Source organism: Callospermophilus lateralis, chromosome 6, assembly GCF_048772815.1.
Source record: "Callospermophilus lateralis isolate mCalLat2 chromosome 6, mCalLat2.hap1, whole genome shotgun sequence".
Classification (NCBI taxonomy): Eukaryota; Metazoa; Chordata; class Mammalia; order Rodentia; family Sciuridae; genus Callospermophilus; species Callospermophilus lateralis.
Genome location: NC_135310.1, coordinates 160,363,862 through 160,425,817, shown reverse-complemented (window position 1 = coordinate 160,425,817; position 61,956 = coordinate 160,363,862). Strand labels below are relative to the sequence as shown.

The 61,956-nt window shown below is 48.6% G+C and overlaps 2 protein-coding genes, 11 non-coding genes and 1 pseudogene across 13 annotated transcripts; 3 read left to right on the top strand and 11 right to left on the bottom strand.

Moving 5' to 3' along the window:
- Positions 1 to 1,388: 1,388 nt before the first annotated feature.
- Abt1 (activator of basal transcription 1) lies at positions 1,389 to 4,656 on the bottom strand. Its single transcript, XM_076857970.2, has 3 exons — positions 4,384 to 4,656; positions 3,918 to 4,117; positions 1,389 to 3,825 (listed from the first exon to the last, which is right to left on the bottom strand). Exons 1-3 carry the CDS (start codon positions 4,616 to 4,618, stop codon positions 3,445 to 3,447), a joined length of 816 nt encoding a protein of 271 aa, XP_076714085.1. The 5' UTR covers positions 4,619 to 4,656; the 3' UTR covers positions 1,389 to 3,444.
- Positions 4,657 to 5,401: 745 nt separating this feature from the next.
- Positions 5,402 to 5,490, bottom strand: Trnay-gua (transfer RNA tyrosine (anticodon GUA)). Its single transcript is given in 2 exon segments — positions 5,402 to 5,437; positions 5,454 to 5,490. It is a non-coding gene; the product is annotated as a tRNA-Tyr (tRNA).
- A 1,632-nt stretch (positions 5,491 to 7,122) lies between these two features.
- On the bottom strand, positions 7,123 to 7,212 carry Trnay-gua (transfer RNA tyrosine (anticodon GUA)). Its single transcript is given in 2 exon segments — positions 7,123 to 7,158; positions 7,176 to 7,212. It is a non-coding gene; the product is annotated as a tRNA-Tyr (tRNA).
- Positions 7,213 to 10,142: 2,930 nt separating this feature from the next.
- Positions 10,143 to 10,231, bottom strand: Trnay-gua (transfer RNA tyrosine (anticodon GUA)). Its single transcript is given in 2 exon segments — positions 10,143 to 10,178; positions 10,195 to 10,231. It is a non-coding gene; the product is annotated as a tRNA-Tyr (tRNA).
- Positions 10,232 to 14,464: 4,233 nt separating this feature from the next.
- Positions 14,465 to 14,537, top strand: Trnak-cuu (transfer RNA lysine (anticodon CUU)). The gene has a single exon. It is a non-coding gene; the product is annotated as a tRNA-Lys (tRNA).
- A 1,246-nt stretch (positions 14,538 to 15,783) lies between these two features.
- Positions 15,784 to 15,855, bottom strand: Trnap-agg (transfer RNA proline (anticodon AGG)). Its single transcript has one exon. It is a non-coding gene; the product is annotated as a tRNA-Pro (tRNA).
- A 949-nt stretch (positions 15,856 to 16,804) lies between these two features.
- Positions 16,805 to 16,878, bottom strand: Trnai-aau (transfer RNA isoleucine (anticodon AAU)). The gene has a single exon. It is a non-coding gene; the product is annotated as a tRNA-Ile (tRNA).
- Positions 16,879 to 17,303: 425 nt separating this feature from the next.
- On the bottom strand, positions 17,304 to 17,375 carry Trnaa-cgc (transfer RNA alanine (anticodon CGC)). Its single transcript has one exon. It is a non-coding gene; the product is annotated as a tRNA-Ala (tRNA).
- Positions 17,376 to 25,610: 8,235 nt separating this feature from the next.
- LOC143402224 (lymphoid-specific helicase-like) lies at positions 25,611 to 49,887 on the top strand (annotated as a pseudogene).
- Trnav-cac (transfer RNA valine (anticodon CAC)) lies at positions 28,578 to 28,650 on the bottom strand. The gene has a single exon. It is a non-coding gene; the product is annotated as a tRNA-Val (tRNA).
- On the bottom strand, positions 29,061 to 29,133 carry Trnar-acg (transfer RNA arginine (anticodon ACG)). The gene has a single exon. It is a non-coding gene; the product is annotated as a tRNA-Arg (tRNA).
- Positions 33,994 to 34,067, top strand: Trnat-agu (transfer RNA threonine (anticodon AGU)). Its single transcript has one exon. It is a non-coding gene; the product is annotated as a tRNA-Thr (tRNA).
- Positions 41,366 to 41,448, bottom strand: Trnal-cag (transfer RNA leucine (anticodon CAG)). Its single transcript has one exon. It is a non-coding gene; the product is annotated as a tRNA-Leu (tRNA).
- A 154-nt stretch (positions 49,888 to 50,041) lies between the features above and the next one.
- On the bottom strand, positions 50,042 to 55,949 carry LOC143402223 (butyrophilin subfamily 1 member A1). Its single transcript, XM_076859620.2, has 8 exons — positions 55,912 to 55,949; positions 55,265 to 55,397; positions 54,687 to 55,046; positions 52,656 to 52,937; positions 51,697 to 51,846; positions 51,205 to 51,225; positions 51,096 to 51,122; positions 50,042 to 50,721 (listed from the first exon to the last, which is right to left on the bottom strand). Exons 2-8 carry the CDS (start codon positions 55,341 to 55,343, stop codon positions 50,042 to 50,044), a joined length of 1,599 nt encoding a protein of 532 aa, XP_076715735.2. The 5' UTR covers positions 55,344 to 55,397; positions 55,912 to 55,949.
- Positions 55,950 to 61,956: the final 6,007 nt, after the last annotated feature.

Below are 61,956 nucleotides of genomic sequence, written 5' to 3'. Positions count from 1 at the left end.
ATGGTTTCAGGGTTCACACCTAGGCCTTTGATCCATTCTAATTTATCATTATTTTTTAATGCAGTGCGACATAGGGGTCTAGTTTCATTGTGGATATCTGGTTTTCCCTAGCTGAGAGCCTTATGACCACATTAGTTGTTCCTAAATGGATGGGGTTCACACATCGCTTCTGGACTGGAAGCAGGGGCTGAAGAGTGGCTTGGATGGCCTGGGAAGTCCTGCTTGTGCCAAGCAAAAGGGTCAGCCTACGGGGCCTGCCAGCCACTTGTCTCCACGGCCCTTGGCTCCAGAAGCGCTGGTCTCTCTTCCACTGTCAGCCCTGCCTCCAAGATTCTTTTGGGAGGTCGATGGCACCAAGGTCCCATGCCTGCTCTCGGCTGGTGTGAGAGCTGTCCCACGGCCTGAGACAGGCCATGAAAACCACGTGGGCATCACCAGACTTAGTCCAAGGTTCTGGACTCAGAGTCTGTGTTGCAAAGAGCCCCCTTCTTTTCCTTCCAGTTACTCAGACTGAGTCTGGAAGTGAAAGACACAATAGCCCCAAAGCAGAAGAAAATCATGCATCCACAGAAATCCAACATTTGCCTTCCTCATAAGGGGCAAGAAATCTTATTCTGGGTCTCTATCTGCTGAAACTCACACTGACTCTAGTGGGGAATGAGTACGGCCAAGGTTTACACTAGGAGCCCCCCACCCGCCCCCACCCACTCCACTGCAATAGTAAGAACTTCAAAGAAGTTTGAGGAATCGTGGGAAAGCACACTGAGGAAGAGTGGGTGCAGGAGTAAGTTCACACAGTGCCCAGGCCTAGCCTATGTAAGCCCTCTCTTCAGTAAGAGCTCCACTCTTATGCCAGGAAATGTAGGGTCCCAGCTTCTTAGCTGGGAACCACAGGTGGGTTCATGATTGAGAAAGTTTGCTCTTCTTAGGCAGTAAATCCACTCACACTTGCAGGTGTCCTTCATCTTCTATCATGGAATTCATGCAATAAGCTCCCGACACATGCACACTAGAGAACCATGTGGAAAAATATGGGGAATAAAAGATAAATATTAAGTGGCAAGCCATCACACCTGGACTCTTAATGAAGGTGCTGTCGTCTGGATCTCAAGCATTGCCATCCAGGTGCCATTGAGGTGGTGGGGACTTTAGGAGGTGGGGTCTACTGGAAGGTCTTCAGGTCACGGGGCCTGCCATTGCAGGGATTGGTGAACCCCAGGAAATGGTAAACCCTTTTGATGGCTTTTTTTTTTTTTGGAACTGGGGGTCAAACCCAGGGTTTTGCAAATGCAAGGTAGATGTTTTGCCACTGAGCTACATCCCAGCCCTCACCTTGATACTTTTTTTTTTTTTTTTTTTTTTTTAGAGAGAGTGAGAGAGGAGAGAGAGAATTTTTTAATATTTATTTTTTAGTTATCGGCGGACACAAAATCTTTGTTTGTACGTGGTGCTGAGAATCGAACCCCGGCCGCACGCATGCCAGGCGAGCGCGCTACCACTTGAGCCACATCCCCAGCCCCTCACCTTGATACTTTAAAAAATTATTTCCTGGTCTCTAAGGGCTTCAAGTCTAGAGGGAATCAAGATGAAAGTTCCTGGGTAACCCATTTTCCTCCATCTGACTCTCAGCTTGATTGGCTATAGGTGTGGGCTGTGCTCGCTGGAGATTCGGAGTGCAGCTTGAGTATACTAATGCCACCAGCCTGGGAACACATCCACTCATTCAAGAAACTCTTACTAAACCCTTTTTTCTTTTTTAACTTTCTCTGCTATGGGCAACTTGAGGGAAAGAATTTTCTTCCTTGTCTTAGCATCTATTTACCTAGCCCAGGTGCCTACAGGGACTGGTAATTCTAAAGAAATGAGGAAAACAGCTTATCAAATCCTGAAGCTGGATTTCTCTGGTACTTTAGAAGGCACAATGACCTGAAGAAACAATCCACATGGAATAAACTCACAAAGAATGAACACAGAAGCAAGGACACTAAGTTCACAACATAATGGTACTAACACCACACAGATGTTTGTGTACTAAGTCTAAAAGGACAGAACATGAACTATGAGAAATGTCATACCAAGCTCTCACCATAGGGTCATTTTTACTTTCCCAATAAAGCACATTTTCAAGTAAGATCATAATGTCCGTTTTACAACCAAAGAAGTGGATGAATCCACTCCACTCCAAAAAACAAGGATAATTACATTAATGGGGGGTGGGGGTGGGGTTCCAAGAACTAAAGAAAAAGCACAAGCAAAACCAAATTATAATCACACGTGACAAGGACTTCCTGCTGGATAATAATATTTTAATCTGAGACTGAGTATAGACTTCAATGTATTGTGACACCCAAGTTTGCAGTTCATTTTGATGATTCATCCTGATTCTTTGAAGTAATCAGGGCTGCTCTGCATGTATTTGTGAATCCCTCAGAGCCTCAACACACATGTAAGTGCACTTGAGAGATCTTTGATCCCAACTTCCCTCCAAGCTCTGTCCTTTACAATGGTTTGCCCCAACACTCTATCTATGAAGCAGTCTGATCTGTAGGAGCAAACCAGACTCATTCAGAATTCTGCTCTGCCATTTCCCCAATTTGACCTTGGGGAGACATGAAGAGGGACCCTCCTGCTGCCTGTGATCAGAAATCAGCTCCACACTGAGAGCACTCCATGTCCTGCCCTAGCCCCACTCTATCCCTTATATGCTTCTACCATGATGCTCATCTATCTTATTCCAGTGATCTGTCAGACTCTCACCACCAAGGTCATTATCTCCCATTGTCACTGTCTCTCACTGTGGTTTAATAAATGTACTAGATAAATGTTCTAGGCTAAGGAACTAAACAGAGAAAGAAAAAAGGATCTAGGTTGGATGAAGGCTTTGAGACAAGGAGGTGGAGTGAAGGTCAGTGAACGCAACACAAGATGAAAATTGAAATCTGCCAAATGACTCTCACCCTTAAAAATAAAAGCATTTTTTTCCTATAAATACATAAGGGAGGAGTTTCCTAATCCAAACATAACCCAGTAATTCATATCTGTTTTTCTAAATAAAATGATGCTGCTCCCTTATCTGTATTCAGTAATCAGAACAAGACTGTCTGGACCATCCATTTCCACTCTAGCTACATATAAAGGCCATTCCTGGGCCAAGAAAGTGGCATTTTTAAGGGACCCTACTAAACAAGAGGAAGGCTACCAAATCAAGCAGACATCAGCAATAGTCAAAGCCATCCTAATAATACGAATAAGGTGTCTGAGGTGGGCAGTTACAGCAGTTGGGCAAAAGAGGAGGGGAGGTCCTCAAAACTTCCATGTCTGGGCTTGACCCGAGCCCCCTGGTCGCAGAAAAGGGCTGAAAACGTTTGCCTGGGTGTCGGTGTCATTCCAGCACGAGGTAGACAGGAAGCAGAGCGGCCACGGAGGTGACCGGCCTCCCGGGCCTCATGAGTCCCTGGCCCGGGAAGGTTCCTCCGCACTGTCCGAGGGTGGTGGGGCTCCAAAGATCCTGGCCAGCAGCCCTCGGTTGGAGCGGGCCTGGTCCTGGACTGTGGCCAGGCGGGCCCGTTCACGCCCCCCTGGCCGCGCCGCTTTCCGGGCCCTCAGCTCCTGTTCCGTGGGTCGCTGGGCAAAGGCCCAGGAGCCGTCGGGGCGGGTAGGATCCCCATCGGCGGCAAGGAAGCGCTGTCCCCGCTCCACACTCCGGAGATAGAAGTCTGTCTCGCGCTTGGCCTGGGCCACCTCTGCTCTCAGGCGCTGGCGTCGCACCTGGCGCTCAAAGGCCAGGTGTTCACTGAGGTGGGACCAGGTGAAACGGTGCAGGTACTGTAGGCGACAAGACAAGGAAAGCTCGGGGACAGGTCGGACGGAGGGGACGGGCGGTGTGGGCGGGCCAGAGACCCGGCCGCTCTCCTCACCTTGAGGTTCCACAGGTCGTACCGGAAGGGGCTGCGCCGCCGGGTGCCCATGGGAGTGTTGTGCAGGCTGGCCGCCACCCGCTTGGCCACGCGCTTGTCGCGGAACTCCACCCAGCCCTCGGTGTAGTCCTTGCTGTACCTGGACCGCTTCTTCCCTCCGGAGGCTGCCGCCGCCTTCTTCTTGCGTCTCACGAACTGGTCTGCGTACCCCAGGCAGAGCAGGGGTCAGCCCCCTCTGGGGCAGGGCTCCGGGCCGCGCCCTCCCGCCTCCCGCCCCGCCCCGCCGCCGGCCGGGGTCCCGCCTCCCTGCCCCGCCAGGAGGGACGACTCCGAGGCGCATCCGCCCCGCGCCCGCTTCCCCGTCTCACGGCCCCTTCCCGACTTCCGCTCAGTGCCCGTCAGGGGCGAGTCGGCGCGGGGGCGGCACTCGGAGCCGAACCCCCGCCGCCAAGACCTGGGCACTCACCCTCCGCCTGGAAGAAAACGCGCCCGACCTCGCCATAGGCGCTGAGCAGGTTGCGGACGTGCAGGGGCCGGAAGCGCGGCGGAACGTGGCCCAAGTACACGATGCCCGGCACCACCCGCTTCTTGCTGCAAGCTGCTGCTTCGCGTTCCTCCGGCTCCTCCTCCGCCTCTGTTTTCGGGTTTGGCGCTTCCAAAGGCCCTTCCTCCGAAGTTGCCTCAGCCTCCTCAGCCTCCATGCCGAGGATACGTGAAGCACGACAGCCGTAAAGCGGTCTCTTCCGATGGCGCGACCAAGAGCCGAGCTCCAAGCCGGAAGTTACGTAACAAGACAGCCGTAAAGCGACCGCTGCCGTGACGCGAATTGTGCACGACGGCCTGAGGCCTGAGGCGGCGACCAGAGGGACTATGGGTCAGCACAGGGGCTGGGTCCTAGAGGGCGGAAGTGAGGAGCAGATTCAGGGCGAGGGGCGTTGTGAATGTTTTGAAAATTTGTATGAGGATTAGAGAACTTGCTTGACCCCTATTGTGCAATGATATATCCTCCACATATACCATCCGTATTTATTTATGTTGCAAATTCCTGCGGCATGCACACACGACTTGGGCCTCAGCGCTCGCTGCCTGCGCTCGGGACTGGCTCGTACCTGACTGAATACTGCCTGCTCGGCGCCTTGGCAACCACCACCCCCACGACCCTGGCCCTCGTCCTCTGGGATGCCTCGGGACCATCATGCAAACCCACACTCCCCAGAGGCCGCAGTGGTCAGACATGTCCACAGCCACAGTCGCAAGAGTGATCTCTGAAGCACTGGTACTTTGGAGAAGAATCTAAAATGTTCTCACAAGTTCCAATGTGACAAAGGGTCGTAGCAATCTTTCCTCTTTCCCTCCCTCCAGTCAAGCATTTGCAGTGTCCTTTGGGAGTGGGTGTGTTTTTGTTTGTTTTGCATTTTTGCATCCTATAGCTAGGGATCCTAGAGAGCCCAGGGCCCAGAGATTGGAACCTTCCAAAATATGACTCCTTCGAGCCGGATTCGAACCAGCGACCTAAGGATGACCACAAGTAAACACCTACAGTCCTCCGCTCTACCAACTGAGCTATCGAAGGGCATGTCGGAGACCTCCTGCAGGATAGTTTAAATAGGGCATTCATGGTTTAATTTTTGACTGTTCAAATCCATCTTGAAAACCCATGAACAGGAGGAAGTTGTTGAGAGTATTAGAGATGTTCTAAAAATGATCTGGCACTAGTGATCATACAAGTACACGAAAAACTTATTCCCACGAACTTCAAGATTTATGCTTTTTATTGCATAAGTGTTTCATGTAACTCTTAAATTGCCACCAATTGCCCAAGTCGCTCCCTTGAGTGTAATAGATTGGACCATCCTTAGCACTTCACCTGCTCTTCCGTCTGCTTAGCAGCATCCTTCCTCCTTCAGTAAGATTTTCATAAAAAATAGGCAGCTAGGTTCAAGACTCGCCATCTTGAAGCACAGTACTTCCCAATTTATTTGGGAAACTGATAAACCTTACTGAAAAAACAGGAAAAATTAGGGTTCGACGCAAGATATAGACATAAAACATGAGAGATGTTTTTTGTGTCGTTTAGGACTTGAGTATCTCATGCTATATTGCCCAGTTGTAATGGGGCAAAACCAGCAAACACAGCACGCTCTTCACCCATAAGAGGTAATAATAGTAGTAGTAGTAGTAGTAAATATCCCCTTTACAAGACGACTGTCAGCTTTGCTTTGCTAACACGCACCAGTGGTGACATTTAGCTTCCTGGCTCCTGAAGGCTGACGGGGAAAACAGGCAGCCATGTGAACAGACTTGTCCTTTGTGAAGTTCATGAGTTAGGAAATCTGTGGAAACACTGTATTCTTAGTTTATCTACAAAAGATCCTCACTCATTAAAGTTCTTCCTAACTAACGTCTTGGAAAAACACATTTTCAAAAGATCCTGTTCAGTGAGTCTGCAGCGCACAACTGATATTTCATGAGCGTTTCAGCCGGCTCCCCTCCGCGGGAGGCAGAACACGCGGCCTGGCGAGTGTCTTCTAGAAATGCACGTCGCCCGCCGAGGCGCTGGCTGCCCGCGTCCCCTCGAGTCCCGCGGGCGAATCCGGCCGCACACCCAGCCTGCTCCCGTGGGCGCGGACCGTCCCCCAGGGGGCGCCCTCACTTGTCGCCACTCCTGGCCGCGGGCATCTGGGTGGAGAGAGGGGTGCTGCCCCTTTTCGCTCTGCACACCGACCTTTCCGAAACAGAACGCGGGGAACTGGGGACACGTCTCGGGTTTGCGGAAGGATCCGGTGGGGGCGGTGGGTGTGTGTGCAAAAGGGACGGAGCGGACGGGGCTGCGTCTGGTGATGAAGTTTTGCTCCGGTTAGAAATGTCGCCTTAAAATTCTTCAGAGAGTACCAAGGTGACTGAGAACCCAAGGCCGCTGCTTATAAATCCCAACAAGAATTATAAATCTTTATGAAACCTAACCCCCCACAAGAAATAAGTCCCGGGTTCCCGTCCTAGGTTCCTACCTGCATGGGTCACGCAGAAGGGAGGTGAGTGCAGACTTGGTAGGAAGGCTACTCAGGCCTACTCATGTTCCGCTTCCCGGAGGGACCAAGTAGGGACCCTAGTTCGTTCCGGACATTGCTCAGACACACACGCAGGAGAACGTACTCACAATCGTACAAACAGGTTTAGTTGGTTTTGGTCTAGATCAAAACTCCAGTCCTTCCAGCCGGATTCGAACCAGCGACCTAAGGATGGCTATTAGCAGACTCCCTACAGTCCTCCGCTCTACCAACTGAGCTATCGAAGGATTCACAGAGGAGTGCTGTTTAGGGTACTTAAAATAATTTGTGCCCTGATGATTTCTGCTTCGCCTATGTAAAAAGTATAAACACGTTTAAAAACAACATTCTCAGACACTGACAATAGCCTATAGTCTATGTAATGATCCGACCTGGGGTTTCACGGGTCTGTGGATATGCAAAGTTCTTTGGGTGGTATACCCAGAGTCATCAAGCTCCCTACAGATTTATCTCAAAACACCCTGATGAGACCCCTATCCTCCTCTTCCACTTATAATTAATATCGGGCGGATTCTCCCTGATATCCTTCCGTCCTCAGTGAGCACCTCTTTTCTTTATCAGAGTCCGGGTTTGCCGGCCTGGAAGCGCGGTGTCACCAGCTAGGCCACTGCTCTCTGTTCTCCGAAGCGCTAACTGCAGAGTCCTGCAGCCGGAAAGGAAAACCACGAAATCATTACGAGAAAATGGATGGAGTTTGAAATACGCCAACGTCGTGTGTTTTCTCTCCCGTTTCTCTCACGTGCGCCCTGCTGCCGGGCTTGCTGAGGCCGTCGAGTGTCGCCGGAGGGCGGAGACCCCAGGTGGCTCCGGACACTCACCGAGAAGCGCAGGGGCTGGGCGCTCGCTGGGCGCTTGGCGTGGGGGAGCTGCGGATCCACCCCGCATCCTGGGGCGACTTACTTACCTCGCCCGTGCAGAGGCTCGACCTCCCCCTAGAGCCACATCCCCGAGTTCGCTCACCGCGGAGGAGGACACTGACCACAGCTTCTGTCTTCCACAGGCCTACCTCTCCTCTCCCCTCCTTCCTGCGGGATCTCCTCTCCCCTCCTTCCTGCGGGATCTCCTTTCCCCTCCTTCCTGCGGGATCTCCCTTTCCCCTCTTGTTAAGGTCTGCAAACAAGTCAGGATGGCGCCTGGCAAAATGCCAGAGGGAGTGGTTTGTGAAGTAACAAAAGCGAGCCATTAAGTGTGGAGATTCCTGATTGGTTGACTGCTGTATCTAGTTTATGCTAATTAAGATAAGCTGTGCAAAATGTATAAATACTTCTGTTATCCTACAATAAAGGGCTTCCACTCCTGCTGTATCAATCTACACAAGTTGCTCGTCACCCCCTGGTTATTCTGCTGCAGCCGGACTGCGGCAGATGGTGGCCCATTACAGGGAGCCCCGGGACACTCGGGGGTAAGTGATGAAAAAAAGCTGCCCGTCCATAGATAGGACGGGAGCAATCTGCTCGTCCCTAGGCAGATAGGTCGAGAGGAAAAATGGCCATTTTGAGAAAATGGAAAAGATTGATACAGTATGTTTGTGTCTTGTTTTGTCTCAGTGTATTGTATTGTCGTTGTGATGAAAATATGGAAGGGGTGAGAAGTAAATTGATAAGGGAAGGAGGCACCCCAGTGGAACCAAGAGCAGTTAGGGCGTGTGTTGATAAAAGCCCAGGAACTCTAGTCAGAAAGAAGAAAAAAGTTCAGAGGAGGAAGGATTATCAGGAAAAAAGTTGCAGCAAAAAGCTATTACTGAATACTTTTCCTTACCAAAGGGTGCGTAAATGGGTGCAGCGGCCACGTGCACCAGCCGGTCATGGCGCAGCAAGGTTTTTCCAAGCGGTGGTAGTGGGCTCTTCTGCCGCAGTCAGGCTGCAGCAAACTAGGGGTGGGGGGTGGTGAGGAACAACTTGTGTAGATTGATGCAGCAGGAGTGGGAGCCGTTCAGGAGGGGTATTTATACATTCCACACAGCTTATCTAATTAACATAAACTAGATACAGCAGTCAACCAATCAGGAATCTCCACGCTTAATGGCTCCCTGGCCTTACTTCACAAACCACTCCCTCTGGCATTTTGCCAGGCGCCCTCCAGACTTGTTTACAGACTTTAACAGAGAGAGCAACCCCAACTCGCTTTCAAATGAGCAAGTTCACCCCAGCTGCCCGTTACCCCTGCCCCTGTCGCCCTGATGGGAGCGGTTTGTAGAGCGCTCCAGGCGGTGACCTCGGTCGCTGTCCGGAGAAGGCCCGGCCTCCACGTTCTTCAGGAGCCCCGCAGACGGTTCCGCACACCGGCGTCCAGGTGTCCTTCAGTTAAAGCCTAGCGCTGGGCGGCAGAGGACGGAGGAGACAGTGCCAGGCGCAGCATCCTCGTGCGACGCTTGAACTGCGACCCAAGATTCCTTTGCGGCGGCGTTGATCCAACGTTCCTGTCGTCGAGGTCTCTGGGTCTCTGAGATCACATTTTTGAGAGGAATCAATACTTTCAATGAGATTGGCACAAGATTAGCAAGTGTGTCCTGTGAAGTGAGAGCTCTGCTCTGGAGCTCCTTCCGGAGGGGGAGGAACTGCGCCCCTCTCCCTGTGATTCTTCCTTCCTGGGATTCTGGTTTCTCTGCCAGCAGTGACTGTCAACTCCAGTGTGACCCGAGTCGCAGGCGGCATGACCATCTCTCAAGGAGATTCGTAAATGCACCACACTTTTCTCAGCCGCAACTGAAAACCACCCTGATGACATTTAGCTGAGAAGGACAAACAGGCCCCTAAATCGCCAGGCCGGGGCTCTGGGGCTCTGGGGCCGGCAGGGTGCCCGGGAGCCTGAGCGGTGCTGGCTACTGCCACCAGGGGGCGCGCGTGCCCGCCGTGCGGCCGCTCCTCGGGTCTCGCTGCGTTCCCGCTGTGGCCCGGCGGAGGGGCGGACGGCGTGGGGATCCGCCCACCGCCGCTCGGACCAGCTTTAGCAGGGCTGGAGGATTTTCCGGGGACTGAATCACGTTAACGACGGTGTCAATATCGGATTCGGGGTGTTTAAAAGTTGTTGCAAAGCATGATTTTTTTAAATCCGGGGAGACTCCCGGACACCGAGAACGTTCTGTTCGGGTTCAGCGAGCACAGGCGCTAGGGAATCCGACTTCCCGGAGTGGGGATGGCGATCGCAAAACGTGAGCTCCTTCGAGCCGGATTCGAACCAGCGACCTAAGGATGCCTGAGGAGCGCCCACTACAGTCCTCCGCTCTACCAACTGAGCTATCGAAGGGCCACGCAGATAGCTGCGCCGCCGCGGGTGCCAACTCTGGGCTGCGCGGCTTCACTGCGCACGCCCTTGTGTCCTGCGCCCTTTCCAAAGCCTCGGAGATTCTAAGCTGTGGGCCCGGGATCCGAAAACCAGCCCGGTCCGCCGCTCAAGAGTTTGCAAAGGAAAGAAAATAAAATAAGGAGGCCCAGGAATTGAGAAGAATTTAGCACTGGCATTTCATTGTGATGAATTTAAATAGCCAATTTTGAACTCCACTTATAAACAGGATTTGAAATACTTCCATCTGCAGTTTCAGCGAGATGATTAGTTGGAGGAGGAGCAAGAGAAAAAAAAAAAGTTAAAACTCAATAGAAAAAAAAGAAGAAGAAGAAAAGAAACTTAATAGCATACTACAATGTACCTTCATTGGCGTTTGTCCCTGTAGATAAACCAGATCGTTACACTTTTAACTCGGACAGACCCCATCAATGTGGAGCGAAAACGAACACTTTTAATGTAATCTTAACACATGTCCCATCGTCCTACATGTAGGACACTTACAAAAACATACAAAATTTAATACAACAACCATAAAACTGCTCCTCTTCAGTTTTATAGATTTCTGATATTTAGGATGACGGAGCAATGGGTTGACACACATAGGAACTAGTTAATTTTGATTCCAGTTTCTGTAACAGTCTGAGGCTAACATTCGGTCTCTGCTCTCTTGCTCATGCTTGGCGAGTTTTCTATGACTGAGCTCCACCCCCAACCCTATTGGGTTTTGTACATATGCAAAAATTAATTAATGAGAAAATGATACTACTTCTTCCACTCAAATCCTAGAATTGCTTACAGAAGCAAAGGAGTAATACTTTATCTTTCATGAGGCTCCTGTGTGATAGGCTTGAATGAAAATTAATTTTATCTTTAAACTCTAATATTAATAGATTAGGTTAATTTCTCTTTGCTTCAATTTAGGTCACTTTCCAAGAGGTTACACCCCAAAATCTAGTTGTGTGTACAGAAGATCTTTTGAACAATACTTTCTAAATATGGCCGAGTTGGTTTGTTGCATACTGCTATGGGTTTCTGAGCTGCATAGACTGCTACCCTTTGGGAGGGCTAGCTCAGGTAACTGCTCTTGGGCAGAACACTTCCTACTTCTTTGATCTGTGGCCCAGCCTGGAACACGTTTCCCAAGTCTGCCCTAGAAGCAGGATTACGTCCCTGAATTCTTGTCTCCTCTTTGCACCTCTTAAGACCAAGTGTTCTGAAGTTGAATGCTTTGATAAGGTGATTGCTGTGTGGCAGTATCATGAAGCAAGGAAGTAATTAAGATTAAATAAGATAAAAACTCTGGAGCCCTGATCCAATAGAATTGTGTTCTTAAAAGACACCAGAATTCATGAAGGCTTTTTTTATCGCTCCACTAGAGAACATAGCAAGAAGGCAGGTGTCTCTGCAAGCCAGGAAGAAAGCCCTTGTCAGAAAACAAACCACTCAGCACTTTGATCTTGGACTTCCCAACCTCTAGATCTATGAGTAAGTTAATTTCTGTTGTTTAAGACTCCCAGTCTGGGCCTTCTATTATGACAGCCTTAGGAGACTTCTAAGACACCCCCAAGCCTTTTTACCTCCTCTAATCAAGGACTCCTCTGCAATTTTAAAAAAGTGTCATAGTGCAAATCAGGTTGGCTGGAAGTCCAGGCCTTGGTTTTGGAGATGTTGCCATGGGCCTTGGATTCAGAAAGAAATTACATTTTTAAGTATTTCAGTCCTTTTTTTTAACAAACAAACAAACAAACAACAACAAAAAAAAAACAGTGCAGCCAAGGGGACTGATCTTTGTGAACCACAAACCCAGTAAATTAATGGACACGAGGGCAAGTTAAAACTGGCAATATTGTTCTATGTAGGACATCCCTGTATTGTTCTCACAGTCACAAGCACAAGTCACAAGCATCAGGCAGAGGTTACTGGGGGGAAAGGGAGTCCAGGCTTATTAAAACCATACACAGGGTCTGCAAGTCCTTCATTTCTGTCTTTTCAATAGTAAATAGACTATCCATAAGGAATAAATATAATGTCTTTATTTCTTAGATTTTACTGGAAAACACAGGTGATTTTTAGATAACCCAATTCTATCACCATCATTATTTTTTCAAACTGTCACTCCTACTTTATTCCCTATCCTCAGAGTTAAAATAAAGCTGAAGATCTAATTTATGTTAAATCAGCCCATTTATGACACCTTTTTTCTATCTTTTTTCATTTTCTTTTCCTTTTATTTATTTTTCCTGTTATTGGGAGTAGGGTAGACCTCCATTTACTCTTTTAATTTTGACATGGTACAATAAGGAAGACAGTGACTAATTTTCCAAAGTTAAGGACACATTGGTTTCATTTCAGTCACAGGTCTTCTGCTGGGGTTTGAGGAGGTGGGGTGACTCAGAAGGACTGTATGGGTGCAGGTGCCAATGGTGCTCATATAATGGCCACAGCCAGGAAAACTAATGAAATTGCTATCCAACGAGTCCTATCGTCCTGGGTGAGAAGCCTTCTACACAAAGCTGGGAGCACCAAAGTGGGGGTGGTGATAGAGGTCTAAGAAAGAAGAAAAAAGGAAGGGGGGAGGAAGGGAAAGGTAGGGGAAGGCAAATGACTCAGAAAATAGGTGAGAGCCTTGTAACCTACATGTGTTTCCATCTGGCCTTTCCAAATTGAGTGGCTTTCTTTAGAAGGAAAATGTCTTCAAATTTATTCAAATGGAATCTTATGAGGGAAAGCTGGAGACCCAGCAACTTCTAAAACGTGTACTTTCAAAACAGATGCAAAGGGAGACATGGATTCTTAGCACACTGTGGGCCTCTCTAAGCAGCACATGGCAGGCAGCTTTCTTGAAGGCAGGGATCATGCTGGATTCATGTTTTCATTTTAAATATCTACAGAAAAGGCCCTTAATAAAAACATGTTCAATTGATTTGGAAGACCCCTGCTCTTCTTTAAAGGAGTCTTGGGAAACAGTCAAATCTCAATGTAGTCTAAGAAAGTTACTTCTGCGGTCAAATTAATCCATTTTAGGTGGACACGTGATTCTCAATTTCAAGGTATATATACCAGCTACACCTCCAAATTCTAGGGAGTCCCTCCACCCAATTTAAAATGTACGATTTCCTTTGCCTCACTATAGGTGCCATATATCTAAATAGGTAAAATATGAAATAGTTTTTGTTTTGTCTTTATTTTATGAAATAGATTTTAAACTGGATATAGCATCTCACACAGAGAAAGTGAGATATTAATAATATTCCGGTGTTGGTGTTAAGAAAAAAGTGAAGCTCCTGTGGAAGGGAATGGAGAGCAGGTAATTTGTACTGTCAGGGATGGGCACTCTTTTAGGGCAATACTAATGTTCTGGGGCTCTGGCAGATCCCATGGGGTGGAGACAGCAGAATCAGGTTTTCACAGCAACATAACTATTGTTTTCATCTGACTCCCTTTGCTTTGGTCATATATTAGGTGGATTTGGCCTTCCCAAAGTTAAGGGCGGTTGAAAAATGCACTAGCCCACTTAATTTTATCACTTGGCACGAATTTTTCAAGCCTGCATCTTGACTTCGGAGTTTTGACTGTCCTTCACATTCCCATTCGGATCTGCCAGAAATCCCACGGACTCAGCCTTCCAGATAGACCTAGAAATTCAGGCATTTCTTACCCCTTCTCTTGCTACCACTGTGATCTGATTCGATCCTTTTTTGTCACCAGGAGCCGCCTAATAACTGGTTCTCAGAGTTTGTATTATTATCGCCTTAAAGTCTGTTCTTAACTCAAGAGCCAGAAGGGGCAGGATGGGTGAGGGAACTGGAACAGAAAACCTCAGTGGGTCAGAGAGAGGGTCCTGGGTCATGTGAGCACTTGAGGAAATGGGCTCCGGGACACTATGCTCAGAGCCAAGCTGGCCACCTGTCTGGATGCCATCGTTAGGGTCACTCTCGCAGCACCCAGAGCAGATTCTTAGATCCTGGGGGCATTTTGTGGTCTAACACCAGTTGGTGAGATTGGGAGGAAAGAAGGAAAATGTAGTGTGCTAATAACCAAAGGTAATGCTTGCGTTCTTTGTGGTTCATTTCCTTTTATCTAAGAAGCTCAAATAAACAACCAGATAAAATTCAATATTCTCAATTTGACCCCCGCCCCCCCAAAAAGCTACGTATTCTTCTAATACTTTGGGGAAAACGTCTGGCCCCAGGTGCCCGGCTAGCTCAGTCGGTAGAGCATGAGACTCTTAATCTCAGGGTCGTGGGTTCGAGCCCCACGTTGGGCGTCTGTCTTTTGGTCCGCTTTACCGTTTACGTACTTCCTATTCTTCAGAAGAGCGTAAGTCACTGCAGTGAAGCAGGTCCCAATTTTAGAGCTGTTCATTCTGGTGGAATGATGGAATCACCGCAAACGGTAACAGCAGACTGACTTTTCCCGCCAGCTCTGCAAGTTTTGCAGAATTTTTGTCTCAGCGCCCCCTGGCGGAGACGCGCCTCCGGCCTGTTGGCGATCTTAACACCAGACACCTGTTACACTCACCAGTGTCCAAGTTCCACACGGTGCCTGTTCTGCAGGTTTGCACTAGGACGTGGGCTCTGAATGGACGAGTTCCTCGGGCATTTCTGAAGCACAAGCACCTCCAGAAAGGGTTATGATATAGGAGAGGCATGCAGAAATGCTGGAAGGATGCAGATGGGGCCAACAGTCCAAGCAAGGAACAGGGTGATAGCGCTTCCTGCGGTGTTGAGAAATGGTGACTCCAGTTTCTAGCCCAAACAGGTGTCATTACGGATCAATGGGAGATAAGTTTCCTAATAGCACAACCACAGATGTGCTTTCAGTTTCTTACCACCGTATGTCAAGGGCACGATGGACTTTTTCTTTTTTTTTTTTTTTTTTCTTTTTTAAAGTTTGATGGGTTTTTAAAAATCTCTTCTAGAATAGAAATGGACAGGATCTTTTATATATACAAATAAGCACACAGGTACTTGACAAATAGTAATTGTGCTTGGAGGCACAGTGATATCTCAATACACGTATATAATCAATATGTAAATGATCCCATCAGGACAATTGGCAAATGGATTCCATCGAACAGTTATCTTTCCTTCCTACTGGGAAAGTTCAAAGTCCTCGTCGCTGGCTGTCAGCCACGGTTACCCTGCTGTGCGAAGCTGCTGTTGTTCTCCTAACAAACTGCACCCCCGACCTGTCAATCTTCCTCTCTGCAGCCGCCCGCCCCCCACAGGTCTTCCATCCCTTCGTGGAGCCCTGAACAGAATGTCTGTGGTTTTCTTTTCCTGTTAGCCGCCTTTGTACTTGCTCATTGGCTACCTTCGCCACACTAGAGGCACACACAAAAGTGTGTGTGTGTGTTTCAATGGTCACTTTGGAGCGGACGGAAAAAAAAGCCAAGAAAAACCCCTCGCTAGTCCCGCGAGGGCACAAGGTAGGGCCGGCCGCCAGGGGACATATGGTGGGGCCTGGGGCGAGGGACTGCTCCTGCCCAGGCAGAGCAGGGATGAAAACTTGGGCTCGTCCGGGATTTGAACCCGGGACCTCTCGCACCCTAAGCGAGAATCATACCCCTAGACCAACGAGCCGCACGCCCAGGGGTCTCTCGGCGGCCCATGAATCTAGTCCTCGGCAACTGTCTGCAACGTGGATTCTCGGTCCTCCCTTCCTTCCTTCTCTAATTAAAACCAGGCCAGCGAAGGGCCAGGCAGCTCTCCGAGAGGCGGTGTCAAGGAAACCTCGCGCCTCCCAGAAACACGCAGCCTCTCTGAGAACCGAGGGGATTCTGGTTTCTCGGGGGCGCTGACCCAGCCTCGTAGGAGGAAGCGGAGCTCGTTGAAAACGCGGGAGTCGGGCGTGGTGTGGTTGGGTCGTCGCCCGCCCCAGATCCGCAGAGCAGGGTCCGCCAGGTGCGAGGAGCCGCAGTGGCCTCGCTGCCAACCTGACCCAGAGGGACCGCGAGGCCACAGGAGAGCCTCTTGCCCGGGAAAGGCAAGACCGGCGAAAACTCGGGGCACCGCAGTGGGGATGCGCGACGCCTGCCTGGGGCTGGGGACGACGAGGCCGGCGCGAGGGAACCCAGGGGCCCGGCCGAGGGCGGCCGGCCTGCAGCTGTGCCCGGCAGGCGGCGGCCGCGCGGGCAGCGGGCTCGTGGCAGGCGTCAGGCCCTCGGCTCCCGGCAGCCGGGCGCTGCGCAGCTCCCTCCGCAGGGGAGTCCCGCCCGCAGGTGGGGGCGACACCTCGCCAGTGGTGCCCGCGAGGGCCACCGAAGTGGCGGGAACGTCTCTCCTTCAGGCTGCGTCGGCGCCTTCAGTCTACGGCCGACCCGGGGCGCCCCGCTTCCTTAGGAGGGGCCGACTGGGAACCTGACTTCGAATATGGGTTCCGGACTTTCCTGGACCGAGGGCTTGGCGGCGGCGGCGGCGGCAGCCTGTCAGTCAACAGTGGCCCCTGGACCACGGGTCTTTGATTCTCCGTAGAAAAGCGATAGAATTTACATGTAAATGTCAAAAGGGAAGAAAAGGAAAAGAGAGGAGCTGGCCCGTACGGGGATCGAACCCGCGACCTTGGCGTTATTAGCACCACGCTCTAACCAACTGAGCTAACCGGCCGCTGAAAGCCCGCGCCTCTCGGACGGGTAATGCCGAGGTCAGTCCTTTCTCCCGCTGCCGAAGGCGTGGCGCGTCGGGCCGGGCTCCCAGCTCTTGCAGGCCTCGGCGCAGCAGTCTCGGCCCCTCACCGCCCGAGCTGCAGCGCCGCTCCCAGGCCTATTCTCCGGCCAACACCACCCGCGGCGGGGCAGCACGCTCCGCCTGCACCTCCGCGTGGGTGTTCTGTCTCCATTTTGTTTGCTTAAGGCACAGAGCTCAGAAATACCTCGCTGCAATCCCGGCCCTCGCGCTCCACACTGTGTGTTCGCAGTGGTTGAAAGAACGCCATAGGAAATGAACGAGGCGGAGGGTGCTTTAAGGTCCAGTGGTGGGACATGGTCCAAAGCTCTCCCTGTCAGAGCAGGGCCGACCAAAAAAAAGAAGCCTGGAGATGCCGGGGATCGAACCCGGGGCCTCATACATGCGAAGCATGCGCTCTACCACTGAGCTACATCCCCAGCCCTGAGTGGGCTCGTTGCCGCGCTCCCCAGTTCTCGGATCCCATCCTTATCTCTTCCCCTGCAGCGAAGATCTTGCACAGCGTTAGAGACAGAGTCTCTTATTTGCACAAGAACATCCTGATCTGGTTACCAAGGCAACCTTCGTCCACTTTCCACTGACCCCTGTCAATCCTCAATGAACTAACAGGAAGAGAACGAACTGAAGGCAGCCGGAACCAGAACAGTTCCCCTGTCCCTCGGTCCACCTTCAGGTCTCACTGTGCCTCTCCAAAGAGATTCAGTTACTGCACAGCAAGGGACCGGCTCACTTTTGAAAGCATTTTGTTTGGGCCGGAACGTGGACTATTGGAGACATTTACCTGGTCAGTCTTGGAGCTGAAGGTGGGCATTCCGTTTGAGTAGGCTGAATATAGTGCAGTAAATGTCCATACACGTCGACTATCCAGTTCCAGGAGGCAGACAATTTGTATTAGCCATTAAATGACACTGGATTAAATTAACTGGAATTACATCTTTATTCTTCACTATTCTAATCTCTAAAATGTGCGATGGCTTCCATTAGCCTGAAAGTCTTCAAATACTTAAACACAGCTACGGAAAATAGAATTCATCACTGAGAGCTCATTCTCTGTGGTCTCATATTTTTGCACGTCCTTCTATCAGGAACCAGCTTCCATTTGTTCTGGATTATTTTTTCAAGGTTGAGAATGTATCGAACACCTTTGGAAGACAGAGATATGTCTCCAGCTCCCTTGTCAGGGATGCTTATTGCACGTTGTACAAGAATTGAGATCCCCAGGTTTGGGATTCCTCTCCTGCAATACAACCCACTGCAGACACAGGTATCATGTGGCACTCTAGATGTTGCCTTCTGGGAATTTGAGCTAGGAAACCCAATCAGAAATGCTAGTTATTTGGCTATTGCAATCACTGTTAATAATAAACTGTCCTGTCTCTTGCCCTGGAGGCTCATGAATTCTGCCAACACCCACAAAACTGAAGCAGGTTAATTTAAGAGCTTGCCCATTGGGTAAAATCTGGCCCTTCTCAGTTCTTGGCACTCATCAGTCAATCTCTCCTCTTCCTTCTCCTAGCTTCCTTACATTGGTGAGTAGTAACCCAAACATCCAGCTAAATTCCAGAGCTAGAAATCTGGGTGCCTCTCTACAGAGACACCCAGAGGGACCCCCCTTGTCCCCTCCATTCCTCACATGCAATCCACTGTCAGTCCACCTGTTCAAGAGAGAGGCATGTAGGAGATTTAGTGAAAATATGAAATATGTTCTACTTTCTATGTCCATCCTACTGCTCAGTGGCTCTTAACATCTGTTTCGGGCACTATGGCAATTGTCTTTTTAAATTTGTTTAATAAAGCAGACAGCTGTTCCTGCTCACCCTAGATAAACCTGATTTCTAGGCCTAAAAGAAAGCCATCTATTTTACTGTCAGGAAACCTCCACTTCTAGCACCCACCCACTTCCTACTCAGTTATTCAAAGACTGATAGAAGTTTTTGTGAAATTCGAATCTTATCTGATTTTTCCCTAAAGTTCTGTTTTTGTTTTTGTCTGTTTTCGTACTGTGAATTTAACTCAGGAGCCCTCTACCACTGAACTAGATTCACAGCCCTTTTAGCTTGGAGACAGGATCTGCCTAAATTGCCTCCTGTCTCAGCCTCCCTAGTAGCCACCCCAGTAGCTGGATTACAGGTACATGTCATACCCCCAGCTAGGCCTGACACTTTCAAAACAAGATAAAATTTTATCCTTTGATAAGGAAAAGACAGTCTTTGCTGTACTGGCTTTGCCTCTAATGGTGATTTCCCCACACCTCCTTTGCTTCTTGAACTCCATCAAACAGCTTAATCTATGGCTTCCTGACCTGTGGGAGGGAAAATAGGAGTCTCTTCTATTTCTCCCCAGCAAAGACCATGCTGAGAAGGGTGGGGTAGTTACTCAGCCATGAATGGGCAGGCAGGGAAAGGACAAGAGGATACTGAAAGCCACTGGGAGCCTTATCTGACTGACAGGCCGGGGAAGATTGGGCCTGATATGTCAAAACCTCCCCCAGTCGTAACTGCATGCATTTAAGTAAAACTATTGTTTCCAGATTATGTCACACCTTCCCAGACAGCCTGGGCCCTCGCTTATTACCCAAAGTGTCACAACCCTCAATCTCCTTGGCAATTAAAACATCAAGACCCTCAGAAAGAAAGTTTGCTGAGAGCTGTTCAGCAGGAAATTGAGGCAAAAACTGGTAGATTCAATTTCCTTTAAAATTCTAACTCTGAGTCCACCATATCCTCTTCTCTCTTCCAGGTTGTCCTTGCAGTTTCTGTGCTATCAATCAGAAGTGAAGAAGTGCGGGGCGTGGAGTGTGCCTATAATGCCAGCCATGCAGAGCATCCTAAATTGGAAGCCAGCCTCAGTAAATTCAGTGAGACCCCAAACAACTCAGTGAGACTCTGTCTCAAATTTTTTAAAAATAATAATTACTATTGTTATGATAAAGGCTGAGGATATGACTCAGCGGCTAAGCAGTCCTGGGTTAATCCCTGGTGAGTCAAGAGGTGAATTTAGGCAAAACTCTCTGGAAACTTCCCTGGGACCCCTAATAAAACTGGAGAGCAGGGAGGGGTGCACCTTCCTTTTCTGAGAGGACCCACTCTCCCTTGAGAGTGTCTCAGGGACCCCTCTTCCCTTTCCTAACCCTCCAGGAAGCTCATGCTTTCTACTCTTATAACAGTGGTCCACTTTCGCCTTTTGAATAGAAACTCTGAACATATGCTCTGAGGCTTATTTTTAAAAGAACATGTTTTTTCTCTGTCTTCTCCCCACTCCCTCACCCTAACAAGATTAGAGACAGTGTTATCTTTTCTTCCGTTAATTGTCCTAGGACAAGAGGAGGATCTATGAAGTGAATTTCAACACACTGTCAGGACCCCTGTCACTGCACACCTGGAATTTAGCCTTTAAAAGCCCCTTTTTTCCCTGATGGGCAGAATCCAAGCCCCTGGGACAGGAGTTCCCGGGGTTTGCCACGGCTGCCTCAGCTTCCCGTCGGCCTTAGCCTGGAACAGATGCAGATCCTTTGTGCAAACTTCCTTCTGACTCTCCTTGCAAGTGTGGATGGTTAGTTCAGCCCTGGATCTTTTCACTTTGGCTTAATTTCTACCTTCTCCTCAAGTGGAAGAGCTTTTTTCCTTCGCTAACAGATGAATCCCTCCCTCTTCAATCTGGTTAGGGCAGGGTCCTTGGGTCCTGTGGCCTTGACAGACAATTGAAGATCTTTAAATGTTTGGTGAATACATCAAGGAACTAATCTTTAAGAGCATGTCTCTAGGGCTGGTTGTGGCTCAATGGTAGAGTGGTCGCACGGGTGAGGCACTGGGTTTGATCCTCAGCACCATAATAAAACAAAATAAAGATATGTGTCCACTTACAACTAAAAAATATTAAAAAAAAAAAAAAAAAGCATGCCTCTAGGCCTACAAGGGGAGGTGGTACATACCTGTAGTCCCAGTGACTGGGAAAGTGGAATCATAAGGTCAAGACCAGCCTTAGCAATTTAGTGAGCTCTTGACTCAAAAGAAGAAATAAAAAGATCTGGAATGCAGTTCAGTGGTCCAGTGCCCCTGGGTTTAATCCCTAGTACTGTTGTAGGGACAAACGAGGCAAGGCACCCAAGACAGCAGCAAACAGTTTTATTTGGCTGCAGCCAGGTTCAGAGGGTACAGCCTTTGCTGTAATCAATCAGAGTTCAGGGAGTTTTAGAATTTTATACCCAGCATGTAAGGGGAGGGGCTCAGAAATTCACATAAAAGCAGCTTTTTCTTTCACTGTTGTGGGCAAGTTAACCCTTCAAGGACAACACCTGAGAAGGGGAGAGCTTCTTCTCCCCTCTCTTTCCTCCCCCTGCCAGCTGTCACCATGGAGCCCAATTGTAACTTATCTTAAAAATGAAGACATCTCTGTGAAGCCCAGAGGCCTTGTTTGCACATTTCTTCAAAGTACTATACTGGATATGTTTGTGAAAACTAGTAAGGGGGTGTCCAGCACCTGGAGTGCTGGTATCTTCTCGGCCAGTGGCCAAGTAAAACAGGACAACATGAATATAGGAAGTTTATCTACATTGGACTCTTTTTCTGACAGTCCTAAAATCAGCCATGGTAAAGAGGGCTTTTCTGTGGAGAAAGGGGGTGCCACTTCAGTACCACCAAAAAATAAAAAAAGAAAAAAAGAAAAGAACACGTGTTCCTGCCAGTACTCTCACTTCACTACTGCTCCTTTCCACCAGATTACTCTTCACACAACTGGAGTGGGTGGACAGCACTATTTTAGCTCCAACTGATTACATTAACAGGCTGAACTCTGATTTATCTGTGCCCCCATCCCCTTGTCCAGCACAGCTCCTGACACCTGGTAAGTGAGTATTGCTTATTTTTTTAAAGACATTTATATATATATGGCCAAAGGAGCACACCAAGGCAAGCTTCGAGAAACTTCTCCCTGTGGAAGAAGGGAACTCATAAGGCAGAATCCGTGAGATAAGTAAGTCCCCCCCGCCCTTTTTTTTTTTTGGTACTGAGGATTGAACCCAGAGATGCTCAACCACTGAGCCACATCCCCAGCCTTTCTTTATATTTTATTTATCCACAGGCTTTTTTACTGAGTTGCTAAGTACGTTGCTAATTTGCTGAGGCTGGTTTAGCCTCTGGGATTACAGGCCTGTGTCCAGGTGCCCACCATCCCTTATCCGAAGTTTCCTTTGTTCCTCTACATTCTTCTCCTTTATCTTGTTCATTTCCTTTATTCTGCATATGTTTTGGGTGAGGAACAGGTGGGCTGAAGTGTGTGTTGGAGGGAGATGGGCAGGAAGAGAGTCCTGGGCAAATTAATTAACAATTCCCTGTCTGCTCAGGAGTTGCTTCATTAATAATTCTTTAGGATGGGCAGTATAGGCCTGGGCTTGGGAACATTAACATTTCAGTCTCTCAGGTGTGGTTTCTGATTTCTCAGACTCAAATCGGACTCCATTTTCCCCATCAGACCCGATTCCCTAGCTACACTAACTATTTTCCTTTAAATCTGGCTTCAATAAAGTCTGTCTCATTCCACTGTTCTTCCCACCCCCACAGTCCCACCCCTTCCTTCAGTCCCCTCTGCACATCCAGAGTTCCTTCATTCTGTGCTACCACCCCCCACCCCCACCCCCACCCCATGGATCAGCATCTGCTTATCAGAGAAAACATTCGGACTTTAGGTTTCTTGGAATAGGCTTATTTCACTTAGCATAACATTCTCTAGTTCCATTCACTTACCTGCAAGAAAGGATTATTTCTTTGTTCTTTAAGGCTGAGTAATATTCCAGTATGTATATGTAATACCACCGGTTACCGTGAAGTTTGAACATTAGAGAAGCACGCCAAGGCAAGCATATAAAGCAGGGTTTATCAAGAAGGGGTAACATAGACTTCTCTTGGGAGGGAGAAGGGGCCATAGCTTGTGTCCTGGTATCCCAAGAAGGAGGTGTTGTGCCCTTTTTGCATGTCCCAGGCTTCCTCTGTTCTCTGACCTTCCCCCTTACTTTTCCCCTTCCTGTGTAAGTGACTAGGCCCAGGAGTGCTTGCTAGGATGGTCCAAAGGTGGGGAACAGGTGGGCTGAAGGGGGAAGGGCAGGATGGAGCAGCTCAGGACACATTAATTTACAATTAGCTCCCTGTAGGGAGGGGCAATTCCTGGGACAGGTGACCTTAGCAACAGGTTGGATCAGAGACAGGTTCTTGATAAGGGTGGAGGAAGGGCTCTGAAGGAGTTAACATCTCAATCCCTCAGGGGACAGTCTCCTACTTTCTGGACTCACTCAAAATTGGCCTGACTCCATCTGACCTGATTCGATTTACCTATCTATACTGACTGCCTGCTAATTCTGACTCCAAGTGTGCCACATTTTCTTGGTTGGTTCCATAGTGTAGCTAGTGTGAACTGAGCTACTATAAACATAGATGTGGCTGCAACACTGAAGTTGCCCATTTTAAGTACTTTTATAAAAACCAGGAAGTGGGATAGCTGGTTCAAATTGTGGTTCTATTACAAATTTTCTGAGGACTCTCCATACTGCTTTCTTAGTGGTTGCAGCAAGTTGGAGTCCCACCAGCAATGTACGACTGTACCTTCCCCCATCCTCGCCAACACTTTTTTATTGTTTGTATTTTTGATAATTGCCATTCTGACTAGAGTGAGATGAAATCTCAGATTAGTTTTGATTTGCATTTCTCTAATTGCTAGGGATGTTGGAACATTTTTTTGTTGATGGATTGTTTCTTCTTCTGTGAAGTGTCTGTTCAGTTCTTTGGCCCATTTGTTGATTGGATTATTGGGGATTTTCGGTGTTAAGTTTTTTGAGTTCTTTATATATCCTGGATATATTAGTACTCTTTCTGAGGTGCTTGCGGTAAAGATTTTCTCCCATGCTGCAGACTCTCTCTTCACGTTATTGATTTTTTCCTTTGCTAAGAAGCTTTTTAGTTTGAATCCATTCCATTTATTGATTCTTGATTTTACTTCTTGGGCTTTAGGAGTCTGGTTAAGGAAGTCAGGTCCTAAGACAATATGATGACAATTTGGGCCCACTTTTTCTTCTATTAGGCACAAGGTCTCTGGTCTAACTGAGTCAGGGACACCTGGTGCTGCAGATCTCTCCCATTATTTACAAACAACTCAGCAGGGTGGCTGTCTGCCTAGAAAGGCTCTGAGGGTTTTTCCAAGGACAAGGGTCATGCCCCTTTCCTTAGGACAGGCCTCAAGGTAGAAGCTGCTGTTATTTATCTATTTTCAAAAGTGGAGTCACATCAGTTCCTCACAGCCACCTGTCCTTTGTCCTGGTCTCAGTGGTCACCTAAAAGAAATCTGGTTGGGTGAAAGAAAAAAACGACAATAAAATTACCAATCTCTAAATTTATGAAGGGCTTTTAATGTGCTAGGCAGCGTGTTAAGAAAGCACTTTGGAAGGACTGGGCTGTATGCCGCTGTCTGGCTGGGCACAAGATCACGAGCCACTCAAACAGGAACAAACTTTATTTGAAAGAACCGCCAATAACACGTCCGCCCGGGAAGCTTCCCGATCCACCCACGCGGCGTTCTGCTGCTCCTTTCCGGAACTCCAGCGCAAGCGCCTCCCCGGAATTCCCTCCTACTGTGCTTTCCCAACCAATGGGAACTCTCCAGGAGTCCCGCAGCAGGAGTCCGGTATCCATATGAATGTAATTTTTAACATAATCATATCATCTCAATGGCTAGCTGGCATCACCTTTCAATCAAAAATGCCATGCATCATATTAATTGGCTGTGGCTCCCAGCAGCTGTATATCTTAGTGGTATAGCACTTGCCCCTCACAGGTGAAGTACTGGGTTTGATCCTCAGCACCACATAATTCTAAATAAAGATACTGTGTCCATCTACAACCAACCAAACAAACCTTTAATAAACAACAACAAAAAATAAATACATAAGAAAGAAAAATGGAGACTTGGAGCATCGCTTATTGGTAATGTGAGTGCTGAGAAGGCCCAGGCCCTGAGTTCAACCCCAAGCACCAGGAAACCAAAAGCAAGGGAGCACCTCAGGGTTTCCTAATCTGGGGGTTGGTGAAGTTGGAGGCAGGCAGGCAGGAATTACCTTTTTTTTTTTTTTTTTTTTTGGTACTGGGGATTTAACCCAGGGGCACTTTACTACTGAGCCACAACCCCAGACCTTTTTTTTTTTTTTTTTTTTTTTTTTTTTTTGAGACAGGGCCTCCCACTTGCCATCTTCCTGCCTCAGCCTCCCAAGTCTCTGGGATAACAGGCACAGGCACCCGCCCCAGCGGGAATTCACCTCCAACCTAGGAAGGAAGCTGACATTCCATCACTTATGCCTGTTGCCGCAAGCCACAGTAAACACAGTGCAAAGACTGCCAAGATTCTCTCACCAACAAAACCACACCTTTTTGTATTCCAAAACGGTTGTTACCAATAGCTAACAGTCACGACGGGTCTAAGCGCTTGATACCTAACACATCAATGAAGACGCACACATGTTACTAGATCCCGAGTTATTTTAACTGATAACTTGTAATATACTAGATTTTCTTTGTAATCCTAGGTATTTTTTTAGAGACTTAAAAATATGATTTCTAAAAAGACTCCATGGGCTTCCTTCTGCAGTCGGAAGGCTCCAGCCCTTGAAACTTAAGATGCCGAGCAAGCCATCAGGCCTCGGCTCGGGAGATGCCACGTGCAGCCCAGCGGGCTCTGGACCCCCAGAACCAGCCTGTCCTGCTGAGGGGATCTCGGCGACCCGCGAGCTGACACCGAGAGCGCCAACCTCCGCGCATCCTAGAGCGGCCGGAAGTCCGGGCGGGCGCGCGCGCTGGGCTGCTCTGGCTGCGCGCTCGGGCAGCGAGAAGGCTTTGGAAGATCGCGGCGCGATCCGAGGGGATGCGGAGGGTGGTTAGAGGCGTGAGAGCCTCCGCGTGGTCGCTGGCCCCGGGGGAGGAAGGGAGGCAACGGGACGAGGGCGGACTCAGGACAATGCGTACCCCCCTCTTTTCAGCACCCCCGGGGCTGGGGCTCAGGTTGAAGAGTCGGAAACGTCATGACGTAATCACTCCGGCCCACGTCAGTGTCCCGGATTTCCGGGTAGCGGTGAACCGGTATTGTGATGAAGTCCAGTGGACCTTAGCAAGAGCAAGGAGGTTGGGAGGCCGACCTATGATTTGCCCTTCGCTGTTTCAGGAATATGTGTCTTTTACAGTGTTTGTAATTTTTAACTGACACTAGTAAGCGTGCAGGTATGGTACGGTGTGGCATTTCAGTCCGTGTCAACATGCATGCCTGTGATCAGCTGGGGTAGCGATGGCTCTGATTTCAGACGTTTGTCCTTTCTTGGTGTTGGGAACATTCAAAGTTCTCTCTACTGGCTATTTGAAAATTTCTACTAATTGTCAACTATAGTGTCTGCGTTATAGAATATTGGAAACCATTTCTGCAGCCCAACTTCTCCAGGAATATTTCTGTCTAAAAAAATCCTATTAACTTCCTTGTCCAGAAACAATATCTCTTCAAGATTTGCATTGCCGAAGGTAAGCTAAGATCCTAAATCCCCTGGGGTGTAGTGTCATTTTATCATTACCTGTCTTGCTTGGAAAGCACAACTCTTTAGCTTGTAGAAGGCTGCCGATACTTACATTAGATGGCATCTTGGACATTCCTTCATTTACTCAGAAACACCCCATTATTGTTTTGGATGGGTCACAGTTGAACTTAAACCACTAATCCTTAAACTTTTCAACCATGAGGAGACTTCTAGGTCCTGATGTTACAGATCTGGGACTTATTCTGGACTTTACTAATTTATTTTGACCTCAAGGCAAGTTTCTTAATTTCTGTTTGCCTCTTTTTCACTAAAGATCAAGTTAAACGGGGTTGTGGGACTAATATTATGCATGAAAACACTGGACACAAAGTTATTTGGTAAACAATGGGCACTTTTAAGATTATTAAACTAAAAAAACCTAACATACTGGTTTGTGTATGCGTTTTAATTATTTTCGGATTCACAACTCATTCATTAAACATTGACCACATTGCAAATGCCCTTACTCTTACCATCAGACCTCTCCCTACTTCTTGCCTGACCAGCTCCTGTTTTCAGCTTGCTGTTTGCGTGTCAACAGGCTCCAGGAAGCCCATCCCTTCATGTGTGGCAACAGTGTTGATGGTGCGTAGCCGGGCCTTCCAAGAAACTGAGGGAATGTAACGGCCTTAGTTTATTAGAAGGAATAAGAAAGGGGAAAGGGAATACCTACCAAAGGAGAGAGGTGGTCTTCTCAGAAGGGACAGGGACTGCTGTCCCCTCCTGTCTTCAAGTTTTATTAGGAGTACCCCCCCATGCCCCCACCACCTTTCCAGTGTCTTCAAGGAAATTGGTTTTGCCTCTACTTCCTGACTTCTTAATCAGTGGTTACCCTTTGAATAGCCCTCACCTGATTCTGTGAGGGTCTTGATGTTGGACTATCATGGTGATTGGGGTTGTGACACCGGGAGAGTCTTGGAGACTTGATTGCAAGAGAATCGGAGACCTGTCAGGAAGGGGTATGTTTTCTTAAGTCTGAGGCAGGTTTTAACATACAAACCCCCATCTTCCAGGTGCTTATTTGTCAGCTAGAGCTCCCTGCACCTTGAGGCCCTGTACCATCTTCCCTGCTCTCCCACTCCTGCGGAGCCAGCCGAGTTAAATTTTGGGCTCTGCAGTCCAACATAGGACACCAATGTTGACCCACTCTGAGCTTCCCGAGCAGAGCCTCTTAGGTCCTGACCTGTGTGGCAGAGAAGGCAGGGTCAGTGTGGTTTGCTAAATAGAATGGATCAAGAATAGTTAATAGAGGAAAGTGACAACATAAAATGACAAACTAACATCTTTATCAATTCACAATTAGAAAGGAAAATATAGTTAGTAGTCTTGTAACTCCAATTTTGAGACATCTGCTACTGGTCTTTAATAAAAGCCTCATATTGTTAAGGTCTGTAAAAAAGTCAGGATGGCGCCTGGCATTTTGCAGAGGGAGTGGTTTGTGAAGTAACTCCACTGAGTCATTAAGTGTGGAGATTCCTTATGGGTTGACTGCTGTGTCTAGTTTATGCTAATTAAAATAAGCTGTGTGGAATGTATAAATACCCTCCTGTCCTACAATAAAGGGTTCCCACTCCTGCTGTATCTCTACACAAGTTCCTCCTCACCCCTCTCTCTCAACAACCAACAGGAAGAAGATAAATGAGGGTGGGGGAGGAATGCTTATGGGTGATAGGGTTGGAGAGAGGGAAGGGGACAGAGGGGGGGGCGCGTGCACTCTCCCCCCTTTAGCTACACTTGCAACCCCCAGTTCAGGTACACGTGCACTCTCCCCCCCAGTTCAGGCACCTGTGCACTGCCCCCCCCCCCCAGTTCCGGTACACGCGCACTCTCCCAGGGTTCAGGTAAATGTGAACTCTTACCCGCCTCAAACGTCCAGTGGCGCTGGAGGCATCACTATGCCGGCTGGGAGCTGGGGGACCACCAGGCGCCCACCTGCGGCCACTCCTGCTCGCCCGCGCCCTCCTGCCCCGGGCCAGCCGAGCGTGGAGTGAGACACATTAAAAGAATTCGCCAAAAGGCATTTCGCTGTTTCCGCCCGGTTTCGAACCGGGGACCTTTCGCGTGTGAGGCGAACGTGATAACCACTACACTACGGAAACGCGCTGTCTGGCCTGCCTCTGCGCCCGTGTTCTGCCGTGCTCCCGTCACCGGCCGAGCCAGCGGCAGACCGGCGCAGGAGAGTAGGGCAGGGTGGCGCTGGAAGCAGAAGAAGCCCAGTTCTTCTCTCGCTCCACAAAAAGACCCAAACGCCAGCGAGTAGGGCGTAGTCTGGACCCCAGTCCCTCTCCCTCTCTCATATAAATAAAACATTTTTTTAAGGATGGGGATGTGGCCTCATATTTTAGCGACTCGTCTTGGACGCTCCCCTCCCCACCGTAGGCCAGGTCAGGTTTCTACCAGCGAGGGGCCCACCAACTGGCCGCGCGTCCTAGACCTGGCGTTGGTCTTTTACTCCTCGGCGCCCCCTGGGGGTGCGGAGAAGGAAGGAGCAAAAGGAACTCGTACACCCCGAGCCAGCCAGGAGTCGAACCTGGAATCTTCTGATCCGTAGTCAGACGCGTTATCCATTGCGCCACTGGCCCGCACGTGCTGGGTTCCTCGGCCGCGCCCCTTCCTAGAAGCGAGGCCGCGGTCTGGCTGCTGCCGACCGCTGCGCCCGCCAACGGCCCAGACTCGCAGCGCTTGGTCGCCGGCCCCTCTTGCCGCCACCCTAGAAGGGCTGCGAGCCGCGAGCCACGTCCACTCTGCCCACCGTCCCTCCACCCGTGCATTCCATTCAACCGACGCGGCGGCTCCGGGCCTCAGGTTCCTAGAGGAACACCTGCCACCTGCGCCCTGGGGAAACGGTGCGGAGGCGACGGACCGCACAGCGCCAGGCGGGGAGGGAGCGCGGAGCCTGCGGAGGCCCGGGAACACGACGGGCCGGGAAACCCGAGTCCGCGTCGGCGGCCCGATTCGACCTTTTTTAAAAAAAATCTCTTTATGGGTCTTTAAAGTTTTCTTTTTCAAAGATCCCTAAGCAGAACTGAGCTGCGCCCTCTCCCTGCGTAGTGCTCGGGGCCGTCACCTTCAGTGGAACGTCGCCACCGCTGCCCGCGCGACGGGGCAGGGTCCGGTCCTCCCGTGGGTCCGAGAAGGGATCCATCCCCGGCCCAGGGAGCGCCGTAGGGGAGCGGAGGCCACCAAGCAGGACAGGCTCGGCCTCCAGTCCCTGCGGTCTCAGCCACCCCCGGAAACGCCTTGGGCGCCCTTTCTGCAGCAGCTCGGGGTGGACCTGCTCTTGGACCCGCCGCTCGGCAGGTTCTGTTCGCAGACCCCCGGGGCAGTTCGGTGACGTGGGACTGCAGCTTGGAATAAAACCTTTAAAACATAAAGGAAAAAAGGGTACACATACACCATTCCAGGAGGAACCAGCTATGCTGAAATGTCATCGGCGTACTTCAGGTTATGCTGCGCCCCTCCCCTGACTCGGGCAAGGCCCTACTGAGGTGGATGGCTCCAGGCGTCCATCCTCTGGAGGAGCGCAGTCTGTTTCTGGGAATGGGCTGGTTTGTTTTTGTATTCCTTTAGTAAGTATACTTGTGACTTCTCATATGACCATTGAGTATGAAGGAAAAAACATGACTTTCCCAATTAATGCAACTACTTCTAAAGAATAGATCTGTTTGCTCTGAATGCAATGATTCAGCTGGGGAGTGTAAATTGTTACTGTCTAATGAAAAACTCCCTGTATTCCTGTCAAGGAAGTTTTTGAGAAATTAAATTAAAATCTAGAGAAGAAAAATTAATGTTAAGAAGACAGATTAGTGCTTAGTACTGGGCAACTTGTTCTTGTTCCTGTGCACAATGGTTTGTGCTCTTACTCTTGTTTGATTAAAATTAATAACAAGTTAACCACTTACCATAACCATGGCACCGGTTCCAGTCAGTAAGTCAAGAAAGAATAGTCAAGGTATAGGCCAATAGTTTGGGACATTTGTAACTATTATTAAAAGTTAACTAAACAGAAACAGCTCAAAGCAAAACGAGAACTGAAAGTACAAATGCTTGCTTATGCATAAGCCAAGATACATTCTTCTATTCCAATTGTAGCTAGGTAATATTTTGTTTCTTTGAATAATGATTCCTGTTTTGTAATCACAAAGTACTGAGAGCCTGCCAAAATGAAAAGTATATATGATCAACTTCACAAGATTGGGATCAACACCTGCACTTTGGTGTCTGTGTTGTTTCTCCACCCCTCTTTCGCCGACTCCTCACCATCCGTTCGTCTCCTGAGACCCCCTGTTGGAGTTGGTCTCCGACAAGGTTACTCCATGATGCTGTGCTCCTTTATTGAGGTACTAGATGTAAATATCTAGCCCATGTGTGGGAGGTCTGATAAACAATTTAAAAGCAGTGTTGACTACAAGTGATATTTTAAGAAGCTTGCAACAACTGAATTTTGGTGTGAAAATGCTTGTGTTTTCTATGAAGGCTGAAACACCACTATGGTTTGTTTCCTACATCCTTAATGGAAGAAAACATGCAATTTCAGTAATGAGTTATTCAAAATAAACATTTATTTTCTTATCCAACTTCACAATGGTCTTCCCTTTAAAATCAAGACATTTTTATTCTGAAGAGGGGCTTGGGAGCATGGAGAACAGTGCTCCAAACACAGCAAACTGTCTGCCCAGGGTCCTCTTTTACCTCCTCACGGACCTAGCATGGGGAGGCAGGGTCCAGGACATTTCTGAAAGTCAGAGGTCCCATCCTGTATCTCCAAAATGGCCTTACTCCAGCTGGCTGGAGGTTCTGTCCACACTTTTCTCAGTATTTGTCCATGGAAACCTCCTTTTGTTTTGCAGATTTTGAGGGTCTTTCTCAAATTTCTCAGCCAGGTCCATAGCAAGGTATGGTTTCACCTTGCTCTTCTCCTGCGTATGCTTTTTTGACAGTTCCAACTCCAAATTTCAGACTTTCAGTCTTTTGTTTAGTGATTGTGTAAGTCAGAAAAACAGTCTGGAAGAAAACAGAACCAGTAGGAGATTAAATCCACGAACACATATACTGTATTAAGTACATACACGCATATTGGTAGGAATTGGCTTACATGCTCTGCTGGGTCTGACACACAGAAGGTCAACAGGCTGGAAACACCCAGACAGAAGCTGATGCTGTAGCCTTGAAACAGAATTTTTTTTTTCCTCAGAAAAGCCTACTTTGTTCTTAAAGTCTTTCAACTGAATAGATGAGGACTACCTACATTACTGAGAATAATCCCCTTTATTTAAGGTACTTGATTGTAATTATTAACCACATTCACAAAACACCTTCAGAGAAACATCGGGATCAGTGTTTATGGCCTAATCAAGTTGACACATAAACTAGCACAGTGGTGGACTCTCCTCTATGCTCCCTGTCCTGTTATTTCTGATTTGCTCCCAGGTATCCAGCAGGCAGCACTGTCTGCCCCTGCTGTTTCTTGACCTCACTGTGCGCAACCTGTGACACAGGGCCTGCACCTATCCAGTGTCTTGTGTGGAGCAGAGCCTATGTGAGGTTTTCATGGTCCTTCCTGGTCAGTGGAACCTGAATGGAAGGTCGGGCTCACACCCAGATTTTTGTAAAAGCATCACTGGGACTCAGTTTTCTTCCAAGACTTAGCTCTGCAGTTTAAACAACTTATTTGGCTCCTTAAGGTCTTCAGCTGTCTGTCAGAGGAAAACCCAAACCACATTCTATTTGCCGGTGCTGTCTGGTGGCCTGCCACGGCTGGTCAAAGGTGTGGCTGGGCTGTCATCGCCCTGTTCCTGGTCGCATAGAATGCAAGCCCCCTAATGTCCGATGGCCATCATAGACTGCTAAACACCTAGGTGCGCCTCTCTTTACCATGCTGTTAGTGGACCCTCAGCCCTTCCAAGGTGGCGATGGACCCTCAGTCCTTCCGTGAAGTCGGTGGACCCTCAGTCCTACGATGAAGTAGGTGGACCTTCAGTCCTTCCGTGAAGTAGGTGGACCCTCAGTCCTACGATGAAGTAGGTGGACCTTCAGTCCTTCCGTGAAGTAGGTGGACCCTCAGTCCCTCCGTGAAGTAGGTGGACCCTCAGTCCCTCCGTGAAGTCGGTGGACCCTCAGTCCCTCCGTGAAGTCGGTGGACCCTCAGCCCCTCCGTGAAGTCGGTGGACCCTCAGCCCCTCCGTGAAGTCGGTGGACCCTCAGCCCCTCCGTGAAGTCGGTGGACCCTCAGCCCCTCCGTGAAGTCGGTGGACCCTCAGTCCTTCCGTGAAGTCGGTGGACCCTCAGTCCTTCCGTGAGGTCGGTGGACCCTCAGCCCCTCCATGAAGTAGGTGGACCCTCAGCCCCTCCATGAAGTAGGTGGACCCTCAGTCCTTCCATGAAGTAGGTGGACCTTCAGTCCTACGATGAAGTAGGTGGACCTTCAGTCCTTCCGTGAAGTAGGTGGACCCTCAGTCCTACGATGAAGTAGGTGGACCTTCAGTCCTTCCGTGAAGTCAGTGGACCCTCAGTCCTACGATGAAGTAGGTGGACCTTCAGTCCTTCCGTGAAGTCAGTGGACCCTCAGTCCTACGATGAAGTAGGTGGACCTTCAGTCCTTCCGTGAAGTCGGTGGACCCTCAGTCCTACGATGAAGTAGGTGGACCTTCAGTCCTTCCGTGAAGTCAGTGGACCCTCAGTCCTTCAATGAAGTCGGTGGACCCTCAGTCCTTCCGTGAAGTCAGTGGACCCTCAGTCCTTCCATGAAGCAGGTGGACCCTCAATCCTTCCATGAAGCAGGTGGACCCTCAGTCCTTCCATGAAGTCGGTGGACCCTCAGTCCTACGATGAAGTCGGTGGACCCTCAGTCCTACGATGAAGTCGGTGGACCCTCAGTCCTTCCGTGAAGTCGGTGGACCCTCAGTCCTTCCGTGAAGCAGGTGGACCTTCAGTCCTTCCATGAAGACAAGGAATCTAGGGCAGGGCCGGGACCTCGGGCGTCCGCTCCCACTCACCGCCGGCCGAGCGCGTCCTCCCCTCGGGAAGCCACCCCGGGGCCGCGGCGAGGGCCGAGCTGTGGGCGCCTCGCGGAGCGGCCCGAGCTGGACGCCCGGGAGGCCTTCCGTGGACGCAGAGCAGGGAGGACGCGGGCGGGCAGCAGCGCTCAGCACCCACGACCGTGGCCACGCGGAGTCGTCGCGGGTCCTCAGCTCCCGCCGGGTCGGGTCAGTTGCCGGCTCGGCGCTGGGTGAGTGGACCTGGCCGGCTCCTGACCTCGCGGAGGGCGCGAGGGGAGGCAGGGCCTTCAGCCCAGGGGCGAAGGCCGCGCCCCGGTGGCGGCGGAGGCCAGGTCCGCGCTGGGTCCGGCGGGTCTGGGCGGCTCCCGGACCTAGGAAGCGGGAGACGGCGCAGGAGCGAGAGCCTCCCTTTTCCCTCCCAGTCTGGAGCGCGGAGGGCGTGCTGGCTCCGTGGCTTAGCTGGTTAAAGCGCCTGTCTAGTAAACAGGAGATCCTGGGTTCGAATCCCAGCGGGGCCTCTCCTTTTGCGCTGTTCTCGCCTTCAGAAACCAGGGCGAGGGACGGCTGTGAGTTCCTGCACCTCGTTTCCCACCCACCCAAGTGTTTTGTGTGCATCTGGGGATGGTGTCTAGTTTTTACCAAAAGAAAAGAGGCAAAGTGAACTTGTAGTTGTTGTTGTTTTAGAACCATTTTCTGCGTTTCTGGGCTTTACGACACTTTTATTCCACATATGATTTCTATTTAGCAAATACAAAAGGAAGCAGGGAAAGCAGAAAGGAAAGCCACCAAATTTAATCTACCAGCGACATCGTAACCTCTGATTATTCTAGTTGCATTCCTGGGGAATTCCCAGACTGAGGCACTCCTCATCTGCAAAAAAAAAAAAAAAAAAAAAAAAAAAAAAAAGTTATTTATAAAAGTCAAGCTTTGCAATGACCGGTATGTCTACTGCTGAGGTCGCTGCAGCTGTGACAACCCATAGCCCCCCTAAACACGCTGAGAGTACCCATTTTGGAAGGTTGTACTGTGTCCTGAATTTCCTGAAAAGGAGAAATCAAAGCGAAAACGAGTACTTGTCACTGTGACTTTAGAAAACGTGTCCAAGAGAAGCATCCACTTGATTGTCTATCACAGAGCCACACACACACACACACACACACACACACACACACACACCAGAAGGGGCAGATATGAAGGAGGCCTAGTACCGAGGCTCCTCCTCCAGACAGAGAGAGAGAGAGAGAGAGAGAGAGAGAAAGGAAGAGAGGAAAAGAAGTCGGTTTGACTCTTAACAGAGACTCTTCACAAAGAAGCACACGACAGAAATGGAAGTTCACTGAGAAAGTGGGCAGCTCTCTGCTCCTCTGCCAAAGGCCAGCCCCCAACACCTGGCAAAGGAAGTTGCACTACCCTGGCTTTTGCCTTCAGAGCACGTTTTTTATGTGGATTATCAAGGATTGAGATATAATCAATCGCCTGTCCAATCTGTGGAAACAAAGTGTCTCAATACTTTAGGAATGATTCAGGAAGCAACTTTACTTTGGGGGAGAATTTCTGCTCCCACCCTGCAGCTTAATTTCCACTTTTCCTTGTAAGCATCAGGCCACTTTCCTTGTAAGTGGAAAGGCAGACTCTCTTTTTTTAATGGAAAGCATGTTTATTTTTATGTGGCGAGCACTCTGCCACTGAGATACAGCCCCAGAATCTCTTTTTCACTAAGTCTTTCTTCTGCTTATGAAATCCTTTATTCCAGACTCAGGCCTCAGACCTCCCTCAAATAAGAACACAGGTCACTGATGCAGATATCAAACTGCACCATGGCTTTGCCTTGTTACCAAGCCCGCCTTTGTTCCACCGCCTGATACTTTGGGCTTGTGGAAATAAATTTCTTGTCATACCCATCAAAAAGAGAGCTCAGAGACCATTGGAGAAACTATCAGATAGTAAAAGATTGTTCAGGAACTGCTCTGCTGGGCCAATATAGCCAAACAGCTTGCCTTATCCTTAACACTATATTCTTCTTCTTAGCAACTGTCAAGAAAACTACCTACTATGACTTTAAGATTGGCTTCACTTAGTAGCTGCTGCTACATGCCAATCAGAGTTCATTGGCTCCCTCAAGCACCCAAAGTGCCAATGAACTTTCTTTTATAAACATCTGTATAGATTTCTCTGTTCGAATAAAATCTCCGACCTTTCCCTTGTTCTCCATGCATACCAGAGGCCATGCTGGTCTGTGATTATGTGTCCTGGATGCATCTTATTCTTTGTTCCCAAACAATTTCTTTGTTCCTTTATTGGAAGTCCTCATTATTCTTGTTTATCTCTGACAGGCTCTAGGCTCCAGGGTCTGTTTAGGGATGCTTCCAGACAAGTCTCTCTCAACACATTGCATGGTCTCTGCCATTGAGGTAGTGGTACTGGCTACAGAAGTTAAAGAATATTCCAGTTGAGGTGTCTCACTCTCTTTCCCAAAAGCCCATAAGTCTTCCTGACTCTTCAAATATTGATAAACCATGAAAGCGATTCGTGTGCAGAAGTGTCAAGGGTTTGCAATCAGATGTCTGTTTATCCACTCAGCTGCTACCTGTTGAGGGCCTGTTATGTGACGGGCATCTTGTTCCTCACACATGGGATATGAGTTCTGTCCTAAGGAGGCTGGTGTGGGGATCAGAGAACTCAGTGTTGATTGTAGGAGAGTGGAATGTGGTGCCACTCACAGTACAGGGACTTTCCAAATGCATAAACTGCATTTGGACACTTCATACAAACTGGATACAGGTGGAAGGAGGTGGAGAAGACTTCGTGGAAGAAATTACAACCCGACTGAGCCATGAGAGAGATGCAGAACTTAGCAGGGCAAGAAAGTAGGCTGTGCAGGGGGGAATAGATGCTGTGGCAAGAAGCCACGGAGTACAGCTAAGTGGATGCCCAGTTCAGATAAGTGGAGGCCATTAGGAAGGGATGTGCTCAAGTCTTCCAACTTTTCATTGTCTGGAGATGACCACAGGCCCTTAGGCATCCTCACCTGCAGTCAGACAGATTTGACAGTTGGTAAGTGCCAAGTGTTTCATGCTTTCCTTTAAAAAGACCATGCATTACCAGAGCACTGCAGATGGCATCTGAATTTACAACTTGTGGTTGACAGGGCCCTGAGCTGGGCTGCTGAGGTTCTGCTACGGCAGATGGAGCTAGAAGGGACCCAGTGCCCTATCCTGTCCTGGGCAGCAACTTTCATCTCTTTGCTCTGCATCTGCCACTGTACCAGCTGGTCTCCTCCTGGGGGCTGTTCCTGTGCTGGGTACAGGCCTGGCCAACAGCAGCGTGATGTTTAATTTCGCGCCAGGTTGAAGGGTACCAGGGTCCCCAGATTAAATATTGTTTCAGGGTTTATCTGTGAGGGTTTTCCAGATGGGATTAGCATTTGAATCAGTGGCCTCAATAAACTAGATTGCCCTCCCCCAACCCCCGCTGTTCTGGGCTTCATCCAGTCTCTGGGGAGCCTGAATAGAATGAATGCCTGTGGAGGAAGAGTAACCTGCCCCTCTCCATGCCCTCACCCACCTGTCTCCATCCCTTCCTGCCTCTCTTCCCCGGTTCTCAGGCCTTCCTACAGGAACTCTGCTACACCACCTGCCTTCTTAGTCCCAGCTTGCAGAGGACAAATCCTGGACTTTCTCACCCTCCATACCAGTGTAAGCCAGTTCTTTATAGGACATCTCTCCCCATCTCCGTCTCGCAACAGATGATAGATATTGGTTCTGTTTCTTTGGCAGTTCTAATACAAAAGAGTACTTCATTTATGACAAAATAAAATTACCCCTTCTCAGGCACTTATATTTGGCTGGCATTTGTACAAGTACTTTTTATGTACCAAGTCAGGCAATCCTCACAGCACATTTATGAGGCAAGATTCAATTATGTTCTCCATGTTAAAGAGGAGGGCACCTAACACAAGGGTGAAGAGTCACTTGCCTGAGAGACTGTGAAGTGGCAGAGCCTCTGGCTGAGCCCAGCAGCCTGAATTGGATTGGACCCAGGGGCTGCCCTCATCCTCTAAGTGCTTCTCGGTATCACCCTGGGGGTTCATGTCCTCCTTTCTCTTATGCTGACAAGGCCAAAGTGGAGACTCAGAATCCCATTCGTTCAACCAGAATGTTGGTGTGGGCAGAAATGGAGTGACTGGTGTCCAGTCAGGTGACAAGGGGAAATCTCCATTCCTTCGTTCTTTTCCTGTCTGGTTGATGACAATCTAAAACATACCAATTCACTTTTCTTTCAGTGTATGGATCTGAATTTTGAGGAATTCCAGAAAAGAAAAAAAAAGGAGAGGACAGGCCAATTTTGAATATTAATGATCATAAAACAGATTCGCCATATATTTTGCCTATGAAACCTGGTAGTAGATTAAATTTTCTTTTCTTTCTTTCTTTTTTTTTTTTTTTTTTTTTTGTGTGTGTGTGTGTTGAGGATTGAACCCAGGGGTGCTCTACCACCATTGAGTTACATCCTACATTCACAGCCCTTTTTATTTTTAGATAGGGTCTCACTAACTTGCTTAGGACATCCTAGGATGCTGAGGCTGGTCTCAAATTTGCAATCCTCCTGCTTTGACCTCCTGGTTAAATTTCCTTTGGAAAAGGGAAGAGTGAAGAGAAATTCCAGTCCCTTGAGGTTTTTGATTATTTGGGGGTTTGCAATAAGTTCAAAATAGGAACAATGAATATGCATGTTTGTAATTGTAGCTATTAATGTTCAAGATGAGTAAGTTGGATGTCAGAAATTTGAATTTGGGGAATATTTCTGGAGACTTCACTAAATATGAGCTGCATATTTAAAGCATGCTCCTTGGGTCCTGTTCCTGATAGCTATCAGAAAAGGCACATACTTCCAGGGGCAGGATCCTATATACTTATTTGTGGAAAGCTGCTATCCCTTTAATAAACTGTTAGAAAACCTGCTACAAAGTTGTTTTTCTTTTTGTTTCAGATAAGGCTCCTTGGAGAAACTCATGAGGACTAAATTCTATGCTCAGAAATGTTCCCCCTCCCCTTCTTTCATGTGGGCTTAGGATCTTGAACTGAGTTTGCCAACCTTTTTGTGAGGCAAACCTCTATATGAGACGAGGAATCTTACCTATATGAATATCTAGAGGTTTCCCCAATGAAAGTCCCTCACTTTCTTTGTGCGGAGAAAGCACTACTTTGCAAATTATCTCGAACCCTCTACTTACTTGCTGCAAATAATACGCCTCTCTCCACGCTTTTATCTCCTTTTTGGCTTATGGGCTTTTCACTCATGGCTCTCGGCCATATTCTGAAATTGGTGTAAAATTAGTGGATTTTCAAACTCTTTTCACCTGCAATTTGTTCCTGCCATATCTCAAATTCTTGCACAGCTTGGTAATGGAATACGTAGGAAGATGTGCTTTATAGTGGCTACAGGTGAAACCCAACTGTGAGCCATGGGGGGGGGGCAGGCCAACTCACAGCTGACCTCTATGCAGCAATTAAAAGCACTTGGTCTGGACTTGGGCTAGATGTGCATAGGACATGGTTCAAATCATGGTGCCCAAGGAATGAAGTAAAATAGAATGACATCTATAATACATTGTGAATTATGAAGATTAAAAATGCATGTATCCTCTAATCTAGCTCTCCGATTGCAGAAGTTTGGTCATTGCTAAACTTTTTGTTGTCAGATATATTTGATGGCTTGACAAGCTTTGAGTCTTCGTTTGACATCACTAATCTTTCTGAAACCGATGAAGACATTACAGCCAAAGAAAGAGAACAAAATGTATTGTATATGCTGCACCAGATTCTCACCCCTTTCTTACTGAGAAAACTAAAAACTGATGTTGCTCTTGAAGTTCCTCTTAAACAAGAAGTAATTGTTTATGCACCGCTTTTGAAGAAACAAGAAGTCTTTTACACAGCAATAGTGAATCGCACAATTGCTAATATGTTTGGAGACAGTGAGAAAGAAACAGTTGAGCTAAGTCCTACTAGAGGACCCAAACGGCAAATTAGAAAAATCAGTAAATTACAGCACGATAGATAATTTTCCTAATGAATTGGAAAAACTGACCAGTCAAATGCAGCCAGAGGTGGACAGAGAAAGAAGCTTGGTGGAAGTGAATATCCCTATAGAATCTGAAGTTAATTCTGAAGCTGCAGGATATAGTAATCATCCATATCTGACTGAATATCCTATAGACCCCGTTACACAAGAGTTTAAGATTGATGAAGAATTAGTAACAAATTCTGGGAAACTCTTAATGTTGAATAGAATGTGCCAGAACTAAAAAAAAAAAAAAAAAAAAAAAAAAAAAAAGTCACAAGATGCTGCTTTTTTCACAAATGACAAGAATGTTGGACATTTGGATGGATTACTGCCAACTTAGAAATCTCAACTTCAGCAGGTTGATGGGTCCATGTCTTATTCTGAGACAGGGGGAAATTTGCACAATTTCAACACAGGTCCAGATGTGGTTAGCTTCTTGGTGAGTACAGCAGCTGGTGGCCTGGGCATTGATCTGACGGCAGCAGTTACAGTTATCATTTATGATAGTGATTGGAGACCCCAGTCTGATATTCAGGCCCAGGAGCGATGTCATAGAACTGGTCAGACAAAGCCAGTTGTTGTATATCGCTTTTTACAGCAAATACTATTGATCAGAAAATTGTGGAAAGAGCAGTTGCTAAAAGAAAACTGGAAAAGTTGATCGTTCACAAAAATCATTTCAAAGGTAGTCAATCTGAATTAAATCAATCTAAGAATTTCTTAGATCCCAAGGAATTAAAGGAGTTATTAAAATCTAGAGATTATGAAAGGGAAGTCAAAGGATCAAGAGAAAAGATCATTAGTGATAAAGATCTTGAGTTGTTGTTAGATCCAAGTGATCTCATTAATCAAATGAAGGCCTCAGGACCGATTAAAGAGAAGACAGGGATGTTCAAGATACTAGAAAATTCTGAAGATTCCAGTCCTAAATGTTGTAAATGAAAGCTAAAGAATGACTTTTAAAAGTTCTTGTTTACAGCTAGTAATTTACTTATTGGTTAGGAAATTCAAATTGTCTACTATTTTTTCTTCATCATATCATTTTACATAATGTAACTAGCATCATTGCATAGTTAATAGATCATAATTTTCTGAGCCTTTCTAAGAGGGAAATGCATATTAAGTTTAAATTCTCAGTTAAAATTTGAGACTGGTTAGTACTCTTTGAGTGTGGTCTGATGTGTACTCAACCATTGCCAGATTTATAGTCTTCCTGTGGAGTTTAGTAAACATCTCTTTCCCCCTTTCTTTTAGCAACATGGTTCATAGGTTTAGGGTACTTCAGTTATGGAGTAGGCTTTGATGGGGGGGGTATTCTTTCTGTTCTTTAAGTAACAAATTGTTTGATTTTAGAGTCTATAAGGAGTTGGTCAAATAAATGTTTATTATAAGAAAAAAAAAAGTGCTCGTTTCCAAACCAATTAATACATCTTCTGCAAAAGCTTTGGAAGGAAAGCGATGGCTTTTCCAGTGATCACTCATCGGCCTTGGGAAGTGGGGTGGGTCGGGGTGAGACCCAGAGAGGAAGCTGTAAATAAAGCAAAAGGGCCCCAGGACCCAGTGATGGTAACAGGCCTGGAACTGAAGAGGAGAGACTAAGGGGAACAAAGATGAGATTAAAACTAGTTGTTGAGTTCTCTTCCAAGCTCAGGGTACTTTAATTCCAGAGTTTGAATAGTCAAAAACAAAGAAATAAACGGGAAAAAAAAAGATTATAATGCTTTTCTAAGAGAAAGTAAGAAAACGGAGTTGTCAGGAGTGGGATTCGAACCCACGCCTCCAGGGGAGACTGCGACCTGAACGCAGCGCCTTAGACCGCTCGGCCATCCTGACACTGCTGCAGCGGCTCTTCGCGACTTACTTCTGTCTCTGCTGAAACGTACTCAATCCTAGAACTCACTTTTCCTCTTTTTCTTAAAATTCTGTAATGCTTCCCTTAAAAGCAAAACCGCTACTTCCCAGACCGACCCGAACCGGGCCGGCGGTGCCCAATCGCCCCGGTGCCCGCCGGGCGAGGGCCACGGGACGAGGCTGCTTCTCCGGCTGGGAGTGCGGCCGCGGATCCCGCGCTTTGAAAGTGTAAAGTGCCAACCCGACGCCGCAGAAACGGCGAGCGGTTCTGTGCGTCCCGAGCCCGGGCAGGGGGCGCCCCACACCAGCGCCCACCGCCGCAGGCTCCTAAACACCGTGGGGTCGGCGGCGGCCTGCTTCCAGCGCGGTCCGCGTCGGCGGTCAGTTCGGCGAGGGTGGAAGGTGGCTGACCGCTGGCCGGGAACCGCGCCCCAGCTGCAGACAGACCCACTCACCCGGGGCCGCAGGCTCTCGGGCAACCTTCCAGAGTCCCTGCGAGTTCCGACGACGGGACGCCACGCTCAGTCCTTAAATCACGCTCGAGTTTCTAGGGGGCTGCTTAGATGCCAATCCTCGGGCCACCCCCCTGCCCAACTGACGCCGCCCTCTGCGCGGCCCTGAGGCTTGAAAACCAGCGACTTAGCACGGCGCTACCACGGAGACTGGCGCTGCCACCGACTAAGGGGACCTCCGGCGTCCGGCGGTCCCTAGGAGGCGGCTTTCCCCGGGAGAGGTCTGGAACACACATCTTCCCCACCAAATCGAATACCCGGGGAGCACACCTGGCAACTGCGTTTCCTAGGGCCCCACACTCCCCCCAGGTGACGGGGATCCAGGTCAGAGGCCATTGCTTTAGGGGCTAGCTTTAGGGAAAGTCTCACTATTTCTCTTAAGAATGAAGGTGAATTCACATGGAAAACAGTATCCAAGCCTACAGTGATGCGGGGCTCCAGTCCGAAATATGTGTAAAACAGGGAGCAGAGCAGTGAAAACAGTTTACAATGGACGTGCAAAATGAGTGTGTGCAGGCACCCACCTGAGGCGTCAGCCTGTGAAACCTGGAGATGACCACAGCCAAAGGAAGGTCTTCCCTGGAGCCTGAAGAGGCAGAGACAGGATGGCAATAGTCCCCAGAGAGTGTTCAAATCTGATCATTGCAGTGGAGTGACCATACGGGAAGAGCTTGTGTGCATTTTGTGAAAATAAACACTCATCTCAAGGATGTAGTAACCTTTCTGAGTTCCAGGCATCCAGCAACGCTTAATGTCATCATGGGGTAAAGAATGAACCGAGGTAATTTTAAGACTTTAAAAAAAAAAAAAAAAGTGAAATCCCCAGAAGAGGAAGAAATGGCAGCATAATGGTTAATTTGAATTGTCAACTCGATTGGATTAAGAGATGCTGAGGATTAAGAGGTTTTTGGCCTGTCTATAAGGGTGTGTCTAGGAATGATTGGCATGTGCGATAGCCAACTGAAATGGAGAGCCCCCTAAGTGTGGGCAGCACTGTGCAATAGGATGATGGCTTGAATGGCATAAAGTTGTAGGAACAAGGAAGCAGCAGCAGACACAAGCTCCATTATTGAACAGGTTCTTGATTGCTGCTGCCATGGTCAGAGGATACCGGACTCTCAATTCTTTCACTCTCCAAGGCAGATTCTCCAGAAGCCTTTGATCTTGAACTAGGGTAGCACCGTGTATTTCTCTTGTTCTGTGGCTTCAGCCTTTTAGACGGCACAGCTACTGGTTCTTCCCGCTCTCCAGCCTGCAGAAGACCATTGTGGACTATCCAGCTTCTGGCCGCATAAACCAACCTCATAAGTCCCCCTTTTGTAATTACACTTCCTGCTGATTCTGTCCTCTAGAGAACCCTGACTAATACAGGCAGCTTCATGAAAAGATTCATTGACCTGGAGGTACTCTGCCTTTCCCCTTTGTATTCACGAAGTTGTTTTGCATGAATGGACCCACCACATGGTAATGAGAGAGAAAGAATTGGAATTTGAGATACATGAGAATGAATATATATTCATTCACACATATATTTACATACACATATATATATCTGCCACTTACTGTGTGACATTGACCAAGTTAATCTCTTTGAACTCCAGGTGCTGCATTTGTAAAAATGTAGGCTATTTTTTAGGTATATGGGATAGTATATGCCAAGTCCTTAATCCTATGCTTGGAAACCCTAATGATAGTTATTATTTTCGCTGAGATCTTCTACCCCAAGTAAATGCTAAACATTTGAAGCACCCTTCTCTATCCTCAAACTTCAAAATGCTTATGAATCGCCTGGGGATGTAGTTTAAATAGGGTTTCTGACTCAGGAGACCTGGGGTGAGGCTCAAGAGTCTAGCAGGCAGGCCCAGAGCCAACATGAATAGCAATACTCTAAAGCACTATCTGCGTCAGCCAGCCAGACTTCTGGGACAGATTATTGTTGCTCAGTTCCCACAACTGACTCCCTCAGAGGATTTGGGGACAAGATCAGTTACTTTCATGAAGCAGGAAAACTTGGCAAAGGGTCATAAGCATTCCAGTCAATAAGAAACACTGTTTTAAATAGATGCATCCAAAACGGACCAGCCTGGCCATTCTCAATCTCTTACCAGGGCACTGAATCACTGGGGATGCACTAGTTAGAATACAGCTCCAGATATATTTGAGAAAGTTTCAAAATAACTGTGGCTTGAGTGAGGTAAAAAGAAACATATTTCTCTTATGGAAATACCAAGAAGACTCTGCTGGTGAAACTGTCAGGGGCCATCTCAGTGTTGGCCTGTTGCTAACATGGCCATATCTAAGAGGAGTCCACAGGACAAGCCCAGAACGCACAGAAGGGAGCCCAGGTGTCTGCCTGGCTCTCTTGCCTTCCACATTCCACCCACCAGCGCAGTCTGTGGACACACCTATATGCTAGGGTGGTGGGGACATGTTGGCTGTATTCCCAATGACCATGCTTCCATCCAAAATCTGGGAGACCTCGCCATAGGGGAGAAGGCAAGAACAGACTTGAGTGACATCTACCTCTTTGTCACATGGCTTAAAAATAAGGACCCCCAATCTTAAAAGGAGGCATCAAAATGGGCCAGTCTGCCTTTCAGTTTCTGTCACTCATCTTCCACCAATTCATATGGCCTTCTTAAATCTCCTTCTGTGTCTCGTGTAGCTACCACATCTACACCAGGAAGCATTCACACTGCTGTGAAATTCATTCCCAATGGGCAATTAAAGTCCGTTGAAATTTAGAAGAGTTTTTTGTTTTTGTTTTTGTTTCGGTACCTGGGATTGAACTCAGGAGTGCTTAATTATGGAGCCACATCCCCAGCCCTTTTTATTTTTTATTATGAGACAGGGTCTCTAAGTTGCTTAGGGCCTTGCTAAGTTTCTGAGGCTGGCCTCAAACCTGCTATCCTCCTGCTTTAGTCTTCCGAATCCCTGGCATTACCGGCATGCACCACTGTGCCTGGCTTAGGTTTCTTTCTTTTTCTTTTTTTTTTTTTTTTAAAGGAGGATAAATCCAAATCTTAGCAATGTTCTGTTAAGGTCTGTAAACAAGTCAGGATGGCACCTGGTATTTTGCCAAGAAATGTTAGAGTCTGTAAACAAGTCTGCATGGCGCCTGGCAAAATGCCAGAGGGAGTGGTTTGTGAAGTAACCAAAGCGAGCCATTAAGTGTGGAGATTCCTGATTGGTTGACTGCTGTATCTAGTTTATGTTAATAAGCTGTGTGGAATGTATAAATATCCCTGGGGTCCTACAATAAAGGGCTTCCATTCCTGCTGCATCAATGTACACAAGTTATTCGTCACCCCCCGGGTATTTTTGCTGCATGTGATGAGATTTGGGGATATTTTCAATTTTAAGCTAAGTTCTCATGTGTTTTCAGGAAACACATCATGCACATTGTTAGATGATAGAATGGGGGGGAGTGAGTGAAGCTGGAGGTGGGTTGGCAACTGTGCTCTCCCGAGGGCGACTGCAGGAGGCCGATGTGCTGCATGGGGACAGAAGAGACTGAGCTGAGCTGTGCCCAGGGCCAGGAGGGACTGCTGTTGGCCAGGGAGAGGGAGGTCCTGAGTCCTTTTCTCTCTTGAACTGAAGTCTGAGCTCAGTTCACTCACAGAGACTGTTACACGGAGGCAGACACCTGCCCCAACATGTCGTCAGAGCTGGCACATCGTCTTGTGGAATGAAGTCAGTTATCATTTCAGTGTGTTTCACTCTTAGCCTGATCTTCAGTGGTGCGAAGGAACAACCGTTTCTGTTTTAAAAGGAAAATCAGATCTTGTCATCCTTTGGTCAGTTACCTGTGGAGGTGCAAGAGGGCTCCTGGGTACTGCTGAATCCTAGTTTCACTGACAGCCTCATGTGACTAAGGCCCACACTGGTGAGGACAATTCCCGCTTCAGAAGACTGGGAGGTAGGGTCACAGCTGTGAGACTGGTCATCTTCCTGTTCCTGTCCAGAGCAGCAGTTCTGACAGATGTGCCCCTGAAGAGGAAAGACTGGCAGGTCTCAGCTTATCACAGAAGTTCTTCCTGACGGGGAGGCCCACAGAGAGGCTGGGAGTGCATCACGGGGCCAAGGACATGGTGTCCCCTAAGAATCCACCACCAGCTCAGTCCTGGGCCCTGGGGACATTTTCCTTGAACATCTGGGGGAAAGGGAAGGAAAAGGAGTCAGAGATTGATTAAAATCCAAGATCCTTTTCTTTTTTTTAATCTCAGAGGGGGGGTTCCTGTGGCAGCCTGGTCTATTCTGGGTAAGATATAAACATATATATATATATTTAATATAGTATATATATATAGTATAGTATATATAATATATATTTATACAGAATATATATTATATATAATATATGTAGTATATATATATAAATATAGTGTGTGTGTGTGTGTATGTATATATTTGGTTGTAGTTGGACCTTTATTTTATTTATTTATAATATATATGTACAGAATATATATCATATATAATATATGTAGTATATATATACAAATATAGTGTGTGTGTGTGTGTATGTATATGTTTGGTTGTAGTTGGACCTTTATTTTATTTATTTATAATATATATGTACAGAATATATATCATATATAATATATGTAGTATATATATACAAATATAGTGTGTGTGTGTGTGTGTGTATATGTTTGGTTGTAGTTGGACCTTTATTTTATTTATTTATAATATATATGTACAGAATATATATTATATATAATATATGTAGTATATATATATAAATATAGTGTGTGTGTATGTATATGTTTGGTTGTAGTTGGACCTTTATTTTACGTGGTGCTGAGGATCAAACCTAGTCCCTCACACATGCTAGGCAAGTGCCCTACCGCTGAGCCACAACCCGAGCTCCTACTCTGGGTAAGTTTTACAGATACATTTTAGGATGTTCCTTACTTATTAAACCAGCAGTGCAATTGCTCAAGTTTCCTAAGTATTTTAAAAGACGTTTGGACTATGTTTTTCTCTGAATTTAAAAGTTCAAGTTCAACATGAATGAATGCTTTTAAACCAGAGACGAATGTTCTCCTGGGAGGAGAACCGTGTGGGGCAAGCGGCTGAAGTAGTGTTTGAGTACGGGACCAACAAAGGAGAACTCGGGGTGCTCCAGGTCTGGGATCGATGGAGGGAGGAGCCTGCCATGGTTTGAACTTGACCCTTAGTGACCCTTAAGGTCCACAAAGCTGTATTTCTGGGAGGCAGTGCTGAGGATGGAGCCCAGGGCCTCATACATGGTAGACAAGCACTCTGCCTCTAAGTCACATTCCCTAGTCCCAAGGTCATGTGTTAATGGAATTCGAGAGGAGATCAGGACATAAGAAGTCTGCCCTTATGAGTGGATTAATGCATTCAGGGATTAATGGATTGATCGGCTCTCATGGGGAGTGATTTTGCTAAAAAATCAAGCGCTCTGCTTCACCCTCATTTAATACAGCATGTCGCCCTCACCAGATACTGGAGCCATGCTCTGGGACTTCCCAGGCTCCAGAACCAACAGCCACATAAACTGCTATTCTTTATAAGTTGCCTGGTCTCAGGTATTTATTATAGTAGCAGAAAATGGACTCAAAGCCAGGCGTGGTGGCACACGCCTGTAATCCCAGCAGCTTGGCAAAAGGATCAAGAGTCCAAAGCCAGCCTCAGCAACAGCAAAGTGTTAGGCAACTTGGGGAGACCCTGTCTCTAAATTTAAAAAATACAAAAAAAAAAAAAAGGCTGGGGATGTGGCTCGGTGATTGCGTGCCCCAGAGTTCAATTCCTAACCCCCAGTCCCCAAAAGAAAATGGACTCAAGCAGAGCCCGTGTTTTTCTGGTTCCCCAGGTGCAGACCCTGGTGTAGGTCGAAGGAAGCATGGGTGGCCCTTTGCTTCTTGGGTCCCTTGCTGGGCCCGAGAGTCTCCTGAGCCAATGTGTACTGCCTGGGCTATGTGTCCAAGGAGGTTCCTGGAGCCCCGGAGCCTGCACTACCTTAATCTGTCCTCTGTGCCCTGCAGGACCCTCAGTGCAGTTTGTCTTGCACAGTGATGGCAAGGACACCTGCCTTTGGATGCTGGCCTGTCTGGCACATACTATGTGATTTAACCAAATCACTTCATTCCTTCTGTCTTAGTGTCCTCACCTCTTCAAAGGAGGGATTGGAGTAAACATCGACAGTCTCTTCCAATCCTAAACTTCTATTGTATTTTCCTCTTGAACAATTCCCAGAGCAAAACTTCTGTGGTCTCCAGGTTTATAAGCCCATGTAGATTCTTTTAAAAATAATCTAGTTATGCATGTGTGGAAATGTGATTATGTATATATTATTCCTCGGGTGTTTACTCCCAAATCAGCAGGAGAATGTCAAAGCCAGGAGGAAAACAAATGGAGTGGGGCCGGGAAAGTGACAAGGTGGGTAAAGGGGTAGATCCGGTTGCATTTAGCTTGAAGTTCAGTGAATGTGGTGAAATTCTGTCTGGTTTTCAGAGTTTCTACCTGAGCGACAATGACTGGTTCTTGGGCATGATCCTCATTGAAGTTCACAGGTATTGAAAATTTAGATTAACCATGTGAAACGGAATGTGGTGCAAATGGAATGAGATGATTTCTCACATTTGGTGAACCTTCAGAGATTCACATCTGCCCCTTTGGGCAGCAGGCTGGGTGAGTGACGTTCAGATCAGAGCCTCTGTTCCTAGTCCTCCCTGGGGCAGGGAAGAAGGTGCGCATCTCCTGGAACCACCAGGGCTTCACACGCCGAGCCTCCCTGGGGCAACAGTTTCCACAGATCATCGTGCTTTAAAAAAAATAATAATAACAAGGCACAAGCCATAAAAATTTCCCAAGCATTCTTCCTCTTTGGAAAATGCTGATTTACTTGGAGAGGTGGCTTTCCTTCCCAGCCTCAGGGCCAGTTACCCTTATGGTAGTAGAAGTGGAGCCACCACCCGAACAGGGACGAGAGGAGGAAGCACTGGGCACAGTGGCTTTTGTAGGCAGTTGGACCCTCAGGGAGCAGCCCCCGCCCGCTGCTGTCCTGGGACCACATACAATGGCTCTGCTCTGGCCAGCTGCATCCCCACCCAGGTTCCTTTCCTGTTTGGTTTCACTCTCAGTAATTGTGATAAAGAAAGGTAAATTCAGCAATTACACAGACTTCTTTATTAGGCAAGGACCCTGGGCAAGGCTCACTCTGGGAGCTGGAGACACAGTGGAAATGGAAGGCGGCACCTGGACACAATTGCAGGCCTTTGGCAAGACAAGCCACTCGCAGGAGCCTGCTCAGGGGACCAGGAGCAGGCGTGGTTATCCCAGGGGGCACCGAGCACCACGGTGCAGCCTTCAGGGCACCCTCAGGACAGGCAGCCTGTGGGAACTGGCACAGCTGGAAATGGGTGGTGACTGACGCTGACCAAAGGCGTGTGTGGAGCTTGGACACAGGTGAGGACTGAGGAGGCACGAGGCTGAAAAGTGTCTATAATGTGGCGATGTCACAGAAGAAGGGTCTACAGCAACAAGAAGAGCATGGGAAACCTGTGCAGTCAACAAGGTGAGTCAGGTCTGACCCCAGGCCAGGGCCCATCAGGAGGCTGCGCAGAGAGGAGCAGGGCCAGAGGCTATGCACAGGCCTGAGTCTGGTCCACCAGTTCTCTCCCGTCACTCCTTCTGTCCACCCCTCACCCCTGCTCCTCTAAGCTCCTCCCCTTCCTCCTTTCCCACAGCTCCACCCCCATAAAAGGAGGTCCTCTATCCTGTAGGGCGGAGCTTGAAAGGTGAGATACAGACCTGCAAATCCAGGGGCCTCATTTCCTGTATTCTGGACGCCAAGTGTTTCTGCCACACCCCCGGGTGGACCTGTCCCTCCCTGAGCTGTCCTCCCCACAGGTTCTGGTCTCCAGCGATAGGAGAGCACTAGAGCAGCTAGGAGTAGTCAGCTCTTCACCCCCCCACCCCCCCACCCCCCCCCACCCCCCGTACTGGTGCCGAAACAGACTGGGAAGGCCCTGCTCCCTGCTCCCACCAGAGGGCTGCCAGGTGGAGCGGGCTGAGCTCAGGAAGGCGCTGAGCGGTCATTCCTTAAGGTGCCCCTCGGCTGCGCGGGGAGAGATGAGTTTAGACCGGAGAGTGTCTGTGTCCCCAGAGGCAGAGTCCTGCCCCACACGGGACAGTGGGATGTCCTTGGAAAGGTTCTGGGCTTCAGGGATGACTGTGACCCCCTCAGGCCCTTCAGACACTGGGCAGATGGTCAGGGGCCTTTTCCCACAGGACCACAGGCAAAAGAAGGGCCTGAGGGGGCCGGAGAAGGAGATGCCAGGGAAGGTGTAGATGTGCGCCCCGTCGGTCATGTTGTAGAAGGAGATGTCTCCCGACTCGTAGTCCAGGAAAACCCCAACCCGGCGAGGGGGGCCTGCTAATGGGAGAGGGGTCCGAAGAGGGGTGAGGGCCCAGTATCCATTCCCATAGAGCTCCACAGCCCAGAACCCGTGCTCAGGGGTCATGGGGTCAAACCCCTTCTTCTTCACATTCTCCCGGCACACGCCGATGGCCCAGTCGGTCCTGTCCCCCACCTCCACCTCCCAGTAATGCCGCCCTGCGGTGAAGGCCTCTCGGCCCAGCACGCACGGCCACGAGTCAAATCTCTCTGGATTCTCAGGCAGCTTCTGGCGCGAATCCTCCAGTCGAACAGATTTTGCGTCTTCGTACAGAAAAAGGTGAGGGTGGGCTGTGTCTGGATCCAGAGTCACATCAACTAGAGACAGAGAGTGTGACCGTCAGTGGCAGTCCCAGGACCTGTCCTCCCTGCTCCAAAGAAACAGCAGTGGGATAACTTGGTGGTCTCCTGTGCAGGTCTGGAGACCTGTCTGGCCCCCCAGGTGTCTGCTCCCTCTGATCAGCAGCCACAGTTAAGAGCGGACTGTCCCCAAGGAGACGCTGTAGGAAGGGACTGGCATCCTAGCCATCTTCCAGGGTTCTGCTAGGGGCTCAAGGAAAGTGTCCCGGCCATGTGCCATTGAGGTCCCCTTCCTAGCCTCCTCACTAAGTGAATGTTAATGTTCTCAAGTCCACGTCTCACAGGACACTGAATTCCTGGAGTGGGACCTGGAGAAGTCCTGAGTCACTGACCTGCATGCAATGCCGCCTTTTTCCAATCTGCAAAGAAAGAGAGACTATCAGCAAGTGGTTTTGAACAAGAGTGAAAAAACTGGATGAAATAACAAGAGGCAGAACTTACTGAGCTCTTCCAGGAGTTTCTCTGGAAAACAAACAAAATCACCTCAGTGGCTTTTTATAATGGACTTGAGGGAGGGGATGGGACTGGTACACCTGACTACCTGACTACTGGAGTGCCACCAGCAACCTACAGCAGGGCTTTGTTCTGTCTGGTTTTCTGAGAAGTAATCAGGAAGTTCCTACAGGTTGAGATCAGATCTTCCATGATAAGATCCTTACTGGGAAGTTGAGTTAGTGGTGGGGTTGGGCTGACAAAGGGTGGTAAGTAAATTCAGGTCTCAAATGCCAGTTGGAACGCTTTGACTCTGCCTGTGGCCCAAACTTCTCTTCATTGTAGCTATCTCTGATTTCAGAAGCCTTAACATTTCTTCTGACTTTGGGAATTCTAGGATTGAGGGTCTTCCTGTTGGAAGTCGTCCTAATGGGTGGGCGTGGACCCAGCCTTCCTCTGAAGCACCCCTGGTGAGCAGCCAATTTAGGATCTAGGACTTGCCTGTAGAGTTGAATCTGCTCCTCCTCTCTCTGGATCTCTCCTTGTACAGTCTCCAGATGAAAAATATGGATCCAATGGTGAGCAGCCCTAAGACCACAAGGATGGCCACCACAGACACCATCCAGGGAGTCAGCCTCGGGGAGATGGGAGCTGAAACAAAGTCCCCAGAGGAACATTGGCCGAAAGCAGAGCAGGTCCCACTTGTCTCCTGATGCCAGATGGAGGAGGAAGAGGAGACAGAGTGGGTCCCTTCTATCTCTGCCGTGGCACAAACAATCCCTCCAACGCCTCTGTAAGCTTTTCAGCAAGTTTTGATCTTGGGCCAGAGAGAGCAGAGAAGGAGAAGAAGAACCGAGTCATCTGGGGTCAGGACACGTGGACTAAAGGACATGTGGACTAAGCTGTGTTACTACAGAATTCCTACTTCACTGTCAATGCAGAGGGGGAGTCAGGGGATGCGGGAGGTAAATAAGGAAGGAGAAGGGTCACTTCTGTGTGTGACAGAGTGAGACTCATTGGCCAAAAAGTAAGAACGCATTCCTGCCTGAGGCAGAGCTGGCCTCCAGGGACTAGTGGCAGGTTGTGCTTCTGAGGCCCCTGGAAGCCATGAGGAGCCCTGGATGGGAGGGCAAGGGTGGAAAGGGTAAGACCAGAAAAGCAGTCTCCCTGTCTACTCAAGGCGAGAAGGACCTAGGTCAGGAAGGCCGCAGGCACGGAGCTTCTCCATCTCAACTAGATCTCCTAAAATGGAAAGCCTGAGACTACATGAAAGACAGGTAGAATTTGTGACTTCTGAATTTTTATTCTTCTGAAGAGGCTAGTGGGGCTCCTTCGAGTCAATGGGCAAACACTCAGATGGGAAAGTGGGCAGCTCCACCAGGAAGTCACATCTGGGCAGGTGCCAGGTCAGGGAGCCCCGAGGCTGTGTCCACACAGGAGTCAGCACTGGTTCTACTCACCTGGAATGGAAATCCCTACTTCCTTCTCCTGGCCAAGAAGGAGGTTCCGGATGCAGCAGGACACACTGTCCATGGAGCTGTCCCTGAGGGTCACTGAGGCTGCCACAGTGAACAGGCCTTCCTCGTCAGGACTCCTGGACTCTGACGTGGCCGGGAACTCCTCTCCCTTGGCAGATCTCCACTGCACCTGGGGCTCTGGGTACCACCCCACGGAGGTGCACTCCAGCCGGACCTCGCCACTCTCCTGAACTTCCATGGTGATGTGAGGCTCGGAGCCCAGAGCTGAGGAGGGAGAAGCGGGCTTAATCTCTCAGTGGTGCCTTCTGCAGACTCACAATTCCAGTTTGAGAAAGAGAGAAAGAGGCAAAGTGGATTGGGAGTTCCTCTCCACATTTCACCACACCAGGAGACTGAGGTGTCAGTGAAAGGAATTCCATTCACCTTATCAGAGGAGGGGATCTTATTAGCACCTAGTTCTTGAAGTGTGAACAGGAAGGAGCTCAATGGGCAGACCTGGGGAGCTTTTCAGCCAGCAGAAACTGCCTCACAGGCAGCTTGGGCCTGGACTGGGAGCTCCAGATCTGCAAAAGAGCTCCTTGGTTAGCAGTATTACAAGAAGGGTCTGGGAAGAGAGAACTAGCACTGGAATATTTAAAGATGGATGGAAGTGGTATTCTGCAGGAGAAAGGAGGCTCGCAGTTGACTGTGGATCAAAGCTTAAGCTTCTTTACCCATGATGCTGATTCAGGAATTTTCTTAAATTGCTCCAACCTCACCTTTCCCCACACAATTATGCCTTAACAAAAACCAACATAAAGCTCTTTTTCCTACCTCTCTAGCTTAATTCTTAAAAAAAAAAAAAAAAAAAAAAAATTCCACAGGGTACAGAAAAAAAACAGAGCTCCAAAGAAGTAACCTGAAATACATGTCCATGATTGTCTATATTCTGAATTTGTGTGTTTAGTAAGAATGTGTATTTTTGTCTTGAAAGGGAGTACCACTAGCATCAGATTCTCACAGATATCTGACCCTCATAAAAGATAACAACAGTTTTATGGCATCAAATATGTAGGCTTTTATCACCATCCTTAAACTTTAAGATAGTCTTCCCTAAAAATGAAATGAAAGCTGGGTGTGTGGTTCAAGCCTGTAATCCCACGGAATGGGGAGCCTGAGGCAGGAGGATTGCAAGTTCAAGGCCAGTCTCAACAAATAAAAATTTGAAAAGGGCTGGGGATGTGTGTAAGTGGCTTAGTGTCCCAGGTTCAATCCCTAGTACAAAAAAAAAAAAAAAAAGAGTTTTACATGTTACATCTGAGAATATATTTGTGTATTCCGCATTTAGATTAGTTCAAGACATGGTCATAATATCTTACGAGGATATCCTAATTTTGCCTCATAATTGACAAAGCAGTTTTTCATGTGTTGTCTAATTTTATTTCATTCTTGCAAAATCATGTGGAATAAATGCTTCCTCAGTTTCACAGTAGATCAGGAAGATTCCCTTGATGCAATCACCACTGGTGAGTGGAAAGTCAGACCTCAATGCTTACTGTCCTCCAGAAAGCTAACCACTCTCCTTGGTATTTCGCCCAGAATTTAGGCTTGAAGAAAAAAAAGAAACTTCTGCAGGTAAATGAAGAGTGTTAGCAAAAGGCCACGCTCGAGGATCTTAGAAAACCAGTCCTTGGAGACTAATCCACAAAGCAGCCTCAAGTAGATGGGATGCTCACTGCAGCCTTAGCTAATGATGAAGAATAGACTCATCTTCACAATCGGATTCTGGGAGCTGGTAATGACGGCGTCCTTATATGACAGAACGCTACGGCCATCACATGCTAGGTGCTTATCCTGTCGCTGAGGGAGGGGCAGCGGGCGGCTGAATGCAGGGAGGGCATTCCGCTTGCTGTCCCCGGCAGCTCCTGCCCGGCCCCCAGGCCTGCCGACCCCCGCACCTGGAAGGAACCGCCTGGTTCCCGAAGTAACCCGCTCACCACGGGGGTCCCGGGCCGTCACCCCGCTGCCTCTCACCTGCCACTCGGAGGTGCACTATGGCCTCGTCGTCGCTGGCGTTGTCCCTGAAAAAGCACCGGTACTCGCCCTCGTCCGAGGCGCGGACGCCGCAGATCCGCAGGGCCGCGCGCCCCGCGGCGATGTCGTCGCGCCGCAGCGCCACCCGGCCGCGGAACTCTGGCAGCAGCTCCGGCTCCGGCTCCGGCTCCGGCTCCTGCGGCGCCTGGTACAGGAACACGGCGGGCGACGGCGTCCGTCGGAACCACCGCAGCTCCATGTGCTCGGCGCTCACGTTTGGGGAGAGGCGACAGGGCAGCTCGGCGTCTGCTCCCACCAGGGCCAGGATGGGCTCCGGGGGCCCCATCACTTCAAAGTGAGCTGTCAACGCGAGCGGAGTCAGAGCCGTGAGCCTGGGGGCGACGCAGCCCAGGCTGCTGGTGACGGTCAGAGGCCCTGCAGCGCCCCCGTGCCCTCGACCGGCTGAGCAGGTCCATCCAGCCCGCTGGACATGGCTTGGGAGGACCAGATGGTGTCATTTACACGTACTGGGACGTTTCAACCCTGCAGGACACAGAGCGAGGAGCAGGGAGACCTACCTGAATCCAGCTTGGGCAGCTGCAGGAGCACCAGGGTGAGCAGACACCTGGGGAGGCAGGATTTCCGGACCGCTGCCATCGCTGACCTTTCTGCGGCTGCAAGGTGCTGATGCACTCATCCAGGAGCTTCGGCCTGGAGAAGAATGTTCAGGAAAAAACTATGGGTGGGCAGACCCTGTGCTCCACAGCGCCCCACAAACCAAGGCTGGAGTGGTCGCAGCTGAAGCCCCCTGTGCCTCCTCTCGCCATCAGCACCTGCCTGCACACCTCCCTAAGCTTGGTCAAGCACTGCAGGAACATCAATCTGGGTCCTGTGGTCCCCAAACTCACCTAGTATTAAGAAGGGACTTGTGATTCATAGAGCCCTTCAATAAGTTGATTATCAAGGAACAAGACTTGGAACCACTACATTAAGAAGGAAAAGTCTTCTTCACAATACAACAATTTGCTATCTGCTTTTAGAAATGATGATACAGATAAAGCCATGGAGACAAAGGAAATGGAATGGAGAACAAAGAAAAAGATGGGAGGAGATGGAGCAAGAAAGGGGTGATTCTGGAGGTGCCGAAGGCCTACGGCCAGGGACAGAGGAAGGAGCAGGAGGGAGAGAACTGTGCCCTCCTGGGCTCACACCAGGGGACACCTACCAACCCGATGATCCTGGAGGACAAGGCACAGGGAGCCACTGCTGCCAACTGAAGAAGCTGGTCATGGCCCCAGATGCAAAAGTTAAAAGCCCTGGGGAGAAGGAAGGGGGCGGTGCCCTCAGGAAGCCTGCTGCCAGCTGGCCTGCTGAGTTTGCTTTGGAAAAAAAGGGTTTCCAGAGAGAGGGGAGCCATGGATCTGCCACCCTTCCCTTAGAGAGCGGGATAGACATTGTTGAGTTGGACTAAATAGAAGTGGGTGGAAGAAAAAGGAAGAGGGCCAAGGAAACATGAAAAGAGACGAAAAGAGACCTTCTTCAGCTAATCCTCCTCCTATGCCTAGTGGATCGTGTCCCCTGACTGCTGGAGGCCTTCAGAGCACCTGAGTTTAAGCAGGCCAAGGGCTTAGCACACTATCTGGGCTCAGCACAAGGCAAACTGCCACCCTGTTATTATTCTGTGAGTTGATAATTGAAGGGCAGAAGCCAAGGTGCTTGGCAGCCCTCTCCTTCCTGGGTGCCCACAGAACCCACTGGGCTGGTGGCACAACCCTGGGAGCCAACCTTGAGGGTAGGCAGAAAGGTGCCTGCTGGGGAGGGGTCACTCAGTCCCTAGCTCAAAGTCGCCTCCTGCCAAGGGTTCCTGGAAACGATTTATGAGGCCAGCAAGCCCTTATTTGGGGCTAAACCTGTTAATGTTATGGAAACATTGAAAAATATAGAAAAATGTTTTTATAAAGTGAAAATCACCCTTAATCCACAAACTAAAGATAGCTTTATGTTGGTGTATTTCCTTCCAGTATTTATTGTGTCCTTGTAGAGATGGTAAAAATAATCAAAAAGGTTTTCTGCACAATTTGAAACATCATTAATAGTTGCATGATTGTCAAGATTGTTCTTTTTCTCCCATTAAAATAGTGTACTTTATACTTAAGGCTTTGCTCACAATGTTGTCAACTTCCTGATAAACCATCTGGTAAATTTCCAGAAACAGAGCCACTGGGTCAAACAGTGTGGGTCTGCCAAAACTCTTCTAGAATGTGGAACCATCATATCACACTTCAGCAGAGTGTCCTCGCCTGATCCCTGCCAGTGTCAAGGCCAGTTATCCCAGAGCCCCAACATGGGGGTGGGCAGTTCTATCAGATCATCATTTCGTTATGCTATGCCTTCATATGGCAGTAAGGCTGGTCATTTTTCATGTGTTAACATACCATTACATATTTCCCAGAAATGAGCTTTTCAGGCCAGTTGCCCACTGTTTTCAAGAGTGGTCTTGGTGCTATTTCTTACCAATCTGTGTCAACTGTTTAGAAATTAAAGATTACAACTCTGTATTATGTTTATGATAGAAGTCCTTCCCAGTTTCGTTGTTTGCCTTTTATTAGGGTTATGATTCAGACAAAAGGTGATTTCTTCAGTTTACCCACCACACTTCTAGGAGAATGAGGGTCCCAAACACAAATCTGTGTCACTTTTTGCTTGAAAATCCAGCACATATGAATGTCAATCAGAGAGGAAGTGCTCTTCTTATTCATATTTAGGGGAAATGGATATCAACATAAAATATTTGGGGTCTTTAAATCTGAATTCATGCATGTATTATCAATTTTGCTCAATTTATGTTTAAGAATAATTTGTATGCTGGATGTAGTGGTGCACACCTGTAATCCTAGACAGTTGGAGGGATTATAGTCAGGAGGCTGAGGCAGGAGGATTACAAGTTTGATGCCAATCTCAGCAATTTAGCAAGGGCGTAAGCAACTTAGGAAGACCCTGTCTCAAAATAAAAATAAAAAGGTCTGGAGATGTGACTCAGTGGTTAAGTATACCTGGGTTCAATTTTGGTACCAAAACAACAACAACAACAACAAAATCCAAAACAAAACAATAAAACTCTCTGTTTCCCTTGACCAGCAGAATCACAGTCACTTGGGGGGCTCAGGATTTAGCTCATTGTAGAGTGCTTGCTTTATGCACAAGGCCCCAATCCCCAGCACCACACACACACTCACACACACACAAAAAAACAAAAACAACAACAACAACAACAAAAAAAAAAAAACCCCAAGCCTCTGGGACAGGACTCCCCTGTGCTTCTCCTTTGTTAGCAAAGCAATAAAACTTTTTCCTTTTTCTCAAAACCTTGTTCTCATTACTGAATTGGTGTCAAGGACAAGGACCAAGCTTTCAGTGACATTTCTCTACCCTGGGGTGGATTATGATTTGTTGTCTCATACCATAGTGATGCGTCCCAAGACTGTGCTTATGTGGCTGTAACTTTTTCCACATGTTTATCGGTGCACTCTACCTGCACATGTTCCTACAGGCACACTGTAGAGCAATGTGCCTTGGCCAATATCACTCCCTGGGTTTCTCCTTGCCCTCCCCTCCTCCTGTCCCCTTGTCCCTTTGCTCTGCTGCTCTCCCTCCAGTTTTCAGGAGACACCCTCCAACACCTTTCATTCCCTTTTCCCTCTCTATGTGGCTATAATTTACAAAGCCAAGGATCATGTACAACTGCATTTATTTTCATTTACTGCCTCTTGTGTTTTTTTAGTGGGAGAGTGTGGGGGAATTAAATAGCTCACTTTTTCTTTGTTTATTTGTATTTATTCTCATCACAGATTTTTCTCACCCCTCAAACAGCCTCCTGATACGCTCTCCATTGTCCAACACAAGATAATCATCAGTGCCCCTGTGGCAGCCACCGTGAAGCTACTTGAGTGGTCTTTTACTGGGTACCAAGCCATGGGGGACTTAGGTCCTTCCTTGGGAAGGATCGGGGCTTTCAGACTGCCCAAGGTGTGGCATCTCTGCCCACGCTCTACGAGTGGGACAGCTCCCCTACCTCCACAGTTCGGCATAACCCATTGGGAACTGAACAGCCCTTATTTGGCAAAGAACAGTCCATGAAAAATCTTTGATGTTCCCCCAAATAAATAAGGCAAGCGTGGGCTCCATCCCTCTCTCTACAATGGGGGCTGATCCCTCAGGTCAAAGAGCCCTCCCCGCTCCCTGTTTTGTCTTTTGGCTTTTATTCCACAGCCAGCCTACTCCAGGAAGAGGATCCCCCAATTCCACCTCCCGCCTGATGGGGGACGTGGGCGGGACCTCCCTCTCCCAGAGCAGCATTTGAGTCTGATTTCAATCAGATTCTGAGTTAGTGGTTCCAGGGACCTGGATGGTCCCTGCTGGACCACAGTCTGCAGCAGTTTTCCATTCCTCTTGTTTGTGCTGGGGACCGACCCCAGTCCTTGGGCACACCAAAGCACTAGCTCTCCTGCTGAGCAACGCTCCAGCCAGCCCTCGGCATCTTTCTGTCTGGCTCCTTATTCAGAAGCCTCAGGTGAAGAGGTGGCTGCAGGCTCTGCTCTGGGTGGGAGGCCTCTGAGCAGTGGCTCTGGCTCAGGGGCTTGTTTTGCATGGGGCCAAGTGGAGTGAACGGGCACCAGGTACACTAGGCATTTGTGGCCTGTTGGTGAGCTTTGGGGTCTGAGGCTCTTTCTTGGGGGCAAATGCAATTGACATAATAATAATAATCAGATAGGACGTGATGACATTTTGACACTATGAAGTCATCCCCCCCCCACACACCAAGCCCATGTCAGATTACGCACTTGACGGTCAGAGGACTGTGCGTGTGGAAAGGTGGGTGGGAAGGTGAGGGTGGTGGAAGAGGGGCAGGTGGGGATGAGGACAGGGCCAACGCTCCTGGGCAACAGGAGGCTGAGAGCTGAGTCATATTTCTGGAAATACTTTTGAAATGGAGAGTTCCTGGAGCACCAGGAGAGGAGGCGGGAGACTTAGGGAGCCAATGAAGTGAGGTTGGTGAGCAAGGTGGAAACAGGGGCACTCTGGGAGGGAGAGGGCGGTGGCGACCACTCAGAGTTCTGCCCAGGATTCTCCCACTGGGCCCCTCAGCTGCCTTCTGTCACTGTTTGTCGACACACTTCTCTCTTCCTGTGACTTGTGAAATCCGTCCAAGCTGGGGTGCCTTCTCCCTCTGGAGGACAGGCTCCAGGTAATGAGGACAGGCAGGCACTGGGCATTTGAGAAGCAGCCTGCAAACTCCTTATCACAGCTGCCACTGTGTTTCCTTGGCATGTCTGTCGTCGTTTGGCTTCCCCTAAAAGTAGGCCCTGAGACAAAGATCCGGGTGCAATTAATTGCGGGGCGGGGGTGATCACCCAGAACACTGTGAGGAAATGAAGAAATGGGTTGAGAAACTGCTGTGGCTCCATTTTTGAGAAATCAGCCTCTACCTCAGAGCAAAGCCTGTCCAAGGAAGGGCTTGGAAAAACCCACAGAGCACTCCTAGGCACATACCCACCTGCTGAGTTGTTTATCTACAAATAACAGGTGAGATCTGCTGCGCCAGGTGTCCCTGACTCAGCTAGGCTAGGTGAGGACCCATAGCAACCCCCTAGCAGCCACCAATCAGCATGAGACAGGGAAATACCTGGGATGCCAGATGACCCCCCAGTAGTTTATGGTGGTTGATAACAGGTTGGGAAACCACGTAGTTCAGTTCTCCTCGTGGCCTAAACCAATCAGTTCAAAGGAATCCCCCTCTTGTACTAACCCATCACCCTACCCAACTTGTTCCCGCCCTTGAATGTGCTAATCAATGTTAAGAGTTGTTGTTCGACTTTCCCGCGGAGTGGAATGATGTGCTGTGTGATGTTGTGACGCATAGAGTATCCCCCCCAAAACCTATAAAATCTCACTGGACAAAGGACCAGGGACTCACTCCCTGGGGCCGCTGCATCGGGAACGGTTGTGAGTCCAGGCTGGAGCTTGCAATAAAGACTCTTGTGTGATTGCATCGGATTCGGCTCCTGGAGGTCTATTGGGGTCCCAGGAATCTGGCATTACAGGGCCAGGGAAGAGCCAGTAAAGGGCGTGGGCACACTTGGGCTAGTATCATGGGCTCCGTTTGCTGGAGATCCTAAGTGACTAGGTGGGAGTAGTAAACCCCCAAGTCAGAATTGTCATAGAGGGGGAAGAGAACTGAAATCTCTCACTGGGGACATTCTCAGAGGTGCAGGGAGCCATCAGTGCCTGGGAATGGCCTGCAGGGAAGGAGAGAGAGGAGACAGAGAGAGGCTGAGGAATGTGAGAGAGTGAGAAGACGCCTCTCTCTAGAGAAATGGGACAAAGGCTGGAAACTGTAAAGTGTCTCAGAAGGACTCTCACTGTCTCAGATACCAGCTCCAGGCCTGTTCCCTTGCTGTCCACCCAAACACATTCTCTCCCCCAAATTATCAGCCACAGTATGCCCTCGGGCCACTTGAGGAAACAGAAATGTCTCTTCCAAGAGAACTGCTGTGTCCCAGGAAGAGGTTGAAACAATCAGCATGGCCCCTTTTCTTTGTGTGCTCCTCAGGCTGGAAAAGCTATCAAGGGCTTCTCACTTTCACCGTCCTGGGGCTCAGAACCCTTGGGAGTGTGAAGAAGATTATTGCTTATGAAAATCCGGAGAAAAGCTCCGACTTTCAATGAATGAAACTGAACCAATAATGGTTTGTGTTACGACGTGGGAAGGAAGATGGCTGTGTTCATAAAACATACAACGAAGCAACTGTTCCCTTCTGTGAATAGTTGATTGTCAAAAAATAATCAAAAAATCATGAACATGCTTTTTGTTTCAGTTTTTTTTTTCTTCTTTTTCTTAGAACGCTGCAGGAAGTTCCTTTTGGCTTCAGATTCTATAAGATTTTGCTATACCTGGGAAATGGAAGTCCAGGGCCAACTTTGGGGCAGGGAGCGTGAGTGCCCGCGGGCTGGCAGTGGGGTTCTGACTGCTGCCCCACCAGGTGGGCTCCTGGGAGTCCTGGGAGCTGCATGATCCCACACCCTGTGGAGGGGTCCTCAGAATTGGAAGCAGGAGTCTGACTCTGAGAGAACAGGGAGCATTTATTATAAGAGGAAGGCTGTAGCCGGTGATTTAGGGGATGGTTAAGGAAGCAAGGTCTTTGCTCTGCAGGAATGCTGTCAAGAACTAGGGGGAACTCTAGGACTCGGCGTTCCAGAGCTTTTTATTAGG

Coding starts and splice junctions, on each gene's coding strand:
- Abt1 (XM_076857970.2), bottom strand. CDS start 4,618: ATGGAGGCTGAGGAGGCTGAGGCAACTTCGGAGGAAGGGCCTTTGGAA. Junction 4,118..4,383: donor CGTTTTCTTCCAGGCGGAGG/GTGAGTGCCCAG, acceptor TGGGGTACGCAG/ACCAGTTCGTGAGACGCAAG. Junction 3,826..3,917: donor ACGACCTGTGGAACCTCAAG/GTGAGGAGAGCG, acceptor TGTCGCCTACAG/TACCTGCACCGTTTCACCTG.
- LOC143402223 (XM_076859620.2), bottom strand. CDS start 55,343: ATGGCAGCGGTCCGGAAATCCTGCCTCCCCAGGTGTCTGCTCACCCTG. Junction 55,047..55,264: donor GCTGCCCAAGCTGGATTCAG/GTAGGTCTCCCT, acceptor TCGCGTTGACAG/CTCACTTTGAAGTGATGGGG. Junction 52,938..54,686: donor AGTGCACCTCCGAGTGGCAG/GTGAGAGGCAGC, acceptor CTCCCTCCTCAG/CTCTGGGCTCCGAGCCTCAC.